A 67,039-nucleotide genomic window follows, 5' to 3' on the forward strand; every position below is an offset into this window, starting at 1 on the left:
GTGCAAAGTTGTGGAAATGGCCTCAGTTCCATGGGAAATGGTATTCCACAATCGACTTCACTAGAAGGATAATTGAAACCTTTTACTTTAACACTGAAAGCATAATTCAATGCATTCTCAAAATTCAAGTTTCAAGATTTGGAGAGATGCTAACATTCTCTTACATAATTAACTAGAAAATACTTGAACAGAATTTTAGGAAGACTATATAAAGAAAGGGAACATAAGCTTTTGTTAATTCCTGCTGAAGGCAACTTGAATTTGTTTCTTAGAAAGTTAACTAAATCTTAGCAGCTAAAATATTTTTAAATGTATGGAATAAAGAAAAGCACATCCATTCTTGACATTTTGGTGAATAAACTAACAGCTTTATTAATGAAGGCAAACATCAGATAATTGTATGAATAGTATATATAAAAAAAGAAATCCAAACTAACAGCATTGTATTTCAAAAGTACTGTACTTCTGTTTCTTTTAAAGAGACTTGTCATCTGTTTTATAAAACAAACAAAACGGGTATTCTTCTCCTAAAAAATTCTGGAAAGATGAAATAGTCAATTTCAAGCTGATGAACTGAACACACCTTTCTTTAAATGCAGACTATTGCTACGGAGCAAATAAAGTCAAGCATCAGAAAGAAGATGTAGGACAAATTCATGAAAGTCAGAAAAAAGGGATGTAGTGAAATTACTGCTAAGTCTTTCCCTCTCATATTTAAAGACCATTCAAAACTGGTCTTCCATACAAATATAAAATAACTGTGAAGAGAGGGAATTTGAAACCATACCCATCTGAAATCCTTCACGATGTGTTTATAATTGCTCTGATTCTCTTACCAAAAAGGTCAAAGTGAAAGATTTAGGAAGTGGAAGGGAATGAAGATGTTCAGTTTCAATGTACAAGTAAGGCACAATATAAAGCCACATCATAATCTGTCATGAAGGATATAGGAAAGGACAAGAATCATACATGGTACAGTAGGACAAGCAATCATATTGACTGAAAAAGTGTGGCACCCAATTCAAAACTCAGACAAGATCTTAACAAGAACAACTGGACAGCATGCTTTCATATGGAGACAAACTCTATAAAGAATCCAGTGTATCTGAAACGAGGAAGAACGTTTTTTGTATTTTTTTTCTTAAATCATAGTAGTACTCGAGTCAAAGTTTATAATTGCTTTTGGAACAATGGGTTTACTTGAGGTGAATTCACAATGCCTTCACTTAAAGTAAGATTCTGGACTTCGTTATGAGCTATCTGTATACCATGTATGAACACAGAAAACCTTTAGAGAGCTCTTCTCTAATGATCTTCGCCCAAAAATACATGCCACAATTTTCAAAAACAGAACATGTACAATTGTTGGGGTTTTTACGTTACCCTTATAAGATCTGTTGTGTGATACACTAAACGTATATATTTTAATGACAATAGAGGAAGCAGATTATTACTGGCATTAAAGTACAACCATTTCTAGACGGTTTTAAATGCCACAGAGTCCCCTGGTTAAAATGTAAAGCTGCACAGCTTGCCTATGTCATCTTTATGATAAAGTTAAAACAGCAAGAGGATTTAACTTTCACTCTACATTTTACTGCCAGGTTTTTTTATTTAGATCAAGTATCGCTGCAGCATTCTGACCAGCCCAGATTTAGCAGCAAATGGCAGGAATCATATAAAATGCAATTTTTTTTTAACAAAGTGCTTTTCTAAGATATACATACATATATAAATAGGTACAAAATAAAGTGTCAACATTAAAAAGCTCAACTATTTAAAAGCTTTTAAACTATTTAACTTAAGTAGTACATATAAAACACTGAAATGCAAGGATATGGAATCTACTAAACAGATTCAAAGTCTTTTTTTTTTTTTTTTCTGAAATGCAAGACCAAAAAATCAAATTCTGGTTTGCAGACAGGAAAAAAGTATCAAAAACCAGAATTCCTAACAGAGCAGCTAGAAAGGGGCAATTTTATAAACCTCATCAGCTGAGTCTCTATCATGAAGTGATTTTCACCTGATTGCAAAACTGCCATATTTTGGAACATGTTTCAATCTACTAAACACACTCTGTCAAAACTTCAGATACTTCCAAGTTATAAGCCTGTGCTCTGCCTTCTCCCACCTGAAGAGGAAAAACTTTAAACAATGAGCTTACGTTCTATTAAACCATTAGATCTGAGCTTATCGCCTGTTGAGCATGAATGCACTAACTAACCAGGTACATTTCCACCAAGCACACAGGAAAATCTTGTGTATCACAGTTCAGCTAAGGTGTTAATCCTTTTCTGAGTTTCCTTTTCATGATGTCAAAGAAGCATATAAGGACATAGTTCAGTTGTTACTGTGTGTTTTAGAATCAAGCCTTTATAAGCTATAGCTTCATATGCTACAGCTTACAAATAGCGGTGAGGGTTGGGGGAATAAAGTAGAAAAAAAGAAAACACACTGTAAAAACAAAATATAATTAAGGAATAAATTCTCCAGGGAGTAACGGAGAAATGGTTGGAGAAATAGATACTTTCCCAGCAGCTAGGTCTGAAATTTTTGGTATTTTTTCTGGGCTAGATAGGATTTTTTTTTTGTTTTTTTAAGTATAGTTTTTAAGCCACCAGTTTTCAGAGTTCAAAACACAAGATTTGAGAATCAACAGTAAGAGAGACAGAATGGAAAGATCTGTGGGGAAGGTTTATAATGCTGCCTTGACACAAGAAATTTCTCATCAAGAGGTAAAGCTTTAACATAGTTAAAACACTGACTAATGAAGCTGTTTTATGTGAGCAAAAAAGAGCACCTAAAAACTAAACGTGTTAATTATTTCTCAGTTCTAGAAACATAGAAGAAGTCACATGTAAGTTTGAAGAAGCTAGTTTGAAAATACCTGTACAAAAATATAAAAATCTATAAATTGTTTTTGTTTTAAGCTTGTGTTGATCTTTGAAAATATTACATGCACAATAATACATTGATTGGAAAAGTGGCAACTAAAGAATTAGATATTTTTAGCTTTTTTTTTCTTTCTTTACATATATATATATAATACAATAAAAATAATCTGTATTTTGGTTGTTTGGTGGAAGTATACTACAATAAGCTAAATAAACTTTAATTTTCAAGGTCAAAAACTATTTTACCAATAGCTTACTAAAATGAAATATATTAAAATTTCCTACAATAAGTGCAGAAATAAAAAGACTTACAGACATCTAAATGGCCACCAACTTATCTACTATGGAAGCGAATGAGAGGAACGGCAAAATAATATCTGTATGTGTGGATGCTCCTTCTGTAGATAATTGGACCCAAACAGAAATAAGATTCACAGTTCAGTAAGATCCCTAACCCTGACCTTTTCATTTTTCTGGGTTTTTTTTCCTTTGTTTTTCATACATTCATACAGTATCATGTAAGCTGTGCAAAACTTTACTTAGACTGGCAGTTTGCCATATCAGTTGCATTTGTCTTTGGTACAAAAAATAAAACAATCGCAATAATGTGCAAGTATTTGTCTTCTTCCGGTCAAGTACCGAAATAGGAGTTTTCTAGAGCCATCTTTTTTTTGTTTGTTTTTTTTGTTTTGTTTTTTATACAATACACAGACTCTGTGGCATATATCTACATTTCAACATAGTCCTATATACATTCAAAAAATTTGAAAAAGAGTTGGAACAAAAAAACATTTAAACCCCATAATTTCTCCATCTATATATCTTGTTTCTCCTCAGTAGGGTTTTCATCATACAAAATATTACCAGTTTTATAGTTTCCCCAAAATACAAGGCACAAAGAATATGCTTTTTTTTCTTACTTGCACAGACATTATATATATATCTATATATATATTTATATATACCATATTGAGCTCGGAAAATGAACTTCTAATATGGCACATGGGCATGAGTGCTGGGTTGTGCCATGTACAAGTGAGATTAATGGTTGTGGAAAAATCAGAACAAAAGGAATAATTCTAAAAACAATCTAAACGGACTGTTTAAAAAAATGCTTCCTCAATTTTTTTGTGTGGTTCAGAGCATAAACCTGCCACAGTATTTGGCATTTACTAGTATCTTCACTCCTCCAAAACTTGTTTGACTTTAACAGATTTTTGCAATCTGTATCTAAACGTTTACTTAAATGTACACGTTCCAATTCTGACGCCAGTAGCAGTTTTAACCATGGTTTATGCTCTGAAAATGCAATAATCAAGTATTTTGGATCATGCTTCACTTATGCTACTTAGTTCTTAAAACAATGTAACCTAATCAATGTTTACATAATGCTAAACTGACATGCAAAACAGAATGAAAATTTACAATGAATAATGTGACAAACACAGACATTTCTGACCAGTGGTCCAATGAGGCTGATTACACTTTTGATGTTGGTATCCTTAGTCCTACAAGGCCTCCAGTGGGATTGCCTTCTGCCGTCTTCTCTAACACTTGGTTAACAAATTCTGAGGTTTGCCCAGCCACTGGGAGACCTAGGAAAAAGAAATAAGGCACACTTAGGCACAGAAATGGCAATGGCATAGATGGAAGGTGAGAAGTAGGCAGATCTGAGGGTCAGGGGTGGCCCCCAGCTTGATACCAGTCCTAGATGAGTACTCAGCTGCTTGCTACTATAGAAATTCAATCTCCTCATCAGATTAGAGCCTACAGTTTTAAAATGTGTATTTATTTTGAGAGAGATGGGGGGAGGGGAGGGCGGGGGGGGGCGAAGAGTGGGGGGGGTGGTGGTGGTGGGAGAGAGAATCCCAAGTAGGCTCCATGCTCAGCACAGACCCCAACACGGGGCTTGATCCCAAGACCATGAGATCATGACCTGAGCTGAAAACAAGAGTCAGATGCTTAACTGACTGAGCTACCCAGGTGCTCCAGAGCCTATAATTTTTAGATTAGAAAGGTCAAACCAATAATGAAGAATGGTTAATCACCATTTTTAAGTGGGGGAGATGACAGGTAATAGGTTCCAAAAAATAGTCCAAGCCCAAACCCACACCCACCAACAAGCGTTGTTCCCCAGCCCAGCATGTTTGCTCTGTTTTTTCAGCCAGTCTCTTCCAACTTCTCCAGCCTCTGTGCATCCCATGGATGGGTTTCACCCATGTAACTGAAAACTCTGATCTGAGGGATGTTTTCAGTAATTTTTAGAACTACTGGATTAAGTTTATGTTCCCTTTTCATTTTATTTTTTATTAAAAAAAATTTTTTTAACCTTTATTTTTGAGACAGAGAGAGACAGTGCATGAACAGGGGAGGGTCAGAGAGAGGGAGACACAGAATCTGAAACAGGTTCCAGGTTCTGAGCTGTCAGCACAGAGCCCGACGCGAGGTTCGAACTCATGGACCGCGAAATCATGACCTGAGCCAAATTCGGCCGCTTAACCGACTGAGCCACCCAGGTGCCCCCCCCAACTTTTCTTCATTTTAAAGAAAGTGAATGAATAAACAAAAGTTGGAAGAGAAGAGGGAAAAAAAGGTAGAAGACAGTGTATGTTGAGTTTTTCATCTTCCTCATCTCCTACAGCTGAAGTCAAAAGATACTTCAAATCAATAAGTCCAATAACAGGGGTGCCTGAGTGGCTCAGGCGGTTGAACGTCCGACTTCAGCTCAGGTCATGATCTCGTGGTCTGTGAGTTTGAGCCCCGCATCGGGCTCTGTGCTGACAGCTCAGAGCCTGGAACCTGCTTTGGATTCTTTGTCTCCCTCTCTCTCTGCCCCTCCCCTGCTCATGCTCTGTCTCTCTCTCTGTCAAAAATAAATAAACATTAAAAAAAGCTAAAAAAAAAATAATAAGTCAAATAACAGAGGTATAAGCACGTTTTAAAAGTAATGAGAAAATAAATGATTAAAACAAGATGGAAATAGAAAAATACCTAGTCACTGCTCCCAGGAAGAAGTCAAAAGATACTGTAAAAAAACCAGACAATTGACACTACCTCAATCATGTGACTAAATCTAACATGACCAATAATGGGACAAACTGATATATGTGCCTCTTGATTGATGGAATGAGAAGGATAATCACCTATGAAGATTCTTGCCAAGAAAATTTAACTGCATGTAATCATGAGGAAACAGACAACTCCAGATGTTGGGACATTTTACAAGAACAGCTACCTAGATTTTTCATAGGAAAAAATAAACACAACACTGGGAGACTGATCTAGATTAAAGGAGAAAAATGATATAAATAAATGTAATGCATGATACTTAATGGATCAAAACCAAAAAGGCTCTAAGGGACATTATTGAGACAAATGGGGAAGTTTAAATATGGACTCCATATAGATATTATATCAATGTTGAAGTACTTGGATGTGAAAATGGTATTGTGCCTTATTCTCAAAATGTCCTTGTTCTCAAGAAATACACGCTAAAGTAGTTAGGGATGAAGGGTATGTTTAGAAGTTACCTTCAGATACTTAGGAATAAAAATAAGTAGATATCCAAATAAAGCAACTGCAGCAAAATATTAACAACTGGTGAATCTAGTTGAATGATAAGCAGATGTTCAGTGTCCTATTTCTACTTTTCTTAAATGAAAAGTTAAGGGAAAAAATATATATGTTATAACTAAAAAAGTCAACTCACAAGATAACAATGCAGAGCTTACAAATTATCAAAGAACACATACTAAAACTATAATAATGGATCATATAGTGAATGATATAAAAAGGCAAAAGCCATATGAACAAAGGCTAATAGATTTTTTGATGACAAAACTAAAATCAAACATGTATCAATAAATAAAAAATGAGTTCAACTCACCTATTAAAGAAAAACTCCCAGTCTGACAAATAAAGGACTATATGGTATATATAAAAATCTAAAAGTGAATTTTATAATATGCTTATCAAAATTAAATTTGAATTTAAATGTTTTTAAAAGAGATGTGTCTAGTATGAAGTGATTCAGAAAAACTGAAAATAAAAGAGTAGGCAAAGGTATACTAAGCAAATATAAATAATAAGAAAGCTGTATTTATGATTACAATATCAGACAAGACTGAATTCAGAGAAAAAGCTATTAATAAGACAAAAGAAGTATGCTTCATGATGTAAAGATTACAATTCATAATAAAGATCTACTGGTAAGGATTCCCATTCAAGCACTCCAGCATTCAAAAGCAAAACCTCGGAAAACAGGAGAAAAAATGAAATACATTAGTGGTGGGTGCTCATTCTCAGTTTTACATAGAGTAAATGGACACCCCTACAAAAATGAAAAGGAAAAAGAGACCTACTTAAGATGACCTAACCAACATATAACGGAGTCTTTTTTTTACTAAGTTTATTTTTTGAGAGAGAGAGCATGAGCAGGGCAGGGGTAGGGGATTCAAAGCTGGCTCAGTGCTGACAGCAGAGGTGGGGCTCAAATTCACAAGCTGTGAGGTCATGACATGAGCCAAAGTCAGATGTTTAACCAAGCCACCAGGTGCCCCAATATAATGGGAGTCTTAACATAATAAATGTATCTGCTTTTCAAGTGCCCACAGAACATTTAAAAAGGTTGTAATAAGTGTAACAAATATAAATAAATGTAATCATATGTTAGATAGCTTAAAAAAATCTTAAATCACACACAAAAAAAGAATAGTTAATAACAAAACTAGAAAATAATAATATCTACCTTCTGGAAAATTTTAAATCTCTCTCAAGCAATTCTTGGGTCACAGAGTAAATCAAGCATAAAATTTCGAAGTATTCAGAAAACAATGAAATATGACATCAGAATTTGGGATATAGCTAACGCAGCACTCAGAAGAAATTTCAAAGGTTTTTAATTATATAATGAACAAGAAAGAATAAAAAGAAGTGAATTAAGCAACTAACATCTAATAAGAAGAACTGACAAATTCAAGAGCTGGTTTGTTTGGGTGGGTGGGGGGGGGGGAGCAGAACCACCTGTAATTAACCAATTCAAGAAGTGAAGGTGAACACAGTAGACATAAACAAATGAAAATGAAGCACTAGCCACGGATACAGAGGAGTATGAAGATAATTTTAATAAATTTGAGGGCATGGAGGAAGTAGGTAATTTTCTAGGAATATATAAATTATCAAAACTGACTCCAGAAGAGCTTGTAATCTGACATACAAATTATCAGAGAGAACACAGAAAGTTTTCAAAGAGTTAATCACAAAAAAACACACAGGATGAGACAGTTTCAAAGAGTATTCTACCAAATCTTTAAGAAAAAGAAACTCCAACTTATTTAAACGGCTCCAGAGGGGAATTCTGAAAAGACTGTTACAAAGCTGTATAGATTTTTAATCTCCTCAGTTCCCCATATAAAGAGATTAAGCAGAAAAACCATGGAAAACATTAACAAGTGACAAGTTATCTCCACAAACCCCAAAATCCAAAAGGGTTCAAACAAACTATCAAAAGTGACAAGACCTCCATGGTATTAACATTACCAACATTTGTGTAGGATGAGTCAAAAGGGAGTAATTGGACCTGAGAACAAAAGCATAAAATAGCCAAACAGGTTATGCACTGGAAGCCACAGGAAACCAACATGAGAACACAGCTGAAGCCGTGAGGGATTTTTGTCCAAATGAATAGTGAGTACAAGGTGAGTGCAAGGAGCCCGCAGTAAGGTGTTGAGGGGCTGGAGCAGTCTAGCCTCTGTGAACTAAAAACTGACCAACCAGGACTCCCTTGCATGAGAAGAGCCAGGATTGGTAAGAATCAAAATTGAGTAAGACAGGAACAATAGATATGAAAGAAAGAGACGGTGCAGATAAAATGGGAGAGGAGCAGAGAACAAGAAATTTCAGAAAGCAAGCTGCCCTGTGCACCTGCCCTGCCACAAGTTCTTCTTGCCTTCACTTGACTGTGGGCTAGTGACACACAAATGTACCAAAAAAATTGCCTCCCACCCTTTGCTTTTGCATATCACCTCAGCATCCAATAAAGGCACTTGTCCCCAGGTTCCTTTGTTTTTCTCCCACTCCATGTCTCTCTCTCTTCTCTGTCTCTTCCCTACCTGCTTTGTTGAGTCTTCTCCCTTAGTGCTTCCTTCATGTGGCCCCCTTGTGGCATGTGGTGACTTTGTTTCTCTAGGATAAGCTTTCTTCCTGCTCCTCTCCTGTGTCCCCTTCTTGTGGCTAGACTATACACCATCTCATAAATGAATACAAAACATAGTTTTATATTAACAAAAACAGAGGACTCTGTAAAGCCTGAAGTCAGGAAAGCTATTGTGAACCAAACTTTCAAAGTTCAGAAAAACCAAATTCACATACAAATGAATAGAAAAATATCAAGGTCAAAAATCCCATATAAAGTTATTGTAAGAAAAAAAGAGAAGAATATTCCTACAAACAATGAATATCCTAGCAGATATGACCACAAAACGACCATATATATCCTTCATTATTATCCCAAATGGTCAGAACCTACTATTATTTCAGAACGAACGCAAGGATATTCAAAATGAACTAAAACACATTAGAGAAAATGTTACATGAAGGGACAACATAAATCAGAAATAGAAAAACTCAGAAATAAGGTGATAGAACTCAGAAAAAAACTGGAAGAAAAATTAATTTCTGAAATTAAGAAAAAACAAAAAAAATATAAGAGCAGCAAATAAACACAACAATAATGCTTTCAAGAGACATGGAGGTGCAAGCAAGAAACAATTTTAAAATAAAAAAAGAAATTAAGAAGCAAAAAACTGATAAAAAACTAAATATACATAGGAAATACCGAAGCTAGGCAAAGAAGGTCCAACCCACAAATAATAATTCCCTGAACAACAAAAACAAAACAAAGGAAGGAAACAGGTCAAATAGTAATGTTTGAAAGAGCACAGTACACACATGACAATATCAACCTAAAATGACCAACTCCAAGACAAAGTCTAGTGAAATTACTGGGATTTAAAGAAAAAGAATGGGGTGCCTGGATGGCTCAGCTGGTTTAGCATCTGACTTTGGCTCAGGTCATGATCTCGTGGGTTCGGGAGTTTGAACCCCGTGTGGAGCTCACTGCTGTCAGTGTGGAGCCCACTTTGGATCCTCTGTCCCCTCCTCCACTAGTGGTCTCCCTCTCTCAAAAATAAAATAAACATTAAAAAAAGAAAAAAAAAGAAAAAATCCTGTTGACAACTTGGCAAAAATAGCAAATGACCTATAAGGAGAAAAAAAAACTAGGCAATTATTAGGGCAATTAATAGCTTTTTAACAGAAACATTTTATGCCAAAAAAAAAACAAAAACAAAAACAAAAAAAACGGAGAAGCATATTTAAATACTCAAGGAAAGGGGCACCTGGTGGCTCAGTTGGTTAAACATCCGACTTAGCCTCAGGTCATGATCTCAGGGTTTGTGAGTTTGAGCCCCACGTGGGGCTCTATGCTGACAGCTCAGAGCCTGGAGCCTGCTTCAGATTCTGTGTCTCCCTCTCTCTCTCTGCCCTTCCCCTGCTCGTGCTCTCTCTCTCTCTCTCTCTCAAAAATAATACACAAACATTAAAGAAAATTTTTTTAAAGGAAAGAAAATGTGAGTCAAGGAATTTGAAATTGACCTTTGAGATGTAAAGAGAATATACACATTTATCAACATATAAGGCCTTTAAATTAAAAACTAAAAAGGTAAAAAGAATCTTTACTTGTAATATTAAGTTCCTCCCTCTACCTAATAAAAGAACTGAAAATTATTTTAAAGAACATTAAAGACAGAAATGCACTGAAAGAATACATAAAATTTTAAAACAGCATCAATCCATTTGAAGAAAAAGTCAAGTAAATTCACCAGGACTTCCTATTTGCATACTGAATTAATCTACACGAGGTAAAAAGTAACTGGTTGTTTAGGAAAATATTGATAGTTAGAATCCACTCTTCACCTAAGTGTTTTCTACATAAATATAGTTTTGTTCAAAATAAACTTCTGATCTTTCATACTGTTTTATTTTTTTATTTTTTTAAATGAATGGTAGTTTTTCAATCTCATCTTGTATTTTGGGTAATTGAGGTGATCTTGGGTTTTTTGTGTTTTTAAAAAAAAATTTTTTTTAATGTTTATTAGTTTTGAGAGAGAGAAAGAGAGAGAGAGACCAAGCAGGGGAGGGGTGGAGAGAGAGAGGGAGACACAGAATCGGAAGCAGGCCTCAGGCTCTGAGCTGTCAGCACAGAGCCCAATGCAGGGCTCAAACTCAAACCACGAGATCATGACCTGAACTGAAGTCAGCCGTTTAACCAACTGAGCCACCCAAGAACCCCTTTACTGTTTATTTTCTGTATAAATATACAGTTCTTAGTTTTGTTTCATTTTGCATTACTCTATTTTGATACATATGTACAACTCTACTTTTGAAAAGGTAATTCTGTAAATATAATAATTACATATTCATTTTACTATTCTGTGAACTTATCTAGTAACTATAGGTCATTTCCTAAAACTTAGCAAAAAGAATTATTAATTACTGATAAGCAATAATCACTGAAATGTTATACTGTTTGGAATACCTAAATAGAAAAATTAGATCTATCTTGTTAGCCAATTATATCACAAATAATTATCAGGTTAATATGTTGTGAACATGCAACTTAAGCATTTGACTAATATGAATGATTAAAAATATGAATGATGGATTTTAGGAATAAGGTGGAAATAAAACTTTTAAGAAAAAAGAAAAAAACCTAAATGGTTAAGATGTAATATGGTAACATCAAGAGCTAACACTTATGGAATATTGAGAATTTATGTGCTCAGCAGGGTGCTAAGTGTTTTATATGCACTCTTCTCAATTAATCCACACAACTGTCCATATTTTATAGATGAACAAAATTAGGTTGAGGGAAGTGAAGTCACTTTCGTAGGGTCCTCATGTAGTATGTAGTAGGGCCAGGAGTTCAATCTAGAACTGATTTCAAATACTCTGATTTTAACCACTACAATAAACAAACTTCTGTTTTTTGGAAACATGACTTTAATTTTCAGACCACTGGTTTTGCCAGAGCCACAGAGACACCACTAGTGTTTGTTTGGGTTTTTTTGGTTTGTTTTTTTTTTTTTTTTTGGTAAAAAGATAGGAAACAAGGCATGCAGATCTTAAAATAAAGAAAATGTTTCCAGAAAAATATTCAGAAGTGCCAAATGTTACAATGAGTGTCAAGAAAAAGAAATTCTCAAGTAGGCCTACTGGATGAAGCGATTAGGGGGCCAATGATAAACTATTCAGGTCAGACTACAGAGATGAGAGTCAGATGACAGGGCTCAATGATGGTATGTGGAGGCAGTGTGAGCACTGGAACTCAAAGAACTTCTACTCCTGGTTCGGCCACTTATTGATTGTGGGACTCATAAGATACTTTAATACCTTGCTGTCTTTTCTAATTCCTATTTGTAAAACTAGAGTAGTAATAACCTCCTTCACAGAACTGTGAAAGTAAATGACTAAACAACCTTAGCAGACAGGTCCTAGGTCACAGTAAGTACCCAGTAAATGTTAGCTGTTTATCCCTTCCGAACACCCGAGGAAGTCCTCTTTCCTGGCCCTTGATCTCACTTACAAACCTTCTCCTTTGGCCTTCAAGCATAAATGTTGCCAAACTTTATGAAACTATTTTGCTAATATCTATATGCATTGCTAATTTTACCAATGATTTCCAAACTGCCTTTCAAATATACTAGAATATTTTACCTTCAGTATGAACACAATGCTGACAAAGAGAAACTAATAATTTCAGAGACCATCACAAACATGCATTGTGGACACATGCATGGAAGCATTCAATCTGCATTTATTTTTAATCAAAGAAAATGCAATCATTTTGGTAGCTGTGAGAAGTATTTCTGTATAAATAGAAATAAACTGTTCAATGAACCATGAGAATCTATCCCAAAAACCAAGAGCACACTTTACACACTGTATGTTAGCCAATTTGACAATAAATTATATTAAATAAATAAATAAATAAATAAATAAATAAATAAATAAATAAATAAATAGAAATAAACTGTTGCTCACTTCACTCCATGGAAACATCTTGATTTCTTCACAGTGATTGCCACAATTTGTTATTTTTTTCTGTTTATTCTTGGTCTTCCATTTTTAGACTAGTGACCAAGTCTGTTATTCAACCCTATATCCCCCCACACTGGGCCATAGAGCAGGCACTGAAAACACTTTGAATGAATTTATAGTAACTAAAAGTAAGAAAAATTGTCTTAACAGAAATGTAAAAAAATTCTGAGATATTTACAGTTTTAAGAAAATAGAATGATTTATAGTGTTTGTTACTCTAGAATTCAGGTAAGGAACTAAATAATTATTAAAAAGAAAGCTCTAGGGGCACCTGGGTGGCTCAATCGGTTAAACGGTCGGCTCTTGGTTTCATCTCAGGTCATGGTCTCACAGTTTGTGAGTTCGAGCCCCAAGCTGGAGACCCCACTGACAGTGAAGAGCCTGCTTGGGATACTCTCTCTTCCTCTCTCTCTCTCTCTGCCCCTCCCCTGCTTGCTCTCTCTCTCCCTCTCTCTCAAAATAAATAAATAAACTTAAAAAACAAGTAAGCTCTAATTCTTTTGAGTGACCTGATTCAATACACAATCAGCATCCTGGGGAAAAATGAACTGGAAGAAAATTCTCAGATAGCTGAAGTATGTCACTCTACATAATGACTACATAAGAACCAGTTTTTAAAAGACCGTCCTAGAATAAATATTGTTAAAGAACATATGAAACAGCTGAACCAATTTTATGATGCTTCAAGGTTCTCACAGATTGCACTATGCTGCAGTGTCCTGGGATGCTACTCCCAAGGTGATCTGCTCCTATGGCCCCTAAGCTCCAGCACCTCTAGAGTTCTCATGTCTGTATTATCTACCTCTTTCCTCCATCAGGTATTCCTCTACTTGATTTCTGGATGCCTGCCTCTCTGTTCCTCCCCATGTTGTATAATCTGTCAAGGGAAAACCATACAACTAAGTTTATTAGAATCCCGTGAAATGTACTACTGAGTAAATGTACAGATAAGAACCTCCACCAAAGTACAAATTACAGGCTTGACAGCTCAGGGATCTTTCCTTTCCTCACAAAAGGTAAAGTTGCTAGAAGTTCATCTTTCCTAAGTGTTAAAATAGTTCAGTAATGAAGTATAAATAACAAATTGTGGTAACCAGCAATACATGTTTATGAATGCAAAATCTCAAAAGACAAAACAACTCGTAAAGAAAAGTAACTACAATAAAAGCATTTGGGGTTTTCCTTAAAAGAACTTAGTATCTCCTTAAATCATATATCTTACACTACATGTTACTGTTATTAATTTTTCCAATATTATTCTTACCAAGAGTATCCTTAATGAGCATTTCAAGCTTCTGCCCCATGTTGGGTCCTCTCTCCTCTCTTGGATTCTGTACTCGATTTACAATCTCTTGCTTGATGGAGTTGATTACAAACAATAAATTATCTGTAAGACAGAACAAGACACTTGGAACACGTCACTGACATGGAAGAATTTGCTTTTTATTATGTAGTAACAGTTATTTGGTTAAAAAATGGAAAATGTGTAAGAAAATATTAAGTAGTAATGGTTATAAGCTTTCTTATCCAAAGGGACTAACTTCAAATGATATGCCATTTTCGATAACACACTGTAGACATGTATCAATGTCTACTATCCTATAAGCAATTTCCTTACTTGTCTTCATGGCTTTAAGACCTATGATAGTGCCTGTATATCAAATCATAGATGTTAATACATGTTTATTAAATAAATCAAATGAAGTCCTTCAAGTCCTCCAAAGACAAAACTTTAAAAACAAATATCCCCACCTTAAGAAGCTTTAAAAGAAAAAAGAAGGAAAGAAAGAAAGAAAGAAAGAAAGAAAGAAAGAAAGAAAGAAGAGTTAACCAAAAGTAAATAGAAGGAGAGAAATCATAAAGGGCAGAAATCAATAAAACAACACAAACATAACAAGAGAGAAAAGTAACAAAGCCCAAAATGGTTCCTTAAAAAGATCAACAAAATTGATATCCACTCCCACCCCCAACCAACCCCAGCTAAATAGATCAATCACCTATATGATTGATTGGAATGAAAAAGGGGTTCCACCTTTTGGATTGACATGGAATGAAAAAAGGATTCATTCACTTAAGAATCTAGAGCCATTGAAAGAATAATAAGAAAATACTATGCCAACAAATTCAATAATTTGGTAAAAAATGGTCACATTTCTTGAAAATGCAACTTAACAAAACTGACACAAGAAGAAATGAAAAATCTGAACACCCTATTTGTAGTAAAAGTATTAATTTATCCAAAATTTATTCCCAAAAGAAAACCCAGAGGGTTTTAATGGAAAACTATATCAAATATACAACGAAGAAACAAAATTGATCTTATCAAACTTTTCAGAAAAGTGGAAGAAAGATCATGGCCTAATTCATTCTATAAAGACAAAATAGTCCAAATACCAAAACCTGACAAAGATATTACAAAAAAAATCACAGACCAATGTCCCTCTTGAATATAGACGTCAAATTCTTAACAAAATATTAGCAACAGAATCCAACTTAAAGTTTTGGAATAGAATCTTATAGAATATTTGTAGTAGACTCTAATATACAAAGGGAAACTAAATCATAACCAAGTAGAGTTTATTCTAACAATGCAAGGTTGGTTTAATAATCAAAAATCAATTAATGTAATTCACCATATTAAGAGGTAAATATATGATATGTTACCAGAATAAAGGAGAACAACATGACTGTTCCAATAGATGCAAAAAAGAGCATATAACAATATTCAACACCATTCAAGATAAATGAAACTAGGAAAAGAAGAAAACTTACTTAAAGTGATACAGGGTATCATCTTACAAAAAAGCCTACCACCAACATCATACTTTAAGGTGAAAGGTTCCCTTCCCTGAGATTGCAAACAAGACAATCACCATGTCTATCCAATGTCTTAGATATTGCAATAAGGCAAGAAAATTAAAGGCATAAATATCAGAAAAGAAAAAAAGAAAAAATATCAGAAAAAAAAGAAAAAACAGCCTGGGTGGCTCAATCGGTTCAGGATCCAGCTCTTGGTTTTGGCTTAGGTCATGGTCTGACAGTTTGTGAGTTCAAGCCCTACATCAGGCTCACTACTCTCAGCATGGAGGCCACTTCAGATCCTCTGTCCCCCTCTCTCTCTGCCCCTACCCTGCTTTCACTCTCTCTCTCAAAAATAAACATTAAAAAAAAACACACACACACAGGAAAGAAAAAATAAAGCCATCCCTATTTGCAGATGATGACTGCTTAAACAGAAAATCCCAGGGCATCTACATACCTACACTGGAACTAATAAATTTAGCAAGATGACAAGATACAAGAATAATATATAAAAATCCATTTTATATATTAGCAGCAAAGAGTTTTAAAAGTAAAAATTCACGGGCACCTGGGTGGCTCAGTCAGTTAAGTGGCTGACTTCAGCTCAGGCCATGATCTCACGGAGAGCCTCGTGTTGGGCTCTGTGCTGACAGCTGGGAGCCTGGGGTCTGCTTTGGATTCTGTGTCTCCATCTGCCTCTGTCCCTCCCCCAATCACGCTCTGTCTCTCTCTCTCTCTCTCTCTCTCTCTCTCTCTCGCTCTCGCTCTCGCTCTCTCAAAAATAAACATTAAAGGGGCGCCTGGGTGGCTCAGTCGGTTAAGCGTCTGACTTCGGCTCAGGTCATGATCTCACGTCCATGAGTTCGAGCCCTGCGTTGGGCTCTGTGCTGACAGCGCAGAGCCTGGAGCCTGTTTCAGATTCTGTGTCTCCCTCTCTCTCTCTGACCCTCCCCCATTCATGCTCTGTCTCTCTCTGTCTCATAAATAAATGTTAAAAAAAAAAGATTAAAAAAAAAAAAAAGAATTGCATGCTGTACTGACTGAGCCAGCCAGTACATTTAAAAAAAAAAAATAAATAAACATTAAGGGGCGCCTGGGTGGCTTGGTCGGTTAAGCGTCCAACTTCGGCTCAGGTCATGATCTCACAGCCCGTGAGTTCAAGCCCCGCGTCGGGCTCTGTGCTGACAGCTCAGAGCCTGCAGCCTGTTTCAGATTCTGTGTTTCCCTCTCTCTCTACCCCTCCCCTGTTCATGCTTTGTCTCTCTCTGGCTCAAAAACAAATAAACGTTGAAAAAAAAATTTTTTTTTAAATAAATAAATAAACATTAAAAAAAAAAATAAAAAAAATAAGGGTGCCCAGGGGCACCTGGGTGGCTCAGTTGGTTACGCATCTGACTTTGGCTCAGGTCATAATCTCACGGTTTGTGGGTTCAAGCCCTGCGTCAGGCTCTGTGCTGACAGCTCAGAGCCTGGAGCCTGCTTCAGATTCTGTGTGTGTCTCTCTCTGTCCCTCCCCTGCTCATGCTGTCACTCTATCTCTCTCTCAAAAAAGAAATAAACATTAAAAATTTTTTTTAAAAATTAGGGGTGCCTGGGTGGCTCAGTTGGTTAAGTTAAGTGTCTGACTTTGGCTCAGGTCATGATCTTGTGGTTTGTGAGTTCAAGCCCCACAAAGGGTTCTGTGCTGACAGCTCAGATCCTGCAGCTTGCTTCAGATTTTGTTTCCCTCTCTCTCTGCCCCTCCCCTGCTTGCACTCTCTCTCCCTCTCTCTCAAAAATAAAACATTAAAACAAAAAATTTAAGAAAATAGATTTCAAAAACGATTCCATTTACAGAGCACCAAAAAATATTAAATAGCCAGTAACAGAACAAAAGATGTTACGCATTCTACACTGAAAGCCATAAAACAAGGCACAAAGAAATTAAGGAAGACCTAATAAATGGAAAGAGATACCAAGTTCATGGATTAGAAGACTCCATTTTGTTAAGATGGTAGTTCTCTGCAAATTGATCTACAGATTGAAAGCAATCCCAATCAAAATTTCAGTAAGCTTTTTTGTAAAAGGAGATTCCAAAATGTATATGGTCATGTAAATGACACAGAATAGCCAACATAATTTTGAAAAAACAAAATTGTAGGATTAACAAGGACTTAAACTTACCCGACTTTAAGATTTACTATAAAATTACAGAAATCAAAATAGTTTGTATTCACATAAAGGTAGACAAATGATCAATGGAACAGAATACAGAGTCCAGAAGCAGACTCATACATATAGGGTCAACTGATCTGACAAAGATGAAAAAATAATTGAATGGGAAAAGGAAAATCTTTTTAATGAATGGTGCTTGATCAACTGAATATTCATATGGATAAAAATGAACATCAATTCTCACTCCACACCATAAATAAAAATTAACCTAAAATGGACCATAAACCTAAATGTAGGACCTAAAACTATAGGAATGCTAGGAGAAAACATACAAGAAAATATTTGCATTTTGAAGTTGGCTAAATTTCTCAGAACACAAAAAATATAAAATATAAAAAGAAAAATTGGCAAATTGGGAGTCCATCAAAATTAAAATTTTTTGCTCTTTGTTAGCTCTTGGGGCTATCTCAGTTTTCCATGACTTGGTTCATTTTCCACTTGGGGATGTCTTAGGGATGTCCCTCTCAGTGTGGTCTTTTATATTTGGGTGCTTGATCTTTAGCAGAAATGATGAATTCATTAACTCCTGTGTTTAGATATTGTTAATCCTTTTCCCTCTAACTGCCAAGTAAATTCCATTTTAACATCTTAAGTGTATAAGTTGTTGAATCCTAAAATAAAGGGGCTAGGGAAGATGAAGGAAGGGTTCTGTGCTGTGCTTAATTCTATGTAGTACAAAACATACAATGCAGAATAACTAAGACCTTCAGAATACAGATAAATAAAAACAGATAAGGATAATGCAATATATCTTTCATAAAGTTTAATTTAAGGTTGGCAATCTATAGTTCCAAATCCCAAATTCTTTTTCAAATGTCACAGATTTTTGAATCACAAATTCCAGGAACTACTCAGCTAATAGGTGGGTGGTGAGTAATGAGTGTTCCACAAAACAGTTAACTGACTGACAAATATCTCAAGGAATCAAGGGCACCACTCTCTTGAGGGATGAACCAGAAACCCTAGGAAGAATTTTCAAACTACATGTGGCAGACTACATGAGAGCATCTCATGGGGTTCTGAAATGACTTCTAATCCAATAGTTACGGCTGGCTGTTCTTTCCCAGAAACTGGAGAAGAGAAGGGAGGCAGAAGGGGAAGAGAAATAAATGAATGAGAAGATCCTCTTCCTCCATGCCGACTAACTGAGAAGAAAATGATAACCTTTAAAGACAGGCCTATTCCTACATGAAAACAGAGGCTTTATTAGTTTTGGAAATAAGAAAAATTTAAGGCAGCTATCAAAAATCAATGAGATAGAACACAACCAGAAACACTCCAACTGGCCCTTAGCAATTCCCCAGGTGTTCCCTAATCCAGAATATACTTACATTACAGACCCAAAGCATGTGTGTGGAGATGTAAATTAGCATATACACAAATGCACAAATCTACAGGCACACAGATACACAAACTTATAGTTAAATACATAAATTGAACAACACACAGATAGATGCCTACAAGTGCCCAAGGAAACACAGAGCCAGAAGGCTCCCAAATGGCCCATCATATCTCCCTGCAGTGCAAGTCATCTGGGTTCCAAAATGAAATATGAATGCCTATGGTATTGTAATAATTATGTGTATATGTACTCACAGAGCTCAAGGTCAGAATGCTTCAACAGCAAGAAAGAATAATAGGAAAATGAGTAGATTTCTTTTCTAACAAACCAACTATTGTTTTACCTAACTCATTTATCTGATGAGAGTTCCTGAGTGGCCATTAATAAATAAAACCATCAGCTCATTTCACAAGTTGTAAACTTCACAGTAGGAAATCCTCTTTCTGCCCTCACAAGTGGAAGCAAGATAATCAAGATAAAGGATTAAGAAAACTGCACAAAGTTTAGTGAGCACCTACGTGCCAGACATTGTGCTGACTTCAGAAAATCTCTGGAAACAAATAACAACTGGTCATTTTGCCATTGATCCACTTTCAGATACAACGTAGCCCAAGAGCTGTCCGGTGAAGAACATAATTTTAGAGGCAAAAGAACATACAAACTCTTATGATACCCGCCTTAAGGAATAGTAACAGAGCAAGGAAGAAAGGAAGAATGGTTCTTATTACAGAAGATCAAGACCAGAGCTTTACAAACCTCTAGAGTGCTGAAAAAGGGTTCCAGGTGTTTTAAATAATAATCCTCTCAGTCCATAAGGGGCTTCCCTCCCTTGAGCAGCCTACTCTGTTATATTCCAGGATGTCTTAGAGATGATAACTTTTTACATGTGCCATGTTGTAAAAGACGGGGGGGGGGCACTGATCTAAGCCAACAGTTCCCAAATATGTGCTAAGATAGTTGCCTAGAGTAATCTGGAGTAGTGTTAAAAATATGGACTCCTGGGTTCTACTTGCACAGACTCCAATTCATTGGATCTGGGGAGAAGCCTAGGGATCTATATTTTAACATGTACCCAGATGATTTTTAAGGAGCCATCAAATTTGTAAAACACAGATCTCAATTATCCACTCAAATAGACATTAGTCAATAAAACTGGCTAACCCAGCAATACGATTGTAAAATGGAAGTAGGAGATTATTGTGGTCACAAGTATACAAGCTCTCTAGGGTAGAGAGGAAATTTGGCATGGGGAGCCACAGATACACTCACTAAAAGGAGAACATGAATGAATAAGAGTATGTAGCTTACTGAACGGATGAACAAAAAGGAGGCTGGCCTAAAACTTGGCAGAATACAGGGAAAGCAAATAACAAAACCGAAGAAAAAGAGAGTGGTTGGCAAAATAACAGGAGGTTAATTAAATTCTTAAAAGTTTAGGTTTACCATATTCTGTGTTGAGGCCCCATAATTTCACTTTATTAGCTTCATACTGGGCTTTTTTCTTTAACCGACAAGCCCTGTGAAAGGAAGGAGCAATTAGTTCACTTATTTTTTAAGTGAACATTCAGAATATACTTCTTTTTGCTGCTGTCAAACTATTTTCTAATAGCAACCGAGAATCACTGCCTATTGATGCTTATATCAAGGAACTCAGTTTCCAAAAAACACACAATACAGTCATTAATCCAAACTGATTTTTAAAAAATTTTACCACACATCCAAAAATAAAGCTATGATCAGTACACTAAAATAAACAAACAAAAACTGACAATACCAAAAGAATGTAAAGTGAGTGGAACCATCATATGTTGCTAATTGGGATGTAAACACTACTTACTGCTACTTTGAAAAACAGTAAGTTTTGTAAAATTTACTTTATACTTCAGAAATAGATAGTTTGGCAATGTCTTATGAAGTTGAACATGTAGAGAGAAATGCAAACTTATGTTCACACAAACACCTGTAAGTGAATGTTTATGGTGGTTTTATTCATTACTGGCAAGAAGCAGAAACAACCCAAATGCCCCTTCAATTAGGGAATGGATAAACTACAGTGTATCCCTACAGAGGAATACTACTCAGCAACATGGATGAATCTCGAATTCCTCATGCTAAATCAAAGAAGCCAGATTCAAAAGGCTACATATAATTCCATCTATGTGACATTCTAGAAAAGGCAAATCTGTGGGGACAGAAAACGGATTAGTGGTTGTGAGGAATTAGGGGTGGGAGAAGGAGTTCGCTTTACAACGAGGCATGAGGAAATTTTTTAAGGTGATGGAAAATATTCATTATCTTGATTGTGGTGGTGTTTATGTGAATGGGTATGTCTGTCAAACCCATAAAAAGTGTACATTAAAAGGGATATATTTTACCTCAAGTAAATTATATCCCAGTAAAAAATCTGACTTACCACAAAACAAAAATTAAAATTATGACAAAACTTTTCCTTGCTGTAATATAATGCACTTGAGAGTCCTTTCACCTCTCCCCTTTAAAAGCATAATACCATCTCTTGGTACTATGAAGCATAAATGAAGTATGAATACCATCTTTTATTTTCAAAGGAAAAATTATAATACTCTTATTGTAGTATTTATAAAAACATATATCTGAATAAGAGGTTGACAGTCATCCATAAAAGCTCACTTAGAATCTATAACCTCACCTCCTAGACTTTATTCACACAGGTGAACATGATTATCATTTACCTGGAAGCCAGCTTATTTTTTTCCTTCCTTGACCTTGGCCGGGCTGTTAAGGGAAGCTCACTGACTGGAGTCAGATCACTAATCACCTTATTCAGTTTCCGTAGTTCATTGCCTATCTGGAGTAGTTTTTTAGGGTTTGGAGTCAGGTCTTCTACATCAGTTCTCCGTGACTTTTTGACTGCATATTTTCCTATAGATGGTATAAAGAGATTTAAGTTAGATCACTGTATTTAACAAAAGACACATTCTGCAGCCATATTTTAAATCCACATTTCTCCCTCCACCTTTTTTCTTTTTTAGAAGTCTTGGCATGTTTCAGAAGTCTCAGCGTGTTAACAGCCTATGCTAAAGGGGCTAGCCTCCTCTCCTTCCCACCTTGTAACTGCAAGAAATGGGGGAAACATGGCACAGAGCCAGTCTTCGCCAAGTCCTTATGCACCTTAGAGTTTCTAGCCCTGGTGTGTCAGAATCTTAATTATATGCATGGTGGTAATAAGCATCTCAAACCTCAGGACTTGAGGGCAAGTTCACCAAGCCCAAAAATCAGGGCTAGGGTAGAATACACACCCAGAAAAGACTCTGGAGACTTTACTCAAACCAAGATATTTTGATGCTATGACTGAAAAATTCTCAGACATGTATACCTTGTTGCTGGACTCAAAAGGCCAGCAAATAAAGACTGCTTTTTTTGAAAGCTCTTCCTTGGTTAGTTCAATAAATAACATTACAGAAGACTCAGGGGTCTTGCCCTATCACTGCAGGCAAGAGTGATGGGGGGTGAACTACAATACACCAAAGAACTTTTCCTAGTACTCGGCACATGCTACCTAGAGCTACTTAGTGGACCTGTCTTTTCATTTCTGGTAGAAAACCGATCTGAAGCCCATATTCCCTGACAAACAGTAGAATACAGACTGAGTGCCAGTGGAAAGGGAAAATGAGGCACAGATACACTTTTGATATAATTCCTGTTGTCAAAATTGCTTAGCAACATAAATCTGTAGCATGAGAGATTACTAAAACTGTTTATTGAGAGCCAAACTTACTAGTGCCCTCCCCGTTTTCAGTACAGGTTTTAGATCATACAGAATAAAAGAAGAAATTCTACTTAACTACATCTTCCTTTGTTCACCATTGGAAATTTGGCTTGCCTATGATTATAAGTTTCTCCTGACTCCTACTATTCAACTCTCCTCTCTCCAGTGCTTTTCTCTACAATTATTCCCTTTCCTTTCTTTTCCCACCTTTCTTCCCACCTCCATTTTTTTTTTTTTAAAGTAGGCTCCACACCCAATGTGGGACTTAAACCCATGACTCTAACATCAAGAGTTGTATGCTCTACCAATTGAGCCAGTGAGGCGCCCCTTCCTATTACCATGTTGATTCCAATCTCCCTGTTTACATTTCAGCCTGGAGATTGGGCAAGAACAGAAGATAAAGATGCTGGGAGCCCAGCCCCTTTCTCCCCAACCCTTCTGGTTTATAGCAACTGTGGCAGGTCAGGAATCGGCAGTCTCCTGGTCATTTCCCGAGTAGGATAAACAGAACAGGAGATGACTAGAAGTTGTTTCTGCACAGGCCTTCCTCCGTGTAGGTGACAGCTCTCACAACTGGTAAAGGCTACTTGTGAGTGTCTCTGCAGTAATAAGTAAATATAGCAGCTCTCCTGTTCCCCTCTCCACTTTGCTAAGAATGGCTGAATACGCAGGTACACTTAGTAAGCATTATGGTTTATGGTCTCTATGTAAAGTGACACGAGGCGCACGTGGGTGGCTCAGAAGCATCCAGCTCTTGATTTCAGCTCAGGTTATGATCTCCTGGTTGTGAGATCAAGCCCCGCATTGGGCTCCACACTGAGCATGGAGCCTGCTTATAAGTCTTTCTATCCCTCTCTCTCTGCCCCTCCTCTGAGCGCTCTTTCTCTCAAAATACATAAATAAAGACATTAAAAAAGAATAAAGTGACACAAAATGTTTGGCTGTAATTCCGTCTTACCATGATGTAAGCCATTTTTCTGATACATATTACTTGGCAAGGTATCTCGGTTCCACTCAGATGGCCTGAGCATCCTTTCTTGCTGTGATGGTGTGAGCTGTTCACTATACTCCCAGAAGTACCTTCTTTTACCTCTCTTCCGAGAGGATATTGAAGTCATCTCCTTCAAGTCTTCCACAGAATCATTTTCATAACCTTAAAAAAAAAAAATCCCCCCCACCCCCAATTTTTTAAGTTCCATAACTTTCAATATAGCAATAGGGGCAAATAAAAAGATGTGTGTGTCACACATCTTTGACTGGTGTGTCAAAGATAATAGACCATATAAAATAACTTAATATGGAAATCTCTAACTCATAAAATATTGAGATTAATAAACACAGATAACTATACTGTTCACTCGCCTTCTATTTCTCTTTGGTTCTTATAAGTTAGTATATGACATCTTTTGTATCTTCACATAGGCTCTGAGAGAATGATGAAATATAGCTACAGGAATGTCAAATGTACCATTAGATAATGGTACTAAGACATGACACTGTGATTTTTAATGTCTTTCTCCTAAAATTTATGCATCCAAAACATTCCCAGACAGACAGGTGTGCATTTCTATGATGGTCTCTTACTAGACACAATTTTGTAAGGCAGGAGTGGTTTTCTTCCTACCTCTGACCCTAACCTTTTTGTAAAAGTACAAAAATGAGAATTCTTGCATAGACTCTCAAATAAAAACATATATGCACAGTCTAATATTTTACTGGAAGAAATTTGCATTTACTTCACTTTTTAAGACGTTATTTTCCTTACTAATGGGGAGTTTCAGAACATACTTAACACTGAGCTGCTGGAACTGTTGGTCAGACCTCACGCAGAATGACCTACAAATCTAAAATACCTTCAGAGAAATGTCCATCTCAGTGTATTCCACATCACTACTTCTAGATATGCAGGGGAGTGGAGATGGGCCCCACACAAGATACATACAACCCTAACGTGGCCAGGAAAACTTGGGCACTTCTGGCCAAGCAAAATGACCACTCTCCCTCCTAAAATCATCATTCCTCTGGAACTGACACTAGAAAGTGATGACATTTGCACATTTTGGAAAAAAGTTAGAATTTGAGAATTTTACCAGGTTTCCTTCAGATTAAGAATTAATCAGAGGGGTGCATGGCTGGCTCAGTTGGTTAAGCATCCCACTCTTGATTTTGGCTCAGGTCATGATCTCGCAGTTTTTACGTTTGAGCCCCACATTGGGGATTCGATCTTTCCCTCTCTCTCTGCCCCTGCCCCAATTGCTCTCTCTTGCTCTCAAAATAAATAAATAAAAGATTAATCAGAAATATGGTCCATTTATATGACATTTTAGAAAAGGCAAAACTAGAAAGTGGCTTCCAGGTGTTGGGGGTGGAGGGAGGGGCTGACTATAAGGAACACAAGGGAAATTTGGGGGGGTGGTCAAACTCTTCTATATCCTGATGGTTACACAACCACCAGTACATACGCTTGTCAAAACTCAAAGAAGTGTACACTTAAAGAAGGCTGAATTTTATGTGTGACAATACATAAAATAAACACTGCAATAAACATGACCTTTTAAAAAAGAATCAATTTGGAGACCAGAATGATTTCAGGGCAACAATCAAGAGAAGCTTCTGCAGCACTGCTAGCATTAACAGCATGAGAGTTGCACACGTGGTAGTTTAAAACAATATGGCAAGGGATGTGACCGTGAACTTCAGGTTCTTCTTAAGACATGATCCAGAAGTTGAGTCACACAATCATTCCTAGAAGTCTGATTTTTAAAAACTGTGTTAGATACATAAAGCAATGGCTTTGGTCTATTTATTTGTGCCACCGTTACACTTCAAATTAAAGGATTTTATCTTGTTCCAGTTATCAACCTAGTTTTGGAAAAGGCGCAAGGGCAATACTGTGCCACCAGAAATGGTGTTTTCACCAAGAAAAGCTTACTGGCTCGAACAAACTACCAGCCCATAGGTATTAACCTAGTATGGCTGGGAACACCTCAACACAGGCAGGTGGACCAACAAAAACACTCCCAACTTCCTACCAATGTCAAGAACTAGTGTTCCACAAAAAACCGAAACAAACGAACAAACAAGCCAAAACAGAAACAGACTCACAGATACAAGAAACAAACCGTATACAAGATACAAAGAGGGACGGGATGGTGGGTGAAATACGTGAAGGGGATTATGATGTATATTTTTCCAGTTATAATAAGTCATGGGATATAAAGTACAGCTTAGGGAATAATCAATAATACTGTCATAACTGTATGTGACAGATGATAACTAGACTTATTGTGGGGATCATTTTATGTGTATAAATGTTGAATCGCTATATTATACACCTGAAACTAACATTGTATATCAACCATACTTTCATTAAAAATAAATAAATAAAATTAAAAAAAAATAAGTAAAAAAAAAAAACCCTTTGTATGGTGACAGACTTGACTTATGGAGATCTTTTTGTAATATATAAAAATAACGAATCACTACGATGCACACTTGAAACTAATAGGATATTGGATGTCAACTATACTTTAATAAAAAAATGAAAGAACTAGTGTTCCATATTGAAATCTACCCTAGCCCAAAGTAGAAAAGAAATTTTTTCCTATACAGCTTCCTCAGGCAACCCATCCCTCTGGCAATTTATCTGATATTCTCCCCTACTTAGCAGTTCTCTTCAGGTGGCCTGGATTTCTGGCAAAACACTGTCTATCTCATTTAATGTACCTACACATTTCACTTACAGATATTTGAGACTTCTAAGAGCCTGGTAAAAAAAAAAAAAAAGACATTTTTAACCCTATTTACACAAAGAAACAGGCTCATGGAGGCTTTAAGTGACTTGGCAGACCTGGAACTGGTGACCCAAGTCCCGTGACTCAAGGAGTCTAGCTCCTCTTGGTCTTCTCTCTTTTCCTATCTGTCTAGTTAAACGGTCTCAATGGATTTTTCTTCACATATATCCTGTGTTAAATTCAAAGAATGATGAAGATTTCCATTTCTTCGGTCCACTCAAATTAGTTACCAGTTTTATTTATTTATATACGGTCAGCCTTTTCCAAAAAAACATTGAAGGGCCATCAATAACGTATTGACCTAATGTATTAACATTTTCTAGTAACATACACCACAAATTCACCATAACACACACACACACACACACACACACACACACACACACACACAGAGTCATACATACACACAGTCATACATACACAATGGATTTCTTAAAGATGGCCACTTTGCAATACAGAGACCACCATGAGCAAGTCGAATGCAGAAAAATTATATTCCCAGATCATAGGTCTAGCATTTAAGGTAATTAAATATTTCTCAAAGTATGTTCTCAGAAACACTATTACCATAAGATAGGCCTTCATCCCCAAGTGAGTTCTGTGGTCAAATAAGTTTTAAGAAACCCTCATCCTGCATCTCTCTCTTGCCAAGTCACACTACACACAAGCGGATTAAAAGACTGAGAAATCGTGACAGTAAACAACCCCACTCAACTCTAAATTCCATGAAGATAAGAATCATGTCTCCCTTGTTCATCTCTAGATAGCCAATACCTAATACACACGGTGCCTGACACAAAAGTAGGCACTCAGAAATATTTTTCTTTTAACAAATCAAGTGTTTGTTTAATGCAACACTTCCATGAAGCCTTTTCCCTTTTCTTTTCATTTGCTGGATCACCATACTGATCTGACTCACTCCTTCCTGACATGATTATCAGATGGAAATCCAAAAGGCCATGTTTATTCTGTAAAATTCTAATCACACATCGTTGGTTAGTGCAGACTACCAGTAAAGTCAATCGTGAAAATGTTTAGGAGGGATTACAAAATAAACTTTCTTTCTGGGGGCCCAATTCTTATTATTACAACCATGTAATCCCAATGACCCCGAACAGTCACAGCCTGTCCACAGAATAGGCTCTATTAAAACTTGGGAGCAAGGCCAAAGTAGGGACTGGAACTCCATTTTACACCTTTCCTGGAGCTTTGTAGGCTCAGGCACTGTTGTAGCCAACTGCCAAGAAACAGCATCAAGTGAGCTAGTCATCACAAAAGGGCCTTTGTAACTGTCTGCTGCAAATTAAACCAATCGACCCACTCTAAAACTAGCACTCTGAAGAAACTACAACTATCCCCACTTTTCTGCTTCAAAGAATGTCTTCCTGCTTCTTACCAGTAACTCACTTTTGCATTCCTGAAGTCACTTGTTTAGCTCTTTCTTCCAAGAAAAAGGGAAATTTTCACTAGCAAATGTGAATAAAGCCCAAATAGTACCACAAAATTGTGTTGGTTATGTGGTTAAATCATGTCATTCATTACCATTTGTGAGAACTGTCCAAGTAATACTAACCAAAGAGGCTTTACTTCAAGTCAACTGGAAATGAGTGAATTAAATGCCATCCAAACATTTAGCATTGTTAAACAGAGCCAAGAGGACAGTTTTACCCTGCTGAGTGCCAGCCAAAGCATTTCTGTTTCAAAGTAGTGTTGGTTAACACCAGCAAGCTCACAAATCAGGATAATTCTACAGGAGACAGGGCAAGAGAATGTGGCATGAGGGCAACACCAATTATAACACTGGTCCCCTCTCCCTACGAGAGTCAAAAGGCTGAGAAAATGGAAACGAGGGTCAACTCATCAAGTGATCTCTCTTCGCGGACCTACTCATCTCTCAACACATTTATCCAGGTAAAACCACATTAAAAGATAAAGGGTGAATTTCAAGTAGACTTGAAAGCCAAAGAAAAGCAAAACTACAACCAGAAGTGAGACAGACAGTACAGTCCTTGGTGATGGTGGGATTGACTGACTCCCTCTGATTTGTATTTTCCTTTAAGTACCCACTGGCAAAGGCCTCTCCTTCCCCACACTTTCCATTTCCCTTAGTTATTACTCATCTCTTTATCTCACTCTTCACCTACCCTCCTACCCTGATCCTAAGTATGGAACTCAAAGCAATAGGCCTGATCTATAGACCTTGATGACCACTCATAAACAGCACTCTGGTCTTCCCATGGGAGGGAGCTATATAACTTACCACTAGCTACAAAGACAACTTTCCCTGAAACATCTCAGAGCAAGATTTTTTTTTAAAAAAGATTAAAAACATTTTTTTTAAGTAATCTCTACACCCAACCTGGGGCTCAAACTCACAACCCCGAGATCAAGAGTCACAGGCTGTACCAACTGGCCAGCTAGGTGACCCTCAAAGCAGATTTCATTAACTTGTTGACAGGAAAGTTTTCCAGCTAAGTAGAAAAACAAGTGTTCTATCTAGACGACACAGAGTTCTAAAGCAAACCAAAAAAAAGGCACAAGCCCTTTTCCTCCACGTTAAATTTAAAGGACCCTTTCCTTACTTGAAACTCCACCCAAGTCATACAACTGGGTTGTATCAAACACACACATCTAAGCATTTGTTACGATAGAAAGATTTCATTAAAGGAAAGTCTTTCGGCAATAATAGTGCTTCAAGGGCTACCATACAGCTATCGTGGCTTAAAAGCCTTTTTGAAAATTAAATATTAATGTTTATACTGCTAGAAATTCCAGCAGTCATAACAAAAGGGCTCTCTCTGACAACTGATAAAGTTTAAAAACTAACTTCGTTTTTTTATGTACTAGTATCAACATTATTTTTGAGGAAAATAACTTTTGCTTAAATTTGAAGATCTTCACTTCTTTGTACAGTTTAAACTGTGTGCCACTTGGCAATACCATTTTCATAAATACTATACAAGCCAACAGTGGCAACAGCCCGAGCATGTAAATGCTGAATGAAGGGAACCAGTTCCCACAGGTTTCTTTTCTTTCTCCCGTTTATTTATATGTGCTGTACATCAATAAAGCAGAGTAGCCTGCATACGCATTAAATCACAGCATGTATTTTTCTTAAATGGAAAAACACTGTGAATGAAAGATGGGGCAGACACAAAGAAAAAGCTCTTTTTTACATTATTGACTAAGGAGGCCTTGCTGGTTACAAGCATAAGTAACACAAACCATCGTCACTTGGTTTACCATTGTGGGCCCTCCTAACTTGCCTCGACTGTAACAGAAGTACATGTGTATAAATAGGAATATTTTTAAGTCAATCTATTCTTGGTATCTTTGCACAGCTGCTGAAGAGAGTAACAAAGTAGGTCCCTTAACAGAAGATAAATTAAGAAGAAGCTCCTGAAGAATAGCCTGTAAGAGCAGCAGTGATTATTTCAGAACTGCTTGAATAGAAAAAAGCAATTCCGTATCTGATCCAAGATAGTAAGTCATTTGATCCCCAAACTAAGACAAAGAAAATACCCGTATCTCAAGATAGCAGAAAGGTCATTCTGGTAAGCCTCCAAGCATTACCATACCTGGCTCAGAGAAAGTGTCACTAATATCATCATCTTTGTCATCTTCATAATCCTCTTCCTCCTCTTCCTCCTCCTCATTTTCAGAAAGTTCATGCTCACTCCCAAATCCTTCATCATGGTCCTCATCGTCAGCATCTTCCTCGTCTTCTTCATCTTCTTCAGGACTGCATTTGGTTGGCTGTTCACCCAAGTTGTCAGAGACAAAAAGGGAATAATTGTGCTCTTCTTTTTTCTGGGATGAATCTGAGACCAATGTGCTGGCAGAAAGGCTGCTACTCTCTCCTGCTACAATTGACCCAGGACCCTCCTGGGACAGGGGACTGAGTAATAGTTCCTGGGTTTCTTTAAAAGGCAAAGCTGGAGTGGCGTGACCCTGAAGAGGCTCCAGCCCTTTTTTCTCTGGTCTTTTTGCTACTGCACCACAGTAGCAGGTGTTCTCCTTTGCCGCATCTGCGTGAATCTGGCTCAACAAGGGCCGGCTCTGCTGCACTGGGTTGATCTTTACCTTGGCCTTTTTTACATAGTCTTTACATTCAACATGAAAGTTCACCTTTTCATTATGATACATGTTGGTCTTCACCATGATCTGTGTGCTTGAAGTGGGTTTACTTGCTTTTTGGACACAGTCTGACAAAGGGACCTCAGCCTGAAGAGTCTTAGAAGAACACACAGGGGCAGCTGCTCTGCTTGAGATCTTTTTACTAGGGAATGAAGAGGGCAAAGGAGCTTGTTTGACACTGAAAAGTGAATCAGGGTAATAAAGGGAATCGGAAACAGACTGAGAGTCCTCGCTATTAAGCTGGGCCAAAGTTGGAGTTTTACTTATGACCTCTTCATCTTGGTAAGGACTAGAAAAGTCATCAAGACCCAAGTAATCCACTTCTTTTGTTCCCCAGATGTCACAGCTGGTTAGTTTGGTATACTTTGTTAAGTCTTCACAGTATGTATCCCACTGTTCCCAGTTTGAGGTTAAAGCACCCTCATTATCCAGGACATCTGTGAAAGACTCCAGATTTTCAATGTCTTTGCAGTCCTCCAAAGAAAGGAAGTTGTCTCTAGGATTCTGTTGATAGTTCATCTCTCTATCCTGAGAAAAGTGAAAACAAAAAATCACACACCACATTTTAGGAAAGAAACATTCACCTCCATCCTCACATCCATATATCAAATTGATAAATCAGTACTTGACCTCTGGTCTGTCCTATTTTAAGATAAAGGCTATTTACAGGTCACTTTACCATTCCATACAATATCATTTCCCGGCGCAAGGAAAAAAAAGGGAAAATATGCCCCTTGGGAGGCTTAGGTATGGTCTAAATATCAAGGGCTCTTGAACTTTACTATAAACACTCTTCCTGAAAAAGCTTTACATTTCCTGATCTTTGACTTAGGATTTGAGGAACTCCTTAGAAACGAGCTTCAATTACAAAGCAAATAATGAAGACCTTACCTTCATCACAGAAGGATCTGTCTTCTTAAATGAGAACTTAATATTGAGACAAAGAGCAAACCAAAGAAGAGTTGAAACTCAGCCACAGAAAGATACGATTTTCAGTAAGACCTTGTCAACAACAACACCTGGGCATGGGGACTATATTACTTCTCACAAGTATGATACTCCTCATGAACAGACATAGGATTTTTAAAATAGGTCAGTGAGACTATGCAGTCATTAAAAAGAATGCAGTTAAGGTCTAATGTACTAACACAAAAGGCTGCTCACCATGAGTCTTTATGTTCAAAGGATTAAGTTACAGAATACCGTATCTACGAATATGTCACCCAACTTAAAATACTCATATGTTTATATATAAGCAGAAAAACTCTGTTAGGAGTACCTATCTTTGGGAGGAAAGTTTGGAGGGTGGAGGTTCAGGAAGGAAACAAGGAAATTTTCACTTTTTCGGCGTGCTTTTGTTCTGTTTTGATTTTTCCACTTGGGGCTTTTCTTGTTTTGTTTTTGCTTTTATATGTGTGTCTCTGTGTGTTTTTATGGCTTTAATGAAATACAGCTTACAGACCACAAAATTCACATATATCAAGTGTACAATTCAATGATTTGTAGTAAATTAGCCGGTTTGTGTCCTTAGTTTTAGTTTTTCAGTTTTTATACACTTCCATGTTGCTTAAATGGTATGTAATTAAAATTTAAAAAAAATTATTTTAGTACTCTTAGGTGTCTATTTACCTCGAGAATAAGTAATAAGTATACTGTTTGGAATTGCTTTTTTTACCTCACATTCTTTGCATCAGATGCTTTGCTCAACGTTATCATTCCTAAACATCCCAGCTGAAGAGCCCGTTAGCAGTTAGGCATATCAAAAAAGCTTCCCATCCTCATCAACAAAAGCTGGACTTATCTAAAGGTAAATTCTCCTCTATTTTCTTTTATGTGTGTGCATGTGTGTATGTACAGAATTATTTTTTTATAATTATAATGCATATTTTTAAATTCTAGTATAATTAACATACAGTGTTATTTTAGTTTTAGGTATACAATACAGTGATCCAACAATTCGATACACTACCCAGTGCTCCTCATGGTAATCCCCTTCACCTATTTCACCCATCCCCTCACCCACCTGCCTTCCTTTTACTCTTTTCAATTTTAGCCGTCTAAAATTACTAGACTGACAGTCACGAGAATCAAACTTGACATCCTTTTCCTTTTCAGGCATTTATAAATGAAAAAAAAAAAGATACCACAACATTTTTACCCCAAATCAATTAAAGCAGAATCCAAGAAAGTGTTACTTACCAGTTCATACATGAAATCTGGATCTGAACTGTTTGCTAAGAGATCTGTGCTCATCAGAGTCTGTTCTGAAAAGGTGTGGCTTCGAAAGGCATCCCCAAAAGGCGGATCCATTCCGCTTACACTAGGCTACAACAGAGTGATTTTAATTTTAGAAAAGTTAAAGACTACTCCAAGGCCAATTTATTACACATACACCCCATTCCCGTGCCTACTAACTTATTATTTTCAGAATTTTGTATATTTTCTCCTTTTTAGTGCATTTAAGAGATTTAATTAGCATTAAATTGTGACCTTAAACTAGGAAAATAATGAAGATGCATTAAAAACAGAAAAAGAAATAGTGGCAACTGTTAATAATATCTAACTTCTAAAAACTGAAGTTTATTTAGCCACTAGAATCAGCCTACACTACTTAATGAGTACTTTTATTCAGCTATATGACATTTCTTCAAATCTATCTCTAACAACACTCCCTCTTCTAACTCCCCGAGTTAGAGAGAAGAGTAGAGAATTCTGGCATCTGTAGTGCAACAAGTGCATCCAGGAACGTGATGAAGATAGGAACAGCCAAATATCCAAAAATCCTACTGGTGAGACCAGACACTTGGGCATGAGCTCAGTAACCTTTATCCTGATACCCCACCCCCTCCTGCCAAAAAAAATCCTGATTCCAGAAAAGGGTACCATTCATTCTGTAATAAAATTAGCGGGAAAAAACTTGGCACCCAGAGTTGATGCTTCTTTTCTCCATCCCCCTTTTCCATTTCAACATCTATATAAATCACTCCAGAGTGAAGTGAGGACTCACACTCCAAAGTGGCCAAACAAGTGAATGGCCAAACTTTGAAATCTAACTTGCATGAAGGAAGAAGATGGGAAAGAATAAAAATTCTCTTTTTTGTCCTTCTGCAAGTTTTTGCTGAAACTTAAAAAAATTATATTAGCCAATTTGCTTGTATTTCTCTATTCATATTGCTTCTACCTACCACGGACTGGCCTTTTTACACACTCTCCTATCATGTTTTTTCTTCATTGGCACTTCCCAACCCATTCTTTTCTTTCTCTGATTTTTCCCAACCCTACCAGGCCACATGCTCAAAGTAAGTGTTTTATAGCTCTAAATTCAAGTATTCAGTAAAGAGCAAATGAAACTTTGAATGGGAAAGAACTCTAAACAAGTACAGGTAGTCTACTTGGCACAGACATTGGGGTGGAGACAGGCCCCTGGTTTTAATATCAACGAGCAAATCCCCTTTCTTTGCCTCTGCTGCCTGCCTCTGAGCCTCTGGACAGTCCCACCAAGTTGCTTATTTTCTGTGTTCAAGGTGTAATTCTGCCTGGCCCCACATAAAGCCACCTAAGAGTCCCTGCCCTCTCATTATTTCTAGGCTTCTCCTCAGCACTGAACAGAAAGAGGTAAGGGGGTAAGAACTAACCACTGGAGGGGGACAGGAAGAAGTATGGATGTGCAATGGGGATTAAAAGGGCTTCATGGGGCAGGGCACCTGGGTGGCTCAGTCGGTTATGCTTCCAACTTCGGCTCAAGTCATGATCTCACGGTTTGTGAGTTTGAGCCCCACGTCGGGCTCTGTGCTGACAGCTCAGAGCCTGGAGCCTGTTTCAGATTCTGTGTCTCTGTCTCTCTCTGCCCTGCCCCCACTCACACTCTGTCTCTCTCTCACAAATAAATAAACATTAAAAAAAAAGGGGGGCTTCAATTAGTTTTTTCAGAAATCGCCCCAAACCAGAGCTAATCAATTCTAAGTAGTTACCATAATATAAATAGATATAATCATTCAGAAATGTTTTCTGGGAGGTATACACACACACACACACACACACACACACACACACACACATATGGGAACATAAGTGTGTGTATGAAAGAGAGAAAGGTTGAAATATCTCACCATTTCCTCTTAACTACTTTTCAATTCAGTAGGCATACATGCAAAGGAACAAACGGGAATCAGGAAGTAGACACCGAGACGGAAGTGGGCTTTTTGTGGCAGACTGATATTTTCAGGGGAGTTGGGTTAGCCTCCATAAAGCCAGCAGACCTGTCCCCCTTCTAACCAGCTCTTCATTCACCATGTTTCCCATGTCAAGCTCATTACATTTCAAAGTGGTAGCAAAGGAGGAAACAGAAGCAATGGAAGGAAGGACATGTATTCAAAACTAGCTGAGGTGGTAAGTAAAATGTCTTAAAGAGAGTGTTTATCAAGTTGTGTTAAGATTCAGAGAACTTACAGAATCAATGGTATGGACTTTTCTGCAGTGGGAAAATATAAAACTTCGTACCTACTCTGTTGTAATTTACCTGAGGCATTTCCAAGCCCAGATCCTGTGAGTCCGATGGCAAACTTTTCTTTTTCCTCGTTTGTAAATTCCTTTCCAGCTTTACTTTTAATTTCAAGATCAAAGACGATTTTCACAATAAATGCCAGGTTTTCCCAGAATGCCTTCAATTTCAATGCTTGGATCACTGCTTTTTTTTTTTTTTTTTTTAAGTAATTCTGTGTGAATCTGTCAAACAACAACACAAAGTAACTTTACTGAGTGCCATTAAAAACAAGTTGACCTTTCAAAAATGACATTAACAAAGAACATTTTAAAGGAATAAGTCTTAGGGTTGCAATTTCAAGAATTTGGTCATTTCTTGGTAGTAACTTTCCTGAAATTCACCATCCCTCTATTTGTTTCTAAAACAGGGTAAGTCAATAACCAACTGGCAACATTAAAAAAAAAAAACCACCTTGACAAAATTAACTGAGGCCTACCTTTTCCTGTGATTTGAAAGATAGCTAATGTTAAATAAAGTTCCCATTCACTTTATGTTCTGTATGAGAAACGATAATGTCTCAACATTTAATTCCATCTATTGTGTAATTATTACTGTGAAACCGATCTACATTTTATATCTCTTATAAATCTACAAGAGTAACGAATAAATAAAGTCAACAATGGAATTTAACACATCATCCTCTGCATTAAATAAAATCACATTCATAACAGCATATGCAACATTATTCTTTGAGTTATAAGTGAAAGCTGTCCTTGAAATGAGAATTATTCCAGTAAGTTTTTTATATCTTATTTAACAACATGTTTATCCTGGGAGGAAACAGGGATTAAGGATTACTCTGCAGAAGGGTTTCAAGGGTTAAATTAAGTAATGATTGCAAATCACCTTGCACAGTGTCTTGACTATGGTGGATTAATTCCCTTTTTCCTTCTCTGTGAAGGCCTTAATTATACCCACTTCATCAACTTTTCCTATCAGTGGTTCTCAAAGCATGATCCTAAGACCAGCAGCATCAGCATCAATTTAGAGATGTGTTAACGAGTGCAAAATTTTGGGCTTCAACCCAGAGCAGCTAAAGCAGAAACTCTGGGAGTGTTTCTTCCAGTTATGTCTTTAACCCTCTAGGCAATTCTGATTCTCCCTAAAATTTGAGAACCACAGCTCTACACTCAACTCTTTGCTCTCATTTCTGCCTAGTTGCAGTATCGTTTCTTGGATTGATGTAAAGAGCCAATTTAAGCTGAGCTGCTCCATAGTTAACACATCTGGACTAGAGGATTAGAATCGTACATTATATCAATTTCAAAGGCCTCTGCTGAACAAATAAGAGACTGTCAACAAGGGATTCAACAATTGGTCCACTTTTTAGATTAATAAATTGACAACCATTTGTATTTCCTGGATCTTTGCTGGGCTCTCCCCTCTGGTGGGCTCTCATTCTTACGCTACTGTTCTAGCCTAGGAAACACCATCGAGTGCCCAGACTGGGCCTAGAAACAGAATTAACATCTCAATAATTATGCATCTCAATCCAATGCTACAGTCCAACCAGATTATTCCCTGCTCCTGCCAAAGGCCAGTTCTAGTCCAGCTTCTCCTAATGCAGCCTTCCTTCTGCCTTGGTCCTACTGCTGATATATAATCTCAGTCCAAATTCTTCCCTTGATTCCTGTGAGAAACAGGGTCGGTTGCCTTTTCTAGACCTATTGCTTTAGATTCCAAAAAGGAATATGATTCAAGTGATGCATTCAACAAACTGGGTTAGTATGGACCTGGGAGACAAGTTTGATACTCTAAAACCTGAAGTTTACCCTTACTAAGCAACAGGGCTGAAGAACTCAAGAAAAACTAAGTTCTATTCAACAAATACTTACTGACGTCTATTAAGGACACCAGCTACCAACAACTTGGTTTATCAGGGAAACGCTGGACCAAAAAAGGGCCAAGTTCTAGTCGCAGCTCTCACTTGCAAACTATACAACACTGAGTAGGTCAATCTTTCTAAGCCTCATGTTTCTCATTTCTAGAAAGAAACACTACTACTAAAAATACTAGTTTCCTGGCCACTGAATTCTCCGAGCCACAAAACCATGTACAGATACAAATACAGGTATATCCCACTTTTTGAAGTTCATGTTATGCCACCTCACTTTTACAAAAGACCTACATCAGTACCAGTTTTTGCGAACTGAAAGAAATCCAGAGCAAACTTTTGTTTTTATGAAAAAAGGTGAAAACAGTGTTAAGCATTTGTTGGGCCCTTATAGAGGCAGTGGCACACCACAAGCAGGGCAGCGAGAGCAGCCTCACCAGCTCCTTCCCTGGGAACAACATTCAGCATCTCAGCATCAAGCTGCCACAGCTTGAACAGTGTCTGTGAGCATCTGTGCTTTATCTACATTTATTTTGCGCATGTGTTAGCAAGGTGTATCCTAAGGTTATCAGGAAACCCTAGGAGAGGTTATTTTTTGGGTCTGGGAATGATCAAAATTTTTCCTCATAATTAATGGTAATTGCTTCTCCGCCTTATGACATTTCAGCTTACGAAAGGTTTCAGAAGAGCGTTCTAGTTTTGCATAGCAGGAGAAACCTTTTTTTATTTAAAATTTTATTTAAACACTGGACATCAAAACTAGGCTGTCAATGCAATTAGCAAAAAGACCACTTGTTTGGAGCACTTGACAGGAGACCTGGATTCCAGTTTTGATCCCATAATTAAAACTAAACAGTCTTATGACTTTGAACAAGTTATTTAAATTTATGACTGAGCACCCAGACCGAGGAATTACAATTATTCTCCTTTAACTGTGTAACAGGAATGTTATGAGACTTGAATGAGATATTAAATTAGGATGTACTAATAAAATAAATCTGAAAGGTGATTATTATCAGCAGGTATATTTTGCCAATGCTTTCTTTTGTTGCACAGCAGTCCATCTCAGAAGCTCAACATTTGTGACAGTTATTGGCAGCAAGGCTGAATGTTTTAAGGACACCAATTCCCAAAGAGAGGGTATCCATCATGTAAAGAGTTGAGCACGCACTCCTGGAGTAAAGGTCCTTAGGTGCTTCTCCCAGTCTCTCAGGTAGCAGCAAACAGGATGGGCGAAGAGCCAATTGTACCCCAAGCAGCAGAACCTCTTTTCAGTAATAAACTCTCTCAGTCTCTAAAACTAATGATCCAAGGTCACAATCAATTATCTTCATTCCCAAGGTTTTCCAAATGCTTCATACCATTACAAACATTTATTGTGAAACAACTACAAACAACAAAATTCCCCACTGAAAAGTGGAAGGGAAAAAAAAGAATAAAGATTTCTACACCAATTACCATTGCACAGAATCTTCTGTAACGATACACTGCTCCCAAATCATCTTCTATACTGGGGAGCCATATACAGAGGGTACATTAATGTTTAGATGAGCAAGTAACAAGAGGAAAAGTGTAACAATGGGCTTTTCAGGAGGCCTTCATACTTCTCAAGAATACCCACTATTTTACTCAAAGCTTTGATGTTAAAGTTATGTACTTTAAAAGCAATTAATTTCCCAACGTGTGACCTGAGGAGTATTTGTTCCAAAAGATGTTGAATAGTTACTCAACAAAAGGGTTATGAGGTTTGGAAAACACAACATTAAATAAAACTGTTAATACTACCTTTACGTAGGACTTCTTGCGAACTTTAAGGTGCTAGGTGCTAATGTGCATTATAAATCACCAATAGATGAATAGAGCAGATATCATTTCCCAAACTTAGTTGATCTTAAAATCCTCTACCCTGCACTCAAGGAGACCTCAAGACTAGAGCTTCTTGTTGTTTAACAACACCACCCTAAAGAAAAGGCTAAATTAATTCCCCTAGTTATGAGTTCCCTTTATTCATAGCTCTGGCTCACCAGTTCCCAATATAGTTTTGTGGGCTTTTCAAGGGAGAGAGACTGTCTTCCATCAGAAATATTTGCCAGTAGGAGTACCTGGGTGGCTCTGTCAGTTATGCATCTGACTCTTGGTTTGGGCTCAGGTCACGATCTCATGGTTCATGGGATCATGCCCGGCACTGGGCTCCACATTCACTGCTTGGAGCCTGCTTGGGATTCTCTCTCTCCCTCTCTACCCCTCCCTCACTTGTGCTCACTTGCTCCCTCTCTCTCAAAATAAATAAACTTTTTTTAAAAAGAAGCATTCACCAACATTTCCTGTACCTGGGTCTGTTCAGAACTATTCAACAACATCTTCTAGGCACAGGAAGATACCGTTAACAGAAAATTAGCTCTCTGAAGCAATGTGATGGGGTCCAGGACAGGCCACCCCAAAATATGCCACCCTGGTATATTATTTTTAATTAAAGTTACTCAACAAAGAGCCAGTACAAGAAAGATACTCGGACCCTCTTCTGTCCCCCTGAAAGCAGGAAATAAAGTCTTCATGTGGAAGGTACCCTCCCTGCACCTGGGAGATAGAGGCATACTTATTGCCAGAGATAGGCAATTCAGGGCCAAGAAGGTTGTATAAATAAACCTTGTTATCTCTTCATTAATTTGCTATCCCAAGCCCAACCATCTTTGTCTTATCGACTCTTAACAGATTTATTGTTCCTTTGTCTAAAAGGTATAAAAGCTGCCTGCTTTGGTCACTTCTTTGAATCTCTTACTTCTTTCAGCTCCCATACACATGAAATTAATTTTTTTTCTCCTGTTAATCTGCCTTGTGTCAATTTAATTACATAAGACCAGCCAAAGAACCTACAAGGGAAGAAAGAAAAAGTTTCCCTCCCCTACAAATGAGATGGAGCAAATGACTGATTTATGAGCATTTACCACTTTATCGAAGACAACCACAGCTCAGTATCCTTCATAGCCCTTTTTACCAAGTCCTTCCCTAGGTTTTTTCAGTACTCCACTTGAAAATACGTTGAGGCTTACTATGTATATTAGGCAAGACAAAAAGTGAATGTGAAGTAAGATGATAGGTAAGGCCAAAGGACTTTTACAAAAGCTCATCCCTCGGACTGCTCAAACCACTAATCCAAACTTAAAAAGCCAAACTGAAGAGCTGACTGCAGGGGCCCAGGCAGCTTACACATATCCAAGAGCCCCTAAATTGTGCCCCTTCTGAACCTGAGGGTTTCACGTGATTCCTGAGAGTCCACATATGTTTAAAAGGCTAAAAATATAAATGAACTTATAAATGAAAATATCTTATAAAAAAGCAGATACCATATGTGATGGTCAGAATCCCTAGAGCTCCCCTTTTATGGCACTAACTTAGGTCACTGCTCCCTCTTAGTTAACCCAAGGGAACTGATTCCTCACACGTGGGAGGTAGCATTTCTGAGTTATCCAACACTCAACAGAGTAGAGGTCAAAAGCTTTCTGACACACCCATTAGGATGGTTATTACCCAAAAACCAGAAAATAACAAGTGGAGGATATTGAGGAGGATATGGAAACATTGGAACCCTTGTGTAATTGCTGGTAGGAATGCAAAGTGGTGCAGCTGGGAATCTCTAGCAGTTCCTCACCAAGTTAAACATGAATTCATATGATCCAGGAATTCCACATCTGGCTATATATCTAAAAGAATTGAAAGCAGGGACTCAAACAGATACACATACACCCATTTACACAGCAACATTATCCACAATAGCCAAAAGGTGGGAACAACCCTACCAGCCATCAACAGATGACTGGATAAACAAAATGCGGTAACACACACACACACACACACACACACACACACACACACACGTAGTAAATACATACAACGGAACATTATTCAGCCATACAAAAGGAATGAAGTTCTAATCATGGATGAACCTTGAAAACATTATGCTAGGTGAAATAAACCAGACACAAAGGGACAAATATTATATGATTCTACTTATATGAGGTAGCAGGATGGGCAAATTCATGGAACAGAAAGTGGAATAGAGGTTACCAGAGGCTGGGAGAGTTATTGTTTGATGGGTACAGAGTTTCTATCTAGAATGAGGAAAATGTTCTGGAAACAGTTACACAAGAATGTCAATGTACTGAATGCCAATGAACTCTACACTTGAAAATGGTTTAAATGGCCAAATTTGTTTTATGAAAAATACTTAAAAATTTTTTGAGGTAAGAAATGCCAACACATTTACATTGTTAAGTAATTCACATACTATGGTTTATTTTAACATTTCCTAATCTTTGCTGGTTCATGCTCATCATTTCTTTCATGTGTGCAGAGTTTCTGGGTTCTCTCTGTTATCTTTCAACTGTACTAGATCCACAATTCTAAGATGTGGCTCACTGTCCTGACCCCCTAATTTAAATAAACCATTTTTCCTGAAGCTTAATCCCCAAGTAAAGATGAAAGAAAGGAAGGAGAGCGGAGGAAAGGGAAGAAGGAAGGAAAGAAGGACCACCGACTTGGTAATTTAAGTTTATACAGTGTGTATGTCCCACGGGATTCCCCATGGGACAGTTCATCAGTTTGCCCAAGCTCCTTAGCAGGCCAGGACCCATGAGCCACATTCCATCCATCCTGCCATACTTCATATGTCCCACTCAACAATTCCTTTTGAAAACTATGCAGTAGAATAGTGAACAAAATAGTTCTATAGAACAAAACAGTTCTTCAGATGCTTACTGAATCAAGTCACTACCTGTTTCACGGCACAGCAGAAATCAGAGATCCACTAATCTCCAAACCATTAAGGAAGCATACACAGCCTATGCAAGGAACACATGGGGCAAATGGTGGTGGCCACATTCTCCCTTTATTATGTAATATAAATCCCATGAACACACTGCAAGTGAACTGCTATTCTCTACCTTTCAACAGCAGTTCTCTGGACTCCAAAATATAGAAAACAGGTAACACTTCACACTAAATGGTTATACTTTATGTCTGGAATTATTAGCAAAAGACCCCCATTATTTATTTTCCAAACCTTGCTGCTGCTGGTGTTTAAGGAAAAGAGCAGGGTAAAGAGAGAGAAGACGTATCTTTTCCCTCGTATTGAGTGAGAAAAGATCATTTTCCTAGCCACGTAGTACCTATCATGACCCTATATAAGCAGATGTAATCCTCCTACCGTAACACTTTGAAAACTTTTTTTTTTTAATTTTTAATTGTTTTTTTAATGTTTATTTATTTTTGAGAGAGACAGAGTACGAGCAGGGGAGGGGCAGAGAGAGACAGAGAGAGGCAGAATCCGAAGCAAGCTCCAGGCTCTGAGCTGTCAGCACAGAGCCCAATGTGGGGCTCCAACTCATGGACCGCAAGATCATGACCTGAGCTGAAGTCAGATGCTTAACCAACTGAGCCGCCCAGGTGTCCCATTTTGTAAACTCTTTATTCCTGGGTAAATCCGATAGTCCCCTTTGATCCTCACATTCAGAGAGTTTTAAAAATACAGATATTTTAATTAAAATAATTACATTTTACCGAGAATCCTGAGGAGTTAAGAAAAGATACTACATCTCAAAAATGATCTCTCCCTGAAATACAGTTTTGGAGGAAGACACAAGACCTCTCAGAATTTTATTCAATTCCTTTCCAAAGGCTCCTGCCCAACTTTAATCTTTGACCTACAGAAACATATGGGAGCTTACTTAAAACCCTTTGGGATCCAAAAACAAAGACCATTAAAGCAGGTGTCTGGATCGACGTGAGTTAAACAGGAAGAGCTACTTTTTATTTCTCTTTTTAATTTTTTTAAATCTTTATTTATTTTTGCGACAGAGAAGAGACAAAGTGTGAGCAGGGGAGGGGCAGAGAGAGAGGGAGACACAGAATTCGCAGCAGGCTCCAGGCTCTGAGCTGTCAGCACAGAGCCCAACGTGGGGTTTGAACTCATGAACCGTGAGATCATGACCTGAGCCGAAGTCGGATGCTTAACCGACTGAACCATCCAGGCGCCCCCAGGAAGAGCTACTTTCCGTTTCTAAAAACTATTAACTACAAGATATTAGCGGCCTTCTGAAGCATTGAAACCTGTCAATTAAGTTGTTCAGAGCACAAGAATAAGAGTATGGGACAGTTTTTGACAGAACTAAAGAATGCATTTCTAACCCCAGCCACACTTGGTTACCACTGGCAACAAAATATTCACAAGTTTATACCTGTATCACTGTTTACAGACAACAGGCACGTTGCTATACCCCGTCATTTGATAAAACAAGTTGGTGAAGTAGTTAGGGTACATATTAACATCACTGCCATGTCCTAACCTCTGTCCAACCATTTTTACATTAATAAAAAAAGTCCAGCAAGGATAAGGGATTTATCTGAGGTCATTTAGTAAATGCCTCTGTGCAAACCTATCATTATAGAGACTGTCTCGTTCAGTGCACCTCCAGAAGACTTCTAAATCCACACCTTCAGCCTAAACATGTGAATGCACGAGCCCTACCTTCTGAGAACCAGGTATTTCCATGTTCATTCACATCCCATGACCTCAGACACAACATGTCACCTTCCTATCCAAACATTTCCATTCTGTCAGCAGTACTACCACTCTCAGACATCCAGGCATGGAACACCGATCTCAACCCTCTTTTCTTCCTCCTCAAGTCTTTGTTAAATCATGCCAGTTCTCTTAACAAAGATACACGGACAACTTACCTTGTACCCAGCACACAGGCATCTGTTCATCTTTGCCTTTCCCACTTTCTCAACTCTTACTTGCTCCTCATCGTGTTACATTTACCATTCCAATAGTTGCCCTACAGACCTTCCTGCTGCCCTAGAGACCTTCCCCCCTCTCTCCAGTTCTTATGTCCCACTGTATTTTCTCCCTAAACCACCACTTTGTATTAGCATTGTGCTCAAAAATTTTCATCAACTCCCAGAAATGTCTTGGATAATGTTCAAAATACTCAGATACAATGAAACTACCTTTCCAATCCCATCTTCCACTACCATTTTATAACACTAATATTAGCTTGATCTTTCAATTCCATCAAACCCTTGAGGTACACACAATCTCACTTCACTCCACTAGGAATTTCCAAAAGTGAGGCTCTGGCCTTTTATGCCTTTGCTCATAATGGCTTTTCTCTTCCTCCTCCTCAATCCCTTGTCTCCACTATCAGATCGTAAAATCTTTGAGAACGACCATCTCTATTTCACAACAGTGCCAAAAGCAATGCCTTTCCCAGGACAGGCATCCAGACAAGAGCTGACGGACAATAAATGGGAAATCCCCTAAGATCACAGGTCTTTCTGGATAAGGAGTCAGAGGTGCAACTTTCTTTATATACAAAAAAGTCAGTCATTTAGTATACAATTGACCCTTGGATCATGGGTTTGAACTGTGTGGGTCTACTTATGCATAAATGTTTTTCAATAAGTACAGTACTGTAAAAGTATGTTCCCTTCTTTATGATTTTAAGAACATTTTTTTCTCCAGCTTACTTTATTGTAAGAATACAGTATATAATATATACAACATACAAAATACGTGTTAATCAATTGTTTATGTTATCGGTAAGGCTTCTTGTCAACAGCAGGCTATTAATAGTTAAATTTTGGGAGAGTCAAAAGTTACACATGGTTTTCAACTGCATGGGAGGGGAAGGTTAGTGCCCCTGACCCACATGATATTCAAGGGCACTGTATATTTATTGATCATCTTTTATGTGCTCTGAAGTTATCTAGTAGCAGCTTGTTAAATGAGTCTTGAATCACTGTAGTGTCATAGAATAAAAATATTTTAAATTGTACTCCTGAATTTTCTTTTACACAACCAGAAAAAGTATTATTTGAATTCCAGTCAATTCTGAAGACCAGAGAGAATTCTTCTTCAGTGAGGAGAGGGAAGAGGAAGGAGTAGGATTAAATTTTATTTAAACCAACTGAATTAAGGCACTGGACTGATACATGTTACACTGTTCTGTCTCTTCCCACTCCCATTTTTAATTAAAACAAGATATTTTTGCAGGTTAAACGCTGAAATTTTAAAGAATCCTTTAGTCTTCTGAGCTCTTCAGCAGAACTACAGTGTAAAAAGGAAACCGCAGGATTAAAGGTTGTAGCATAGAAACAGACAGTGGTGTAAGCAAACACGCTTGAACCATCCTGCAAGATTCCAGCAGAAGAACCATCACAAGACACTCTGGACATACCCTAACAACTTCAGCACTCGTTATCAGCGATCTGGGCTCTTCTTCAAACTTCGTTTCCTCCCTCCTTTCCCAGATTGGACACTTTTCAAAATATATACAACAATTTTGAAATCCTCTTCAAATTCTATTGTGTGAAATGAGCTACACCACTGGCACAAGACTACAGAACAGCAGGTACAGGGGTTATGGGCATAAGGCTACAAAGAGGTTGTGAATAGTTTTTTGCAGTCTTTTCTTTCAACACTGAGAAAGGCTGGCTCTTTGGCTCTAGTACTCCAAAGGCTTGCTCTGTGAGAAGCAAACTCTAGATTCAAAATAAAAGTTTCTGCTTTATGAGTATTTGGAATTTCATTCTAGATTCGTACTTGGCTTCTTTTATTTGTAAATACAAGAATTCCTCATCTCACTTTGCAGGGATTTTGTGATTCACATTAATATGTGCCCTGGCACAAAACAGATAAATAGCTACTCAATAAATTGTGGCTATTTTTCATCCTAAGATTTCTTCCTTGTTATAAAATAATCCTGGGGCGTTGCAGCTACTTAAGGTATAAACCCAAACTCAACTCAGAGTCCTAGATTGTCTAAATTCCACACTTAATGATCACAAAAACTCAACTGCTTGGCACTAGGATGTATAAGGTATACACAGGCAACACAGATCATTTAACATCCTTGTCCTGGCTTATGAGGGTCAGTGTCAATTATGCTGGTTTAATCAGCAAAAGAATCTTTGGATTTACAAAGTAATTCATAAAGCTGCCAGCTAGTCATCTCTGTACACAATAAAGAGCTGGCAGGGCACCTGGCTGGCTCAGTCGATAGAGTGTGACTCTTGATCTCTGGGTTGTGAGTTTGAGCCCTACAGTGGGTGTAGAGATTACTTAAAAATAAAATAAGGGCAGCTGGGTGACTCAGTCGGTGGAGCTGCCGACTGCGGCTCTGGTCATATCTCACCGTTAGCAAATTCGAGCCCCAAATTGGGCTCCCTGCTGTCAGCACAGCCTGCTTCGGATCTTTTGTCCCCCTCTCTTTCTGCCCCTCCTCCTCCCACCCCCGTGTGCACACGTGCTCTATCAAAAATAAACAGTTAAAATAAAGAAAGAAAAGAAAAGAAAAACACAACACAACAATAAAGAACTGGCAAGTAGGGGTGACTGGGTGGCTCAATCAGTGGAGCATGTGACTCTTGATCTCAGGATTGTAAATTCAAGCTCCACCGTGGGTGTAGAGATCACTTAAAAAAAATCTTAAAAAAAAAAAAACTGGCAAGAAAATTACAAGAGGAAAGGCTTTCTTCAGAGAGATTATAGCTCTAATTGTCCAATTACATACAGTTTATCTTTTTTATAGTTCTATTAGCTTCACCATAGATTATGGGTAACTCAAGAGAATGGACTTAACATTTAAAACTTATCTTTATATCCATAATACCTTACACAGTTCCTAATAAATACACACAGTTTATATTATAATTGTCTCAATAGGGTTCAGAATAAACCAAAGGAGATGGACTATCTCAATTGCCAGGAAAACAGAACTTTGAATAGAATCAGCCACTATCAAAGAAGTACCAAAAGTAAAAAGAATCTGATCCCACCCTCCCATCAGACACTCAGAATTCTGATAATCCTCCTACCAGAGAAAAGAATGAAATTCATTTATAGTAATTCATTCGTTTTTCACTTGGGAGGTTGGACAACCACAAGTTATTATGCTAAGCTACTAGGGAGCAAGATCCTACCAAGTTCACTCTACCAGGAATATACACAATTTAAAACAAAATACAAAGTTAACTGAAGATTTAAAACAAAGGTCTCGAACTGGAGCCACAAATCAATGCCTACATACGGGTTTTGCTTGGCTCAGACAATGAAAACATTAAAATGAAAAAATTAAAATGAAAAAAATTATTTAAAAAAATGTAATTTTAACTACCAGCATTTAAATTGGAAATTTCATATAAAATTTCTGAATCCTGTTAACAAATGCCACTCTCTTGGTGGGCGGGGGGGGGGGGGGGGGGGGGGGAGTCATTGGGTACATATTTCCAGCAAGATCACTTGAACTGAATCACTCAAACTGAAATGAGTTATCCCTTTAAACTGGCCTATGCTCTCCAGCTTGCTCCAATCTCTACCAATTGCATTTTACAGATGAGGTATCTAAGCTAACACATTGCGAAAAACCACAGCACAAGCAAAAGGCCTGTTTGTGAATACAGTTAACTCCAGGACTTTTACTCATAAGCATTCTGCAACTGGACCTCCAAATCAAAGATAGTTAATGATAAAAGAAGTATTTCAAAGATCTGCACATGAATGTTTATAGCAGTTTTATTCACAATGGCCTAAAATCTGGAAGCAAACCCAAAATGGATGGACAGATTGTGGTACATCCATACAATAACAAGTACTCAACTGATCCTTGAAATGACATGAAATCTCAAAACCATTATGTTAAGGAAAAGCAGACAGACTCAAAAGACAACGCATTCTATGACTGCATTTAAATGAAATTCCAGGAGGGGCCTTTGGGTAGCTCAGTCAGTTAAAGGTCCCACTTCAGCTCAGGTCACACTCTTGCGGACTGTGGGTTCGACCCCATGTCAGGCTCTGGGCTGACAGCTTGGAGCCTGGTGCCTACTTCAGATTCTGTGTCTCCCTCTCTCTCTGCCCCTCCCCCCTCTGCGCACGCGCACGCGCACACACTCTCTCTCAAAATAAACATTAACAAATAAATAAATGAAATGAAATTCCAGGAAGAGAAAACTATAGTGATAGGAAGTAAATCAGTGATTGGGGCCAGGGGTGAAGCAGGGTCATGAGGGAACTTTTTGGGAATGTTCTGTTATCATGACTGCAGAGGTAATTAGATGACTGCATACATTTGTCAAAACTAAAAATTAGGTGAACTTTATTTTATGCAAATTATACCTCAATAAAGCTGACTTAAAAAGAGGTGTTTAGAAAATACTATAAAACTACAGAGAAGAGTACTACCATCTCTACTTGGGTACTTTCGGGAAAACGTCAGGAAAAGGTGATATATGAATTGGATCTCATCATAGAATAATTTTAAGGTGCATAAGAGATAGAAAACAAAACCTGTAAGTGATTATATTCTGCATTGTAACCTATCAGAAATGGCATCTCTGAATGCAAAGAAAATGCTTCATAAAAGGAAATTCATAGAGATGGATAATCAGTACTTGGATAGGTATCAAAGACAAGTTGATTTCACAAGACTTCCCAAAAGGAAATCAACTCAGACATATATTACTGCTCAAATGCAAAATAAGCAGAAAGAAAATGCGTGAAAGTGTTTTTGTTTTTAAATAAAGCAAAATGAAAAGGAAAAGCAAGAGTCAAAAAAAGGTGAAAAGAAACTCAAAGGGAATAAAGAAAGGGATGCAAGCAAGGAGGTAAAATAAAGGCAAGAGACACATTTGGTCAGAATAAAAGGTATGTTGGTACCGACAAATTGTAAGAGAGAAAGGAGATATGTTAGACCTTGATGAAGGACTAAAAGAAAAACTAACAACTATGGGGAAAGAGAGCATCTAATCAAAGTCAGAGCTACAGAGAAAACAGACCAGAGACCTGGCAGTATAGAGCAGGCCCAGGAGAAGTAGAGAACAAGGGGAAAACAAAAAAGCACTTTCCTCCTAAATCTCACCAAGTAGTCTCCTCCCCTTCCATCTACCCCTCTCCATGACCCTGCCTTAGGCGAAGCCTTCTCATACCCAAGCCTATCCCACAAATTGCATACATCATCTTTCATTTTTTTAAGTAGGCTCTACACCCAACGTGGGGCTTGAACTCTTGAACCCAAGATCAAGAGTCACATTCTCTACCAGCTGAGCCAGCCAGGTGCCCCGCATACCCCTTTTATACCTCCTTGACTGGACTAGAATGCTTCCTTTGCTGGTCTTCAAAACTCAGTTCGGGGGCACCTGGGTGGCTCAGTGGGTTAAGTGTCTGACTTCGGCTCAGGTCATGATCTCACGGTGGTCTGTGGGTTCGAGCCCTGTGTGAGCTGACAGCTTAGAGCCTGGAGCCTGCTTGGGATTCTGTTTCCCTCTCTCTCTGCCCCTCCCCTCCTCGCGCGCGCGCGCTCTCTCTCTCTCAAAAATAAGTATTAAAAAAAAACAAACCCAGTTCAAATAGACCTTTTCCGTGAAGTTTCTTCAACTTTCACAGGCAGAGTTAGTAGTCCCTCTTCCATATCTTCAGAACATGTTGTTCTAAATGCTATCCTGTTGAACTGCAATGTCTGTCTCCTCTATTAGTCTATGAGCAACTCCAGTAGAGCATTCAATAGGAAGGATGAAAACCCTTACTAAAAAAAGCATTTTAAAAAACTGTGAAGTCTTGGGGCGCCTGGGTGGCTCAGTCGATTGGGCGGCCGACTTCGGCTCAGGTCATAATCTCACGGTCCGTGAGTTCAAGCCCTGCGTTGGGCTCTGTGCTGACAGCTCGGAGCCTGGAGCCTGTTTCAGATTCTGTGTCTCCCTCTCTCTCTGCCCCTCCCCCACTCATGCTCTGTCTCTCTCTGTCTCAAAAATAAATAAATGTTAAAAAAATAAAATAAAAAAAAAAACTGTGAAGTCTTTTCACAAGTAGGAAATTTTATACATCTTATACATCACAAGTAGGAAGCTAGAAGCCTTGCTGTTTAAAGGAATTCTACAGTGAATCTTTCGAACAAGAGCCCACATGGCCTACCCCTACTTCCTCCCCATACCATAAAGGACCCTTTTGCAAAGTTTTATTTTCTTTTAACTCGCCCATGGTCAACTTTTTTTTTTAATGTATTTTTTTAAGTTTATTTATTTTGAGAGAGAGAGAGAGCATTCAAGCAGGGGAGGGGCAGAGAGAGAGAATTCCAAGCAGGCTCCACGCTGTCAGCACAGAGCCTGACACAGGGCTTGATCACGCGAACCATGAGATCATGACCTAAGCCAAGATCAAGAGTTTAACACTTAGACTGAGCCATCCAGATGCCCCTTAAAGTTTTATTTTTGTAATGCCTTAAATTTCCAGTGAATGGCAAAAACATAAAGAGAAGGCAAACTGCATCAGGAATAGTGTGTAGTAGTCAAAGAAGGAATTTCCTCTCTGAAATTAAAAAAAAAAAAAAAAAGCACCTTAAACCCTCAAAGGCAGAACATCATATACTAAAGAAAATAAGTGTACAAAAAGAATCTGAAGAAAACTGGAGGAAACAAAATCAGCACGCTCATAATGCTTTCACAGGGAAGCTGTCAAAGTCAACACCACCCAAGGATAAATAAGTAAAACATGACTTTGTAACAAAATATGTAAAAGTGGGTTTGGTGTTAAGAGGACAGAATAGCAGAGGGGAAAAAATGGACAGAATAGCAGGATGATCAGAATTGCTGGGAATCAGTGGGGAGAAGAGCGGTTTAGAAAGTCGTTTAGGGAGGAAAGTTCCGTTTTGGAAGAAAGGTCATGAACTGGTGAAAAAGCATGTAAGGCTTGGCTGGCAGTGGAACGGGATGGTACTGCAGTCACCAAGTAGCACTGCAGTCCCCTGCAACAAACTCTGAGTCTAACTGTCCCCACTGGGATGAACCAGACTTAGTAGCAAGAATGATTTCACAGTGCTTCCCCAAGACGAGGAACACTGCTATACAGATGAACAATTATCACAAACCTCTAAGAAATAAGAGGTTCCACTCACATTTGCCAAACACTCAGAGACCAAGTGTGCCAAGTGCTAATGACAAATCCAAAGGACAAGGCACAGGGGTTTTATGTGTGTGCGCGTGCATATCTGTATGCATGCGTCTAGAAGGAATATTCAACAAATTTAACTAATAGAATGTATCTGAAAAAATTTTTTAAGAATTCAAGAGATTTTAAGACATCATCAAAATAGCTTTTACATAAACTTTCTTAAAAGGTCAATTTTTAAGTAAAATAGATGGTGATTAATTCCTCCCTTCCAACTAAGCCCAACATCTCTACCAATAGCAGAGTGACTTACTGCCTTCCAGATAAGCAATCTTTAGCAATTCACTCATTTATTTAAATTTTTTAATGTTTATTTTTGAGAGAGAGAGGGAGAGAGAGAGAGAGAAAGAGAAAGAGAGAGAGAGAGAGAGAGAGAGAGAAAGAGAGAGAGTACAAGCCGGGGAGGGGCAGAGAGAGAGGGAAACACAGAATCCGAAGCAGGCTCCAGGCTCTGAGCTGTCAGCACAGAGCCTGATGTGGGGCTCAAACCCACGAACTGTGAGATCATGACCTGAGCCAAAGTCGGATACTTAACCGACTGAGCCACCCAGGCGCTGATTTACTCATTTATTTAAACAGTTCACAAGCACTAAAAGATGTGGGCACAGGGTGAGGCACTGGGGATATAGAAATAAAGAGGCAGACTCTGATCTCAAGTTGCTCACCAGGTAGATGAGATAAATGAGTAGATAAATACTGTAGAGTAGAACAAGTACTAATAAAGATAAATTGAGAGGCAATTAAACTATGAGAAAAAAAACCGAAGAGAGATTTGAGAGGTGGTTCCAAGCAGCTGGAAGTATTAGCATATTCAAAGTAGAAAAGCTTGGGAATACAGTAACTGACACTTTCCCAATCCCATTGTGAGACAGAAAATATTAATCTCTCCCATCACAAATTAATAAACTGGATTAGCCACAGTCACCCAGGCAAACAGGTTAACTAGAAAAAAGATTATAGGCCACATGATGCTTATCAGTTTTAAGAGATCAATATATTCTCCTTTCTCAGCTGTCATGCTCGCACTTGAAATCCAGTTCAAGTCAACAAAACTGGAGAAATACTACACAGAAACTAAGCAAAAAGCCACCCATGAGAAAATTAAGTATATGCCTGTATAGTATTTTTACGTTTTGGCATCTCGGCTTCAGTGGGCACTTAGCACCACTTGACGTTTTCCAAGGAAGGGAAGGGGTAGCAATCTGTACGTTTTGGGGTCTTGTGTGAAAAAGTACCCAACCCTATTTCGGTAATTTCACAAACATCTCAGGCAATGGCACTATCAGTGTGGCTTCTAAATTAACTGCATGATGTATATAAGAGCCAAGTGTGTGGACGATTCACTGACATCTCTTCAAACAGCTATACACAGTTTTATTAGGCATGATAACCTAAATGCACTTTTAGGTATCAACAGGACCATACTCTCGACTGTATTAAGGTTCTTAGGTATCATATCTTAAAAAGCAATGTTTTCAATCAGAATGCATCTCTAAAATAAATAGGACTTAATATTCCAACATTTGCTTTAAAATGTCTTTTCAGGAAAACATCTATCCACAAATGATTCTATAAAAATATAGAATACAATGCTCCCATGTGCTCTTATTCTAAAAGTTCTTCAGGAGATACGTACATTCTACAAGTGTTCCAATTACTACTTTTGATGCATGTTCATATATGCTGCAATATCTAGACACGTAAGTAATTAAAACCCAGTGACTGATATCTTAGAACAGAGGTTGACAAACTACAACCTTCAACCACAACCGGCTCGTGTAAATAAATCTTATTACAATACAGCCCCAAACAAATTGTCTATGGCTGTTCATGCAATTTGCAGAGCTGAGTAGTTGGGACAGAGACTACATGGCCCACGAAGCCTATGTATTTACTATTTGACCCTGAACAGAAAAAGTCTGTCAACCCCTATCTTAAAATCATCAGACTAATGACCTGACAAATTATGTCGCCTAAGAGTTTACCTAGCCTGGATGATGAACTACTGAATGCAATGAAAGAGAATTCTTCCCCAAAACATCCAAGTCAAAACCCACAGGGAAGCAAACCTCTGCTGATTCATTCCAAGTCATATAATTGTCAATCGTGACTAAAAACTAAACTTTCAAAGCAAATGGTGGATTCAACTCTTAATCTTTTAAAACCTGTGTTACATTAATAGAACAAACATACAAACTTACTGACTTTCACTGTCACTTGTATAGTTAACCACCACCAGGGAACCATGCAAGTTATTCTTTTACTCCTTAAGCTGGCATCCAAGAGCCCACACACAGTGAACCAGTAAACAAAGTAGGCCATAATCTTTCTAAGTTTGCTTTCACCTGTCACGACAGAGAATGGGATGGTAAGTGGAACGTCCAAAATCTCTTCTTCTGGATGTATTCAGCCTCTTCTATGCTTACTAGTCTAAAAATCCCAAAGTTGGTATGTAAGTCATAGGGAAGAATTACAGTCAAGTAAGTCCTGCTGGATCTATTTGCCATTCTTCATTTATTTTATCTAAGTAAGCACTAGGCCCAATGTAGCGCTTGAACCTGACCCCGAGATCAATAGAGGCATGATCTACCCACTGATCTAGCCAGGCACCCCTCTTTATGCCATTCTTCAAATAAGAAAAAAAAAAAAAAAAAAGCTAATACTTTTTTTGCTATAAAAGTTGTATTTAAGAACTGACGTCTGTTAAAAAATCAGGGATTACATTTTTACATATCATTCTTAACAGTACTGAGTCTACCATGTCCAATTAATACAGAAATTGACAAATCATTTATTTACCGATTATTATTATTCTCCAGTTACAATAGGAGACAACGCCTATTCGTAAATACAGACAACTCTTGAATAGCCTCTGCCTGATACCCTAAGTGTTTAACCAAAGATGCATCAACACGCAGCCTGGTACCCTCGACAATACCAGTGCAGTTACAGGTTGTAAGGTGACGTGAACATAAAGCTGAATCAAGCATTTAATAAGGCGACGGGATGCCAAAATAACCAGGAAACAAAGTAAAATAACTGATTTTCTAACTACTCATACCATCTCCCCCCTTCGTCTTTGGTGCTTTCCTAGCTACTTTGGATAAAAAGAAAACGGGGGGAAATATTTAACAGTACAATCAAGTGACAACCAGTTTACCACAGATGACCAGATTTACACAAAAGTCTTCTCTTCTGCTTTTTAAAAAGGAAGTTAAGTCAGATCTTGATCCTATTCCTCACCTGCAGGATATTCAGAAGACAAACTCCTAAAGAGCCTTCAAATGTAAATAATTTTCTGAAGGCTGTTTTCTCATGAAATTGATTCACGTGAGCTACGGATTTATGTTAGCAGGAGGGGCAAATTACTCCTAAGACTGGACAAGCAAGTGCGGGGGCGATCTTCAGAAGGTACCCTGATGAAAACATGGAAACCCCACCCAGCTCTTAACTTTCTCGGCTTTTTCTAGTCCCGGCTTCTGTGCAAAATCCAGAGAAGCAGAACTTCCTCCTCACTGCCTGCCTCTATCTGAGGCCTTGTGCCGAAATTCAGACCGCTAGTTATCCAAGTACCTTCTTAAGGTAGTCGTAAGGCTCAAGCCCGCTCAGAAAACAGCAAAAAGGTTTGCTTTCTTGGATTAGAAGAGAGCAATTACAGGGTTTGGCGGCCGTGTTTGTCAGGAAGGGTAGGGCAGAGAAAGAGGGAGAATCCAGAGATTGAGCTCCATCTAGTCCCAGGAACCACCCCCATGGGCGGCTAGACTGCCCTCGGTACTTCCCTGCCTCCTCTGCTCGGGAGGGGAGAGCGGTGGGTCGGGGTCTGGCTCCCCTGAGCTACTTCCTGGTCCGATCGGACTCGCCTTCGGACACCCGAAACGCCCCCGGCCCGGCTCCCTCGCCCTTTGCCCTGTCTCCTCCCCTCTCAGTGACCCACCACCACCGGTCCCCTCCCATCTAACATGGCCGCCCCACCCGGCCCACCCCCCGGCACAGCCTAACAAACTAGGGGGGTTCCGCGGCACCGCCTCCCCCAAGCCCATTGGCGCGGCTGTCTCCGTCCGCCTGCCCCATTGGGCCGAACGGCCTGCCACTCCGCGCTGAGGGCTCCGCCTACGAGCCGCTTCAAGCTGCTTTGAGAAGACATATAAACAAATCCCGGGAGGGAGGCCCCTCTCGCCCGTCTCTGGGGCGGAGACGGGAAGGGGGAGCGGCTACCCCAGAGACACCCCTGCCTGGAGCCCCCCCACCTCCAGCTCGCGCTTCCTAGTCTCTTGCCTGCACGGTTCCAACCTTAGTGGACCCGGCCCTTCCTCACACGCCCCTCTCTCTCCTCCCCCTCCAGCCTCGCCTCCCCTCCCTTCTCCGGCCCCTCCCACCCGCTCGCTTCTCTGACAGGCCGGTTGCCGGCAGCCACGGCCCCGGGCTTGGAGGCAACAGTGAAGGGCCGGGCGGCCTGGCAGGACAGACGCCTGGAGCTGCCCACCCCCGGTCTACCCTGCCGCCCACCCGTGGGTCCCCTCTACCGCCGCCCCGCGCTTTTATATAACCGTCCCGGGCCGGGGGTGGGGGAGGGGAACCGGGGACCCCGTGACCGGCAGGCGGCAGCCTGAAGCTCGCGCGCCCCCAGACTCGGCCCTGGTCCCGGCCCCCGCCCCGCGCCGGCCCGGCTCAGAGCCCCGGCGCTGCTGCCTCGTAGGCCAGCGGCCCTCCTCCGCCCCTCGCCTGGCTAGTCCTCCAGCCCAGACCCCTGTGGGATCTGGGCGGAGGGCAACGGAGCTCACCTGTGCGTGTGGGGGCGGCTCAGGGGCTCGGTCCGGTTCCGCTGCAGGGGCCGCGGCCCCTCTCCATGCTGCCTCGGTTTGTTTTGTTTATGTCCTTCCTGACGGGTTCCCGGAAATCGCGTGACTCGCCCCCCTCACGTGGGCCGCGGCGAGGAGGAGGAGGGAGGCGGGGGCCCGCCGGCCTCGGGCCAATCGCGAGACGTTCTGCAGCCGGGCCAATCAGGAGCTCGGCCCGGCAGGGCACCCCTGTCACATGACGCCGGAGGGGCGGATTGCCTGGAAAAACCAGGAAGAGGGGGCGGAGCGGGGGCTTGGCGCCTGCCACTGCTGCGTGGGCGTGGGCCGACTTTGATACCCAGCCACACTCACGTTTGTAGGGGAGGTTCATTTACAATGACTTTCCCATCCAGCGTTTTATCTGATCTCACAGCTACACGGTGAGGCCTGAATATACGTATACTCGTTTATATTTATGTTTATGCCAATTTGCATTTACATTCGAAATTCAGTGAAACTTGAAGGGGGCTCCGGGACCATAGGGGCATAAGCTTAGGAGAGGAATTGTATCGACTGTTTTAGGTATGTCCTCCACATCTGAACCTCTTAATTTGCTGAGACTGACCTTGCCTTTAGTCTTTCGTTCATTCAACTAATATTTATTGTGTACGTAAACCCCAGACACTGGGATCAACTATATTGCGTGCACATTTGAGAGAGAATACCTGTACACGACTGTACAAACAGGATGCTAACTAGAAGCGCCTACACAAACCTTCATAACACATGTGCCTGAGGTTTTCTTGTGCTCCCTAATCCTGTTGATAACAATAGCGACCTGAACGTGTACTGTGTGGTGGGCTCATCATCTCATTTAGTTCACCCTACAGGGACGCGCAATGGTAATATACACATTTTTGCAGAGGGGGAAATTAGGGCTCAGTGGGATTACTTGCTCAAGGTCAGGCAGCTAGTAAATGAACCAGCTGGGTCCGGAACCCAGATCTGTTACCATAGCCTGTGCTTCCAGACTCCTCTTTATACTTCTTAAGGGCACAGAATTTATCTTCTGAGCACAGAACAGAAATATAACTTTAGTAGCCATGGAGAAAGGAGGATAGGAGAACAGAAATACTTGGCCAGATTCCCTCAGGCTGCCATATTTCTCTTAGGAATAATTGCCTTAGAAAATGTGGCTCCTCTTTGCACAGACCTAGGAAAGAAGTATAATGTCAATGTCAAAACCACGGACTTTGTAATTGAAAGACTTCTAAAGATCATAAACTTCAAGAGGGCAGGGACTAGCCCGGTTGTTTTACTCTACCTTTCATGACATAGACAGTCATTAAATACTTGTTGAATAACATGCTGGATTTGAATCCCTGCCTCTACCATATGTGAACCAGCACATTGTTTAACTTCTGTGAGCTTCCTCTGTAAGTACCTCATGGGGTTGTGAGAAGTGAGTGGAAAAATTCAGGAGGTACTTACCACAGTGCTTCGCATATGGTGAACAGTTAATGAATGGTAGTATTATCAGATTGTTTCAAAGACATCATTTAGAAGATGTACTGTAAACTAAATAGCAAGTAAGGGTAACTCTAGACTTTAGCAGTTTAACAGCCACTAAAATAATACCTTTGTAAACAATATTAATAGGTGGGCATACGTAGATACCTAAGGGGAAAGTAAATCTCACCTCTGTATCCTTCAAAATACTTTAGGGTCTCAATGCCCAGTGAAGAAATAAGTCTTTTCCCTACTGCACAGGAAGTAGCAGGATTGTAATTATTTTTTTTAAGTCTAACATACCACATTCTAATTTTCCATATCAACTGGAGTTTAAAATTGAAGCATCAATAGAAAAACTGGCTTGGGAAATTTGGGCCAGTTTCCTCTCACTTGTTCACATTTTGATTCATGTATTAAATCTCCATGGAACACATCACAGACTATCCTTTCACGTAATACTATGTTTGGAAAAACTCCAGCTGATGGTTAGCTCTTCCATTGTTCCACTGCCCTTTTGACACATCATTTTCACACTTCTGCTGGGCAACAGTTCGCTGGGATCAAGGAGCAGCCTGATTCTTCTAGCACGGGGCTCTGCCATTGAAGGGGTTCACTAGTGAGTTACATTGGATTCCCGACTTTGCATCTTCCCTTGTCTTGGAAAGGACAGTTTTGACTGACAGAGACATCACGGTTTGTTAATGACCATATCTTGCTCTGAAGTGAATGAAATCACTGACTGCTAATTGATTTGTGTTTCTCTGGGTTTTATCCTGCCAGATTGTGCCACAATCAAAATTGGCAGGAAGTTGGGACTCTGGAATAGCATTGGCTTGGGGCTCAGGAGCCTCTTGTTCTAGCCACAAAGTAGAAGCCAACTGCCATCACCACTTCTCAAGTGCTTAACCTTGCTTCTGCAGAATCATTTACATAACCTTAGTCAAAAAAAAAAAAAAAAAAAAAAATATATATATATATATATATTTTTACACAAACATGACACAATGGGGGACACAATGCAATACTTAGAGGACTCCGCTGAACTCTTAAAAATAAATTATTTATTTTTTGATTAGGTAACATATACACAGCACAAAATTCAAAAGGTACAAAAAGGTATTCAGTGAATAGTAAATCTTTCCCCTACCCCTGTTCCCTGGCCATTCGTTTTCCCCTCTTAGAAGCAAGCACAAATGCCCATCCTCTGTGTAACCTACTAGCGATATTTTTTTTTGGATATGCTGACATTTCACCCACTTTAAACCTTAATGTATTTGAAACATTGTTCTTGGACCCAAGACTTCAATTTGAGCCCACTTACTATAGGATCCAAGGTGAGGGGCTGGACCTCTCTGGGTTCCGATTTTCTCCTGAAAATAATTAAAATAATTTAAATGGTTGCCACGGGTCCTAGCTTGACTTACGACCTAAAGTTTGCAATTCTTCATTCGAGCACAGACTGAGCCCTGCCTGCTGATTATGTACATATTTAAATGAGTGTTATCCTTTTGAGTCTAAGTATTTTCTTTCCAGGCCCCTGTGGACCTGTATGATACCTGAAGATTTCACAGCTTCAGAAGTGCGATTGATTAACTCAAAGCTGGAAGATCTCCAGGAAAAGCTGTGTCCTTCTCGCACTTTTAAAAACTGATTTTATTCCTGAGGACACTGGAGCATTGCTGAGGGTGAATCTAAAAAATACTAATTGATGGTTGGCAATCGGCACCCGTCCCTCCTTTACTTCTCCTAAAAAACATTCTTTGGGGGAAGAAGAGTTCAGTTCTTCCCCTGGCCTAAACCTCTCAGTAGGATGCAGTATTCTTTATGTGACAGCTCTGAGCTTTGGTTTCTTCTCCCAGAAAGCCCCCAATTCTGTGCCAAGGCTCTTCTCCACTCTATCTGTTACTTCTTTACCCTGATTCCTCACTCCCCATATGGAGAACCAGGCCTACCATGGGATAGGAGCTTAATAACCCCTTATGGTCCAAATCCTATTTATCCTCCGTGGCTCAAGATCCCACATCTTTTAAGTCTGTTTCTACCTTATCTACTACTGCCCTCATTAATACCCTTTCCTCTACCACCCAAATGAGCACTTAATGTACTTATTGCTTTGTACTATTCATATCATGTGTTATTATGTCCTCAATTAAATCGAGGCGCATACATTTGCAGCAATTTGTGGATGGAACTGGAGGGTATTATGCTAAGTGAAATAAATCAGTCAGAGAAAGATAGATATCATATGTTTTCATTCCTGTGTGGATCATGAGAAACCTAACAGAAGACCATGGGGGAAGGGAAGGGGAAAAAAATAGTTACAACAGAGAGGGAGGGAGGCAAACCATAGGAGACTCTTAAATACAGAGAACAAACTGAGGGTGGATGGGGGTGGGGGAGAGGGGAAAGTGGGCGATGAGCATTGAGGAGGGCACTTGTTGGGATGAGCACTGGGTGTTGTACGTAAGCCAATTTGACAATAAATTATATTTAAAAACATAAGTTAAAAAAAATAAACCAAGTGGCATAAACACTAATATGTCCTTGAATTAGGGAGAATGCAAAGCACGTCACTAGACAGCATAGTCAATCAAGCCTGTGCTTAGTGGTGAGTAGGGGAAGAGAAGAGAGAGAAATAAAATGACAAGTTGAGCATCTCATGTGTGCGTGAAGACACAGTCCTCGTCCTGGAGGAACCCAGAACCTGAAGGAGACTGACATGAAAAGCTTCCAATAACAACAACAGAGTTTATAACAGGGGAGGCCGCGGTGCAGGGGTTAACAACAAGATACCTATGTGTTTCAGGGCCACTTTCTTGCTAACGTATTGGGGCAAGGCACAAACTAAGCTGACTGTTCCTTGATTTCTGGCATAACTTCCCTCAGGTTGATTTTGAAAATCAAATGCAGAACCTGATGCATAATGGTGCTCCACAGTGTTGGCTCTCCCCTCCTCCACCTTCTAGGGAGGAATGTGACCAGAAGCTTCTTAGAAGAGAAGCAGCAGCAAAGGGAAAGTAGCCTGGCAAGAGAAGGCAGCCAGCAACTCAGACTGTTTGGTGATCCCGTTATCTTCCAAGGCGGCATTCCTGTCAAAATTGTTTTGTCTGTTCCACTAAGACTGAAAACTTCTAGGACAACTAGCAGTTCCTGTGGGATTTTGTTTTTTGCTTTGGTTTGGTTTTTTTGTCAGCACTGAGCTGAACATACATTGTTAGTATCAGCAACTCTAACTGATAGCAAACCAGGAAGCCAGAGAGTGAGAACAATCTAGCATTTGTTGTAGGAAAGATTCCCAAAGGACAGGTACAACAAGACATTCTTCTTGGTGAGGCCCGAAGTAGGCCGATAAAAACAGCAAGTGGAGGAACAGATTGATAAGCAGCAGGAACCAAGACCTGTAACTCTGATAATAGATTGCTGAGCTACGGATGGAAGTGTGCTCAGAAAGCCTCAATCCAGTGTAAAACTATGAAGCTGGATTTCCACATCCAGGAAGTGAACAGTCCAGAGAGGTTGCTAGAAGACAGAAATAAATAAGAATAAAAAGTTCAGAGAACTATGGGTGAAGTGGGGGAGGGGGGGGGGGGTCCTGTGTATCCCAGGTTTTTTTGTTTTCCCTGCAAATTCGCAATGTCATAAATTTCCCTGGTGTGACAGCAACACCAGGGAAGGTGCCACCAGTGTTTTCACCCTGGCCTCACAGGGTCCAGCCCGGGAGTGAAATGTGTAAAAGAAATGGGTGGCACCCTCTACACCTGTTCTTACACACCAGTCGCAGCAAGACATAAAGCACGTTAACAAACCTGAATGCCAACTGCAGGTACTATCCTGTTAGGAGGGGAAGTACCAGGGGGAAGATGCATGCCTTGGCCCCCATACCTCAGTGCCCACCTAGGCCCCTGCAGGGTGCCTGCCTTTCCATATAGACCCTGAGGACATCTTAGCAACCTGGTCAGCCCACCCATCGTCACTCAGGCTAAAGCCAGGATCATGGCTGCAGGAGTCCTGATGACCTGGCCACAGCTCTTCTCTGGTGCCCCTATAACCAGTCAGCTCGACATGAGGGGGCTTCTTGCCCACTATCCAAGCATCTCTTCCCAGCATGGCAAAACAAGGGAGTCACCTTTGGGAAACCTGGGAGTCGAGGTGGAGACTGAAGTGAGATTAGGACAAAGTAGGGGGCAGTTTTCCTCTCCTTCTAAAAAAGGAAGTAATAACAGTAAGCGGCCCCTGTAAACACCACGGGAGAAAAGAGGACCAGACTGGCGGTCTTTTCTCCCGCCTGGGGGTTGGGGGGACACAGAGGAGTTGAGACTATTAGAAAGGGGAGAGATGTGCAATACTGCTCTTTGCCCTGTCCTGCCCCAGTTACAGTCTGGTGAAGGGTAAAGTCCTTAGGGCCTGGCACACAGTAGGCACCAGGGAAGGATCAGCTATTGTTGGTATTATTTTCTTAAGTAAACTCTTTGCCCAACATGGGGCTCAAACCCATAACCCTGAGATCAAGAGTCGTATGCTCCACCAACTGGGCCAGCCAGGTGCCCCTACTGTTGATAGTACCTAGTAATAGTGGTTCTGAACTTTTCCAGAGGTCTCATGAAAGCCATATACGTGCTCCCTGGAAAAACACAGACAAGTGTACATGCACCTAATTTTGCGAATTTCAGGTGGTAGCCTCTGGGTGAAACTGGCTAAGTCACGTAACCGCAGTATCCCCAACTGTAAAATAGGAATATGTCCCACTTACTCATAGGATAAGGTATGTGAGGAAGCTGGAGGGGAGGGCGGTGCTGACTGCTGTCCAAGCCAAGGCGGCATTTACCATGGGTGCCCTTTAGATTCCTCTTCTTTCTCTGCCCACCACTTAAGAGAGGATGCTCCTAGCCTCCAGCCCAGACTGCGTCTCTGCTCACTCTACATGCTCTTCCTGGCCCTCGTAGCCACACTCACAGGTTCAGTTATCTCCATGCTGGTGCCCCACACCCCCACCTACAGCCCGGGTTTCCTGCTCAACTTCCAGAGCCACATAACAATTGCCCACTGGGTATCTGCACGTGCATACCTCTGGTGCCGGCAAATTCCATCTGTCTACAACTAAACTCCTCACTGCCCTCATCTCAGTGAAAGGTTCCAATGTCCACCCAGCGGGGAACCTGGACTCCTTCCTGTCCCTTAATTACCCCCACCCCTAACATCCAATCAGTCACCCACCTGCATATGCTAGTAAATATGCGCTAGCCCCCAAAACACTACTTCTCTGACTCCATTTCATTCCTATTACCATAACCCAGGATACTTCTCTCTCGCAGACTCTTGAAACAGCGGCATCAGTCGTTGGCCTAGCTCTTAATCATCCTTTGAGTTTACCCTTAAAGGTCACTTCCTTCAAGAAGCCTCCCGCTACCAGTGTTTCTAGTGCTCTTACCCAGCAACCAGTTCGTCCTAAGGCACAGGACCTGGCTACCTCGGGCTCCACCCACCAGGGACACCCAGTGCCAGTTGTCACCCTGCTGAATTCTAAGCTCCAGGAGCCCAGGGGGAGTCTCCTGCTTCCCACTGTTCTGAGCAGCTAACATCGGGACAAAGAACAGGAGCTGGAAAATACCTGTTGAGTGTTGCTGAGAAGCTTTTGTGGCTTGCACAGTCACACTTAGCTTCTCAACTCCGGCTTCCTCAAATACATCGCCTACTTTTACAAAACATCTGCTCTGCTTGTTCTGTTTTGGAGTGGCAACCCACAGTGTAGTACCACACTTTGGACAGTGTAAAGAAACTATGGAAACCATGTCAGAATCCTGACTGGATTCACGTGGGTAGCAGTATTAGTCGTTGAGCATCCTCAGCCACTAGAATACTCCCGTTTTACGGCTGGCCGGGGTGGGGGGGTGGTGGTGGTGGTGGTGGTGGTGGTGGTGGTGAGTATTGGGGGGGAAAATGGGCCAACACATTTCAAAAGGAGGAGGTTTTAACTGAAGCGGTGACACAGCCTGAATAAAAGACTTGCTTGGAGCACTTGGGAGGGAAAGAACAGTGGGGCTTATTCTAACGCATGTGGGACCCCAGAACATTAATACCCCAGGCTTTTCTATGTGGGCACAATCGAAATCAATGCTCCCCTTTCATTTCACCATGCTGTCACTGTGAACACCTATACAAAAGGAGGCCAGAATTTTATAAGCTGAATGCTCTGTACTTTGTCCGGCACAATGGAAACAGTTAATCAGAATTGCTGTGTGAACTTGCTGATTTTTATTGATTCAGAATAGCTTCAGTGTTTTAATAGAGCTAGTTGACTTCATTTCCCCTGACCCTGAATTGCTCTCAAAGAAAAAAAAAAAGTGGGTGTGTTATATAATGTTTGAAGGAAGTACTAACACTATTTTGACAATGGTCCCCTCCAAAATGCCTTCCCTCTTACCCCTGATTATGAAGTAATACCATGCTCTTTTTGGAAAATATACAAAGCCATAAAAGAAATAATCATTATCAACATTTTGGTCTGTTTCTCACCAGGCTTTTTGCTATGTACAGAAGTTAAAAATCCTTTTTCTCTTAATATTCTATTATCTTTTGTTATTAAAATAATTGTTATTGTTTTTTACTCAAGTATTACCTTTTCATAGGAGAACATGCTAAAAAGGAAAAAGAAAATTTTAATCACTTGTGATTCCCATCCAGAAGCAATGCTAGTAGTTTTCTCTTTTCAATCTCATTTCTAGGCATATGTTCCAGAAAAAAAGAAATTAATTCCATCCATTCAACTGTTGAGAAGAAGTTGAAATAAAGGGGCAAGAAAAAAAAATACATAACTTTTGCCTAAGAGCCCATCTTCATTTTAAACACATTTGTTCTCTAGGGGCACCTGGGTGGCTCAGTCAGTTAAGCGGCTGATTTCGGCTCAGGTCATGATCTCATGGTTCATGGGTTCGAGCCCCACATCAGGCTCTGTGCTGACCGCTCAGAGCCTGGAACCTGCTTCGGATTCTGTGTGTCTCTCTCTGCCCCTCCCCTGCTGGCGTGCTGTCTCTCTCTCTCTCTCTCTCAAAAATGAATAAAACGTTAAAAAAAAAACATTTGTTCTCTGAACAGGAGGGAGCAAGGATAGGGTGGTGAACCCATTCTAAAATGCCTAAATATGTATTTTAAGATATAATTTAAATATAGTTAATAAAAGAGCAATTGACTCTTCAAATTTTTGGAAAAGGAAATCCAGGGTCAAATCTCCCATGAGTCCAAGCACTGTTGTTAAAAAACTGCCCAGAAGAAATGCACAAAATGGTGCTATATCTGAAGCAATGTCAAAATAACATATGATAAAATTTTGTTGGGTCAGTAATAAGGATATAGACATCATTCTATGTTGAAAGAAAACAAGGAAAACATTGTTAAAAGCAACCAGTGCCCCTCAGATTACATCTTCAAATCATGCTGGAAATACTCCTGTCCTGGCAGAAGGGCTCATAGAACTCGCGTAGAATCTGGAAGGGCAAGAAGGATGTGGTCCAGACACTTACGCTATGATGGTTTCTAAGAGATCTATCTCCCTGCTGAGAGCTCACGCCTGGAGCCTGGAGCATGCCTTTTCTTTTTCTATGACCCAAGCACAAATGACTAATCAAAAGGTAAACCAAATGTAGAAGAAAACATCAGTTGGCTGCCCCTCTGGGGCTTATCTTAATAGGAAAGTCATCAGGGGGTCCCAGCGGTTTTGTCGTTTCTTTGCAAAATACACTTTGTGTATTATTAAAATTTACAAATCATCTTCACCACCACCATCTCATTTGGTAATAACTTGGATAGCAGAAAGGGCAGGTATTGCCCCATTCTGTAGAAGAAAAAATTGAGGCTCATAAATTAAATGATTTGTGCAAAGTTAATCCAGCTTGCAAGTGATGCAGTAAGATTGCAAACCTGGGGCCTCACCTAGTCTAATGATCATACCAGGAGTCCACACTGTGTTCACCTGGACAGGCTTTGTAGAAGGACATTTCCAATATCCTCTTAAAGGGCTGGATGGAGCTCCTTCTAAGCAGGGGTCGCGGCAATCACCGGAACAAGTGAACTGCCAAGCAGAATGTGATTCGCGGCCATCCATCCATCTTAGACAATGGGCCATGCTGTAACAAAATGGGTCAGTTACTAGGAATGAGGGGAGGAGAAAACATGTATCTGAGTTTATATACTGGTTAATATTAATATTCTCAACACTTTCATAAACAAGGAAACAGGCTCAAGAGTTAAGTGACTTCCTGGGCAAAGGGAACTCGATAAGTTTCCCTCCCGGAATCTGAGCTGATTCCCTCATTTCAGCAATACCAATAAAGCTATGAGGTGACAGAGTGACAGTACCTGGCCTTTAGGGGCTTGCGATTATCTAGGAAGTCTTTGATCTCTAATTTGGCTAGGAAAGGAGGTCCTTTCCTCTTCTTCGTTTAAAAAAAATTTTTTTTTTTAATGTTTATATTTGAGAGAGCGAGCGCGCGCAAGTGGGAGAGAGGCAGAGAGAGAGACACAGAATCTGAAGCAGGCTCCAGGCTCTGAGCTGTCAGTACAGAGCCCAACGTGGCGCTCAAACCCACGAACCGTGAGATCATGACCTGAGCGGAAGTCAGACGCTCAACCAACTGAGCCGCCCAGGTGCCCCTACTCCTGTCTTCTTCCATAGGCTTTATGCTGAGGCCATTAGGGCCTCACTAGCAGTAAGTCCCAGTAGGGTTTGGAGAACCCTTCCAGGTTCAGGCCTGAACTATTACCTCACTAGGGCCTCTTCCTTCCCTAGAAGGCTTACTGAGCAGAATGCTCCCTTCTGGGGGACAATCAAAACCTCCCTGGCACAGAACCAGGCCCTTCAGGGCTCTCATCCTTGTGTTTCACACTGTTACTAGTGCAGCCAACATACTAATCTTCCTGACTCGTGTCTGTAGGAATTGGATCCCAGCAAGTGGCAAGCAAGCCCTAGTGCAAATAGCAATGTCATCCAGTTGGTTTCCCAATGTCTAATTGAGAGCAAATGGCAAGTAAAAAAAATGCATCAGTACAAAGTAACAGAACAAGGCAGAAATCAGGGACTTGGATTAGCCAGGGTCATGACCTCTGCCTTAAACTAGGCCATTACATTGGAAATGTGTCAAAACATGATCATGAATGCTGCTCTCCATCACTGCTGCAAGCACGCCATAGCTAAGGTCTGCTGTCCCAAAACTATGTAGGCTCCCTATTGGCTAATGCAGCATGCTGAACTCAAGCCACGTGAAAGCAGCACTCAAAGAAGTGCCACTACACTA

The 67,039-nt window shown here is 39.5% G+C and overlaps 1 protein-coding gene across 2 annotated transcripts; it reads right to left on the bottom strand.

Moving 5' to 3' along the window:
- Positions 1–700: 700 nt before the first annotated feature.
- On the bottom strand, positions 701–56,360 carry CREBRF (CREB3 regulatory factor). 2 transcript variants are annotated; one of them, XM_042946439.1, is made up of 9 exons: positions 56,244–56,360; positions 35,609–35,814; positions 33,289–33,414; positions 30,531–31,617; positions 24,117–24,311; positions 22,122–22,311; positions 20,854–20,927; positions 14,317–14,439; positions 701–4,489 (listed from the first exon to the last, which is right to left on the bottom strand). In XM_042946439.1, exons 2-9 carry the CDS (start codon positions 35,615–35,617, stop codon positions 4,374–4,376), a joined length of 1,920 nt encoding a protein of 639 aa, XP_042802373.1. In that variant the 5' UTR covers positions 35,618–35,814; positions 56,244–56,360; the 3' UTR covers positions 701–4,373. The 2 variants fall into 2 exon arrangements, with proteins under 2 accessions (XP_042802373.1, XP_042802383.1); XM_042946449.1 differs by lacking the exon at positions 56,244–56,360 and adding an exon at positions 54,706–55,358.
- Positions 56,361–67,039: the final 10,679 nt, after the last annotated feature.

The sequence above is a fragment of the Panthera leo genome, chromosome A1, assembly GCF_018350215.1.
Source record: "Panthera leo isolate Ple1 chromosome A1, P.leo_Ple1_pat1.1, whole genome shotgun sequence".
Taxonomy (NCBI): domain Eukaryota; kingdom Metazoa; phylum Chordata; class Mammalia; order Carnivora; family Felidae; genus Panthera; species Panthera leo.

Excerpts from the sequence above, each read along its gene's own strand:
- CREBRF (XM_042946439.1), bottom strand. Across the intron at positions 22,312-24,116 it reads GAAAAATGGCTTACATCATG|GAAAATATGCAGTCAAAAAG; the intron begins GTAAGACGGAAT and ends TACCATCTATAG. Across the intron at positions 14,440-20,853 it reads GGGCCTCAACACAGAATATG|ATAATTTATTGTTTGTAATC; the intron begins GTAAACCTAAAC and ends TCTGTCTTACAG.